This window comes from Gorilla gorilla, chromosome X (genome assembly GCF_029281585.2).
Source record: "Gorilla gorilla gorilla isolate KB3781 chromosome X, NHGRI_mGorGor1-v2.1_pri, whole genome shotgun sequence".
Taxonomy (NCBI): Eukaryota; Metazoa; Chordata; class Mammalia; order Primates; family Hominidae; genus Gorilla; species Gorilla gorilla.
Genome location: NC_073247.2, coordinates 153,667,411 through 153,739,499, shown reverse-complemented (window position 1 = coordinate 153,739,499; position 72,089 = coordinate 153,667,411).

The window sequence follows — 72,089 nt, the reverse complement described above, 5'->3', positions numbered from 1 at the left end:
ACTCAAGTCACCTCTTGAACACTTTGGTGCTTGGAAATTTCTTCCGCCAGACACCTAAATCATCTCCCTCAAATACAAAGTTCCACAGAACTCTAGGGCAGGGTCAAAATGCCACCAGTCTCTTTGCTAAAACATAGCAAGAGTCACCTTTATTCCAGTCCCCAAAAAGTTCCTCATCTCCGTCTGAGACCACCTCAACCTGGATTTTATTGTCCATATTACTTTCAGCATTTTTGTCAAAGCCATTCAACAAGTCTCTAGGAAGTTCCAAATGTTCCCAAAGACAAGGAACTTCCAAATGTTCCCAAAGACAAGGAACTTCCAAAAGTTCCCAAATCTTCCTGTCTGCTTCTGAGCCCTCCAAACCGTTCCAACCTCTGCCTGTTACCCAGCTCCACAATCACTTCCACATTTTCAGGAATTTTTACAGCAGTACTCCACTATCTGCTACCAGTTTACTATATTAGTCCATTTTCACACTGCTATGAAGAAATATCCAAGACTGGGTAGTTGATAAAGAAAAGAGGTTTAAGGCCGGGCGCGGTGGCTCACACCTGTAATCCCAGCACTTTGGGAGGCCGAGGCGGGTGGATCACGAGGTCAGGAGATCAAGACCATCCTGGCTAACACGGTGAAACCCCGTCTCTACTAAAAATACTAAAAATTAGCCAGGCGTGGTGGCGGGCGCCTGTAGTCCCAGCTACTCGGGAGGCTGAGGCAGGAGAATGGCGTGAACCCAGGAGGCGGAGCTTGCAGTGAGCCGAGATCGCGCCACTGCACTCCAGCCTGGGCAACAGAGCGAGACTCCGTCTCAAAAAAAAAAAAAAAAAAAAAGAAAAGAGGTTTAATTGACTCACAGCTCCACACGGCTGGGAAGGCCTCAGGAAATGTACAATCATGGCAGAAGATACCTCTTCATAGGGCAGCAAGAGAGAGAATGAGGGCCAAGCAAAGGGGGCTCTTATAAAACCTTATAAAACCGTCATCCCCATGATTTAATTACCTCCCACCAGGTCCCTCCCATCACGTGTGCGGATTATGGCAACTACAATTCAAGATGAGATTTGGGCGGGGACACAACCAAACCATATAAGAAGGCATGACTGTGTTCTTAAATGTGAGAAGGACATGAGATTTGGGAGGGGCCAGAGGTTGAAAGATATCATTTGGCTCTGTGTCTCCACCCAAATATGTCAAATTGTAATTCCCAATGTTTGCCAAGGGACCTGGTGGGAGGTAATTGGATCCTGGGGACACATTTCCCCTTGCTGTTCTTCTGATAACAAGTGAGTTCTCATGAGATCTGGTTCTTTAAATGCATGCAGCACTTCCCCATTTGCTCACTCTCTCTCCTGTCACAATGTGAATATGTACTTGCTTCCTTTTTGCCTTGTACCATAATTGTAAGTTTCTTGAAGCCTTCCAGCCATGCTTCCTGTACAGCCTGTGGAATTGTGCATCACTTACACCTCTTTTCTTCATAAATTACCCAGTCACGGGTAGTTTTTTATAGAAGTGTAAGAATGAACTAATACAGGTTTCAGCTCTTTTATTGACTCAATGGTTGATCTTAAGGAAACCAGCCTTTTAATGATTGTTTCCTTGTTCCCCTGTCCACTTGTCATTTTATGGGTCACTTCACTTCCTTTTCAACACAGCCCATGATGTTCATTGGCTTCTATTTCTCTCATTTCACCAGCATGATCTTTAAATACTTTTGGAATAAGAATTAATAAACAAAGAGGTTGCATTACTTCCCACAGGCTTGTAGGATAATTACAGAGAAAAAATCCCTCAGAGAGTTATATCAATCAGGGCAAGAGGAAAATATCAGAATTTGATACCTACAGTCCCTTCTTATGGATATTAGTTTTATTCCCTGAGTCTGTCATCATTAGTGAGCCCTCTGGAATTTGGTTAGTAGAGTAGAAGTGAAGAAAGCCCTAAACAGATTATTTCATTAATTGTGTCATATATGCTAATATTCTCTTGCATTAGCTGTGATAATTGTAAGTTGACTGCAATAACAATGAGATTACTGCTGAAAATTGGTGGGGTTGATCTCATAAAGCAGAATGGGCAAAATTACCAAAGATGGCAAATAACTCTTTATCCATGTCTTCCTGTGGAAGAGAACAAAGAAAGCAGGCTATCTTGTAGACTACTAAGAAACCATTTCCATCTAAGTAGAATTTGTGTTATATAACTAGATGATAGGTTGTACTACCAACAACTATCCACACTAGTAGCGATGAAAAATCTGATATACACCATTAAAAGGGTGGTAGATAGCATTAAATGTGGGGCAGGTAGAAACATAAACTTGTTAAGCATCCCGAGATGCCAGAGGGAACTCCACAAGGCTCTTCACAAAATTAATCAGATTTTCATCCAAAAACAGCCCTGCATTATGGGTACTTTTGTCTTCATTTTGCAGATGAAATTAATAAGGAGCATAGCATTTACCAACTTGCCCATTGCTGTAATTTAAATGTGTCTTCCAAATTTTATGTGTTAAAAACTTAATTACCAAATTCATATGTTGATTGAAGATGGGACCATTTGAAGATAACTAAGATTAGCTATGATCATCAGGGTGGATCCATCATGCTAAGCCTGGTGGCCTTACAAGAAGTGAGAGAAAGGCCTGAGCTCATATGCATTTTCTTACCCTTTGGCCATCTGATGCCTTCTGCCATGTAAGCAAGAGGGCCTTCACAAGATTCCAGTGCCCTGCCCTTAAGACTTCCCAGCCTCCAGAACCATAAGCTAAATAAACTCCTTTTCCATATAAATTACCTAGTTTCAGGCAGTCTGTTACAGCAGCAGAAAACAAACTAAGACACCTAGAATCCAACAGCCAATTATGACAAAGCTATCATATGACTTTAGAAGCCTTTGCTCTTTCCACTACACAATGCCAAATCATCTGGGCTCTCTCAGCTGATCCTCCTTAGCTTTTGTGATTGAAGGCACACATTTAACAGATGGGGAGAGGTGCAGTTTGTGGCTTTATAACAGAGTGCAGTACTCCCCTATGTGCACACAACTTATCATGTCCCTCATAATCACTAGGAGCCAACCAACTAACGAAACTCACCTAGGTTTAGAATCAGGGAAAATAAAAGTGCTACACAGACACTGGCAAAAGCTGGTTCGATATTTAATCAACTCCCTTAACAGCCCTTTGAAGAAGACAGACTGCAATATCAGCCTCTTGATAGATGAGGAAACTGAGCCAAAGAAAGTTGAAGTGACTTGTCCAGCATCACTGAGACATTAGTTACAGAGCTAGGAAGAACCAAACAGCTCTGGACTGTTCTTTCAACTTCCTGTCGAGAACATTCCACATCAAACACAAAATACTGAAATACACAAACCAGCCACATAGGGTAATTATTCCTTGTAAGTAAGATATGATAAAAATATATGCTTCACAAAATGAAAAAAGGTAGCTTTGTTTCTATGACAGTCATTCAAAGTTTGGGGAGGGAACTGACTATTCAAGATGAGCCTGAACTTGAATTTCACAAATTAATTAGTTTTTTCTACAAATGATTTTATCAAGATATTCCCTACTGATGTTCTGAAGTTTGGAAGAGGTATGTCCAGAATAAATATTCTTTGTCCATCAGAGTCCCAAATGTGAATAATAAATAAAGTGCTATTATAGAAACCCAAGCATCAGGCCAAATTCCTTTTTCTTTCTGCCACTGAAATACAAGCCTGTTGAGGGGTGGGGGACAAGGGGAGGGAGAGCATTAGGACAAATCCCTAATGCATGTGGGTCTTAAAACCTAGATGACGGGTTGATAGGTGCAGCAAACCACCATGGCACATGTATACCTATGTGACAAACCTGTACGTTCTGCACATGTATCCCAGATCTTAAAGTAAAATTCAAAAAAAAGAAAGAAATACAAGTCTGAAAACAGACTACAATTCCTATTTTATACAGTTCAATTTGACTCCCTCACTCATCTTATTTGACCTTTTTGGTTCTTTATAAACATATTTAGAATAAATTCCAGTGCTGAGCACTTGGAGAGCACTTAAAACCTGAGTTGACACATGGATGGAATGATAGTTTTGATTCAGGATATAATAATAATGATAATACCACTACTGTTATAAGCTCTTATTATACATCGGCCACTATGAGTTGTACTTGATATGCATTGCTTCATTTAATCCTCATAGAAAATCCCACAGGGAGAGGTACCATTATTTATTTTCATTGATAGTTTACAGATATAAAAACTGAGGCACAGCGTGTCAACATATTTCATACAACTATAAGAGTCAGAGCAGGTGTTCAAACTCAAGACCCTGATTCTAATGCCTCAGGTCTCAACTAATGTTCAAGACAATTATTCTGCCAAGAAGACTATACAGAAATACAGAGCCAATGTGTCTGCAAAATAAAGCAGTCCAAATTCCTAAGCAAAGATGAGACTGGGATGTTAGCCAATATGCTGTATTAGTCCTCAAACTCTGCAAAAAAGACTGTGAGTCATTGACTATCAGTCAACAGGCATTTACTCAGCATATACCCTGTGTAAAGCTCTAGACAAGGAACTGAATGGATAGCCAGAAAGACTAGAAGAGAGGGCAAAAATAGCCAACTTACAGAGGTTTGACTTGCAGAAAGGAAGAATTGACCACAAAAACTATTCCTAAAGTAAAATTGAGGCTGTATCTATACAAATGAATACATTGGAAAATATAAGTTCAGCCATTCATTTATTATGAAGATATCAGTTGAATTAAAAAAATGTAGTTAGAAACTGTTTTAGTAATAGTGTATAAGAACTGCTTGATTAAACTCATATTACCCCAAACCAGTATGCCTGTGTGTGTGTGTATATGTATATGTTTGGGTAGATAATATTAAAACTACTTTAGGTTGGTTTATGACTAATTTGCATTTATATCTGTTATTTAATGAGTCTTATAATTGAAATGTATCTATGCATTTGGATTATAAATGAGTAGAAAATTCCTAGAAAAAGATAAAATATAGAACATAAAGAGTTCAGCTTCCCCTTTTGTGCTGATTATTTACCAAGACACACAGAAAAAAAGGAAATATAGTTGAAGTAGTCTGTGAAATATAACTTATACAGCTGATATCTGTAAAGAGTGGTTTTTCAATTTAACTTTTCTACATTAAATTTGCACCTTACTTTTGATGTATAGCGCATGATTCTACCATGCTAAAGTACTGAAAAACTAAGTAGGTACAATTAAGGAGACAATTAATTTACAACAACATCTAAAGAAATAAAATACTCAGAAGTAAATGTAAACCGGTAAAAGACCTGTACAATTAAAACTATAAAACATTGATGAAAGAAATTGAAGAAGACACAAATAAATGGAAAAATATCCCATGTTCTTGGACTGAAAAAAATAATATTGTTAAGATGTCTGTATTACCCAAAGCTATCTACAGATTCAATGCAATCTCTATCAAATTTCCTATATCATTTTTCATAGGAATAGAAAAAAACACAAACAATTCAATAGCAAGAAAACAAATAACCCAATTAAAAAACAGGCAAAGGATCTGAACAGACATTTCTCAAAAGAAAAGATAAAAATAGCCAAGAGAGATATGAAAAAGATGCCCAACATCAATAATCATCAGGAAAATTCAAATCAAAACCACAGCGAGATATTACCTAACACCTGTTGGAATGGCTATTATCTAAAATAAAAATAATAAGTGTTTATGTGGATGTGGAGAAAAGGGAATCTTTGTACAGTGTTGGTGGGAAAGTAAATTAGTCCAGCCACTTGGAAAAAGCATGATATTTTGTCAAATAAACTAAAAATAGAATTACAATATGAAATAGCAGTCCCACTTCAGGGTATATATCCAAAGGAATTGAAATTGGTATGCCAAAGAGATATCTGCACTCTCATAATTATTGCAGCACTATTCACAATAGCCAAGATATGGAATCATCCAAAGTGCCCATCAATATGTGAATTTTTTAAAAAAGTGATATGTGCATTCTCAATGGAATACAATCCAGCCTTACAGAAGGAGAAAATACGTCATTCATAATAACATAGTTGGAACTGGAAGACATGGTAAGTGAAGTAAGCCAGGTGCAGAAAGACATATGCTCCATAATGTCACTTATATGTGAATGTAAAAATGTTTATCTCATAAAAACAGATAAGAGAAAGGTGTCCCAGAGGTTAGTGGGAAGCAAAGGGATGGGAAAATGGCAGATGTTGATTAAAAGATAGAAGGTTTCAGTTAGACTGGAGTCATAAATTGTACTGATCTATTGTACTGCATGATAATCACAGTTAATAATAAGGTATCATATATTTCAAAATTGCTAAAATAATAGAATTGTTTTTTTGAGACAGTGTCTCACTCCATCACTCTGGCTAGAGTGCAGTGGTGTAATCTCAGCTCACTGCAACCTCCACATGCCAGGTTCAAGCAATTCTGCTGCCTCAGCCACCCAAGCAGCTGGGAATACAGGCATGCAACACCATGCCCAGCTATTTTTTCATATTATTATTTTTAGTAGAGACGGGGTTTTGCCATGTTGGCCAGGCTGGTCTCAAACTCCTGACCTCAAGTGATCTACCTGTCTTGGCCTCCCAAAGTGCTAGGATTATAGGCATGGGCCACCACACCTGGCCAATAATAGATTTTTTATATTCTCACCATAAAAGAAAATGATGTTACTGAGGTGAAAGGTATCTTACTTAGTGTATTAGTCTGTTTTCATGCTGCTAATAAAGACATACCTGAGACTGGGAAACTTAAAAAAAAAGAGGTTTAATGGACTTACAGTTCCACATAGATGGGGAGGCCTCACAATTATGATGGAAGACAAGGAAGGAGGAGCAAGTTACATCTTACATGGATGGTGGCAGACAGAGAGGGAGCTTGTGCGGGGGAACTCCTCTTTATAAAACCATCAGATCTCATGAGACTTATTCATTATGAGAACAGAAGGAGAAAGACCCAACCCCCATGATTCAACTACCTCCCACTTGGTCCCTCCCATGACACATCATAATTGTGGGAGTTAAAATTCAAGATGAGATTTGGTTGGGGACACAGCCCAACTATATCACTTAGCTTCATTGACTCTACAAATGTATACATAGATCAAAACATCAAATTGTACCCTATAAATAAATACAATTATTATTTGTCAATTACAAATAAATAAAAAGTGCTATAACAATAATACTTTGTGATTGAAAACAAAATGCCACTAGCTCATGCCCAGAATAAAAGTAGGTACAGGCAGCACTTACACATGCTGTGATTGGTAAATGCTGTTTTAACCACTAATAAATACATCACTCACGTTCATAATTCTTTGAAGACTCTATCTTTAACTCAGGTTTCTTTATGTCTTGTAGATCAGCATATGTAATGTGCATTTGATACTTTTTTAAGCCAAGTGTTGCTACTGTTAGGCTGGAATAAACAATAAACATCAGTCATACAGAAACATAAAAAATGAAGATGTAATCGTAGAGTAATGATTCTCTTGCTTTTTAAATTATCTGTGCAGTGTGTGTAAATTTCAATTAACTTATTTTTTTGAAAATACTAATGCCTAGACTTCATCCTACAGATTATGACTTAACTGTCTGGATTTAGACATGAGCACAAGGATCTTTTATTTTTTTAATTTCCCAGGTGCGTTCTTTTGTGCACCAAGGTCTAAAAATTGCTAATAAATAAAAATTAGAATTTTTGAGTGGCCGATAATAATGGCTCTTCTCAGCTTGGATACTTGTATAACTGTGGAAAAGATATAATTCACTGAGGAGTAATACCAGCTTTTCAATCCAGGCCCATACTTTTATAAGAATTATCTTGGCCTTTTGAAATATTTATCTTCTTAAAATGTAAATGATTGCATAAGAGCCATTTTATTTATTACCTTCATGTTTCAGATTAAAAAAAAACACTGTTTGCTGAGATATTATGAGTTTAAAAATATTGCAAATTATAAAATAACACTTAAAACTTCTTTAGCTGACACAAAAGAGTTATTGAAAAGTGCAAATTAGAATCTATGAAAGCCTCCACCATCTTTTGTTTGTATAATTTCGTGAATGCTTAATATGTGCTAGACACTGCAAAAGCTAGACACTCAGCAATAAACAAAATTTCTGCCCCCATAGTACTCATATTCTAGTTGGAAGGGTGTACAAAAAAAGATAAATATCTCAGATGATTAAAAGTTCTATGGAAAAATAAACTGAAGCAAATTGTTAGAAAAAGGAGAGGAGCCAGAGAAAGATGGCTTAAATAGAGAAGCTTCCATGTATCCTCCTCCCCATAGGAACACCAGATTAAATAACCATCTACACACACACACACACACACACACACAGAAAAATCATCTTTATGAGAACCAAAAAATAGGTGAGCAATCACGGTACTTGGTTTAAACTACATATCACTAAAATCAGCACTGAAACGTGTAGGAAAGACAGTCTTCAATTGCTTTTGCAACTCCTCTTTACATCTCCTGTCAGCAACCATGTGGTGTGGAGAATTGGTGTACTTATGGTAGGGAGAATGCAGTGATTGTAGGACTTTGTGTTGGAACTCAGTGCTACCCTATCATAGAGGAAGGCAACACTTGAAACGACACAGCAAATACCCCCAGTAGGAGCATTTAGGTCAGCGCTCACCAGAGGGGAATCTTTTATACCAGTGGTACAAATGTGAGTTTTGTCTAGCATTGCCACAATGGGCTAAAGTGCTCTGGGGTCCTAAGTAAACTTGAAAGGCTGTCTAGACCATAAGGACAGCAACTCCTAGGCAAGTTCTGCTGGTGTTCTCGGCTCAGACCCAGTGGACATGGAGGGCATACAACCTAGTGAGATATTACTTGGGGTGGCCATGGGAGTGCTTGTGCCACTCCTTCCCCAGCCCCAGGCAGTTCAGCTTGCAGGAACACAAGTGACTCCTTCTTTCCACTTGCGGAGAGGAGAGGGCAGAGTAAAGAGTACTTTGTCTTGCAACTTGGATACCAGTTCAACTACAGTAAGATAGGGCACCAGCTGGAGTCATGAGGCTCCCATTCCAAGTCTTACCTACTAGACAACATTTCTAGACACACCCTGGGCCAGAAAGGAAACTCTGGCCTTTAAAGAAAGGACTCAGACCTGGCAGGATCCATCACCTTTAACTAAAGAGTTCTTGGGACCTGGAATAATTAGCAGTGATATGCAGGTAGTCTGCCATACGCCTTGGATGAGACTCTGAGACATGCTGACTTCAAGTATGACTAGGCATAATCACAGATGAGGTGGCTATGAGGAAGGACTCCCCTATGTGAGATAAGCAGTGGGGAGCAGAAAGGGAACTTTGTCAGGCAGCTGAGGTTCCAGCTCAGCCATAGTGGGGTAGAGCCCATGCAGAATACTGGGTCCCTGATTCCAGGCCTTGGATTTTGGATGGCATTTCTGGACCTGTCCTGGGCCAGAGGGAAGGCCACTGCCCTGAAGGGAGAGTCCCAGGCCTGGCAGAATTTACCACAATTTGAGAGAAGTGCCTTTGGGCCTTAAGTGAACATCGGTGGTAGCCTAGCTATATGCCCCATGGGCCTGTGTGATAGTTGACATGGGGAGAGACTCCTCTGCCTGTTGAAAGGGGTGGGAAGAGTGGAAGGACTTTGTCTTCTGGTGTGGATCCCAATTCTAACACACTGAAATAAATGATTTTATTTTTTTTATGATAAAATAAAATAAAAAATGATTTTACTTACCAGGTAGATACCTAAGGTTTATATAGATAATATAAAAAATGATTTTATTTACCAGGTAGATACCTAAGGTTTCTGACTGCAGGCCCTGGATTCCCGATGGTACCTCGGGACTTGCCTGGGCCTGCGGAAGCTTTCTGCCCTGAAGGGAACGCACAATCCTGGATGGATTTACCACATGCTCATTGTAGACCCTGAGTTCCTTGAGCAAACAAAAGTGGTAGCCAACTTTTGGTTATAGTGGGCCTTGGGCAAGATCCATTACTCTGCTCTCTTCTGGCCTGATTCAGCACAGTCCTAGTAGTGGTACCCACAGAGGTATTTGTATCATTCCTCCCCAAGCTCCCAACAGCTCAAGAGGGAGAGAGAGATGGAGAGGGGGAGGGAGAGGGAGAGGGAGAGGGAAAGGGAAGAGAAGAGAAGAGAAGAGAAGAAGAAAGAAGAGAGAAGACAGAGGAGAGAAGAGAGAGGAGAGAGACTCATTTGTTTTGGAGAAAGTAATGGGAGAGAACAAGAATGCTTGCCTGCTAATCCAGAAAATTCTTCCAGATTTTATCCAATACTACTAAGGCAGTACATTTACAGGTCTGCAAAAGCTACAACATTACTAGGTTTGGGGTGCCCCTCAATGCAGATACGCCAGCAGTGACCAGAAACTTAGCTCACAACGCCCAAGTCCCTTCGAATACCTGGAAAACCTTCCAAAGAAGGAAGCCTAGACTGTGAAGACTACAGTGAATACCTAACTCTTAAATGTCCAGACACCACTGAACATCCATAATCATCGAGACCATCCAGGAAAGCATGACTTCACAAAATAAACTATATATGTCACTAGCAACCAGTCCTGGAAAGACAGAGTTATCTGACCTTTCAGACATAGGATTCAAAATAGCTATTTTGAGGAAACAATGTAATTCAAGACAACACAGTGGAAGAATTGAGAATCCTATCAGATACATTTAACAAAGAGACTAAAACAGAAATTTTCCAGAAAATCTGGAGTTGAAAAATGTAATTAATCTGGGTGCAGTGAGTCATGCCTGTAATCACAACACTTTGAGAGGCTGAGACTGGTGGATTGCTTGAGCTCAAGTTTGAGACCAGCCTGGCCAACATGGAGAAACCCAGTCTCTACAAAAACTACAAAAATTAGCCAGGCGTGGTGGTGGGTGCCTGTAGTGCCAGCTACTTAGAGGTCTGAGGTGGGAGAATCACTTGAATCTGGAAGGTTGAGGCTGCAGTCAGCCAAGATCGTGCCATAGCACTACAGCTTGGGTAACAAAGTGAGACCCTGCCTAAAAAAAAAAAAGGAAAAGAAAAATGTAATTCACATAATAATACATCAAAGTCTCTTAACAGAATTGATGAAGTGAATAAAGAGGTAGTAAGCTCAAAGACAGGCTATTTGAAAATAGTCAGTGGAGACAAAAGAATAAGAATAGAAAACAACAAAGTACAACTACACGATCTAGAAAACAGCTTCAAAAGGGCAAATCTAAGAGTTATTGGCCTTGAAGTGAAGGTGAGGAGAGAAGTCAGCATAGAGAGTATTCAAAGGGTGAATAATAGAGAACGTCATAAACCTAGAGAAAGATATCAATATTCAAGTGTAAGAAGGCTATAGAACACCAAGCAGATTTAAACCAAAGAAGACTACTTCAAGGCATTTAACGATCAAACTCACGAAGATCAAGGATTGAAAAATGATCCTAAAAGTAGCAAGATATACAAAAGAAATCAAATACAATGGAGCTCCAATATGTCTGGAAGTAGAGTTTTTATTGGAAATCTTACAGGCCACGATAGAGTGGCATGACATATGAATAAGTTCATTCTCACACTGCTATAAAGAAATACCTGAGACTGGGTAATTTATACAAAAAGAGGCTTAATTGGCTCATGGTTCTGCAGGCTATACAACTGTACAGGAAGCATGATGCTGGCATCTGCTTGGCTTCTGGAAAGGCCTCCGAAGACTTACAATCATGGCAGAAGGTGAAGGGGAAGCCAGCAATTCTCTTCTCACATTGTCAGAGCAGGAGAGTGAGGGATGAGGTGCTATACACTTTTTTTTTTTTTTTTTTTTTTGAGGCAGAGCCTCACTCTGCTGCCCAGGCTGGAGTGCAGTGGCACAATCTCGGCTCACTGCAAGCTTCGCCTCCCTGGTTCATGCCATTCTCCTGCCTCAGCCTCCCAAGTAGCTGGGATTACAGGTGCCTACCACCATGCCTGGCTAATTTTTTGTATTTTTTTAGCAGAGACGGGGTTTCACCATGTTAGCCAGGATGGTCTTAATTTCCTGAGCTCGTGATCTGCCCGCCTCAGCCTCCCAAAGTGCTAGGATTACAGGCGTGAGCCACTGCGCCCGGCCGAGGTGCTACACACTTTTAAACGACCAGATTTTGTCAGAACTCTGTCGTGAGAACAGCACTAGAGGGATGGTGCTAAACCATTAGAAACCACCCCAGTGACCCAATCACCTCCCACCAGGCCCCACCTCCAACATTGATGATTACAATTTGATATAAGATTGGGCAGGGACACAGATTAAAACCATATTATTTTGCCCCTAGCTCCTCCCAAATCTCATGTCCTTCTCACATTTCAAAGGACAATCATGCCTTCCCAACAACCCTCCAAAATCTTAAGTCAGTAAAGCATTAACTCAAAAGTCCACAGTCCAAAGTCTCATCTGAGACAAGGAAAGTCCTTTCTACCCATGAACCTGTAAAATCAAAAACAAGTTAGTTACTTCCAAGATGTAATGTAGGTTGATATGGTTTGGCTGTGTCTCTACCCAAATCTCATCTTGAATTGTAGTTCCCATTATCTCCATGTGTCTTGGCAGGGACCAGGTAGAAATAATTGAATGATGGGGGTGGTTTCCCCCATCCTGTTCTTGTGACAGTGAGTTAGTTCTCAAGAGATCTGATAGCTTATTGGGGGCTTCTCCCTTCACTGGGCACTCATTTTTCTTTCTCCTGCTGCCAAGTGAAGAAGGACGTGTTTGCCTCCACTTCTGCCATAACTGTAAGTTTCCTGAAGCATCCCCAGCCATGCAGAACTGTGAGTCAATTAAACCTCTTTTCAAGTTACCCAGTGTCAGATATGTCTTCATTAGCAGCGTGAGATTTGACTAATACAGTAAATTGGTACCAGGTAGTGAAGTTCTGTTGGAAAGATATCTGAAAATGTGGAAGCAACTTTGGAACTGGGCAACAGGATGAGGTTGGAAGGTTTTGGAAGGCTCAGAAGAAGACAGGAAAATGTGGGATAGTTTGGGACTTCCTAGAGACTTTTTGAATTGCTTTCCCCAAAATGTTGCTAGAGATATGGAAAATAAAGTCCTGGCTGAGGTGGTCTCACATGGAGATGAGAAACTTGTTGGGAACTGGAGCAAAGGTGACTCTTCTTATGTGTTACCAAAGGGACTGATGGAATTTTCCCCTTGCCCTAGAGATCTGTGGAACTTTGAACTTGAGAGAGATGATTTAGGGTATCTGGCAGAAGAAATTTCTAAGCAGCAAAGCATCCAAGAGGAAGCAGAGCATAAAAGTTTGGAAACTTTGCAACCTAACAATGTGATAAAAAAGAAAACCCAATTTTCTGGAGAGAAATTCAAGCCAGCTGCAGAAATTTGCATTATTAACGAGGAGATGAATGTTAATCACCAAAACAATGGGGAAAATGTCTCCAAGGCATGTTGGAGGCCTTCATGGCAGCCCCTCCCATCAGAGGCCTAGAGGCCTAGAAGGAAAAATATGGTTTTGTGGGTCGGGCCAAGGGGACCCCTGCTCTATGCAGCCTGGGGACATGGTATTCTGCTTCCCAGCTGCTTCAGCTCCAGCTGTGGCTAAAAGGGGCCAAGATACAGCTCAGCCCATTGCTTCAGTGGGTGCAAGCCCCAAGTCCCAAGCCAGAAGGTGGCTTACACTTGAATCTGGCCATGCAGGTACACAGAATTCAAGAACTGAGGTTGGAGTTCCTCCACCTAGATTTCAGAGGATGTATGGAAATGCCTGGATGTCCAAGCAAGAGTTTGCTGCAGGGGCAGAGCCCTCATGAAGATCCTTTGCTAGGGCAGTACAGAAGGGAAATTGAGGTGTGAGCCCCTACACAAAGTTCCCACTGGGGTACTGCCCCGTGGAGCTATGAGAAGAAGGCCATTGTCCGCCACACTCCAGTATGGTAGATCCACAGACAGCTTGCACTGTGCACCTGGAAAAACTACAGACACTGAATGCCAGCCCAGAAAAGTAGACAGCACGGGGGCTGTAGCATGCAAATCCACAGGGGTGAAGCTTCCCAAGGCCGTGAGAGCTCACCTCTTGCATCAGAGTTACTTGGATTTGAGACATGGAGTCAAAGGAGATCATTTTGAAACTTTAAGTTTTAATGACTGCTCTATTGGATTTTGGACCTGCAGGGGGCCTGTAGCCCCTTTGTTTTGGACAATTTCTCCTATTTGGGACAGTTGTATTTACCCAAAGCTTGTACCCTCGTTTTATCTAGGAAGTAACTAACTTGCTTTTGACTTTACAGAATCATAAACAAAAGGGACTTGTCCTGTCTCAGATGAGACTTCAGACTTGGACTTTTTAGTTAATGCTGGAATGAGATAAGATTTCTTGGGACTGTTGGAAGGGCATGATTGTGTTTTAAATGGTGAGGACATGAGATTTTGGAGGGGCCCAAGGCAGAATAATAAGATTTGGCCGTGTACCTACCCAAATCTCATTTTGAATTGTAGCTCCCATAATTCCTATGTGTCATGGGAGAGACAAAGTCAAGATAATTGAATCACGGGGGCGGTTTCTTCCACCCTGTTCTCATGATAGTGAGTTAGTTTTCATGAGATCTGTTGGTTTTATAAGCGGCTCCCCCCTTTGCTTGGCACAATTTTTTCCCTCCTGTCATGATATGAAGAAAGATGTGCTTGCTTCCCCTTCTGCAATCACTATAAGTTTCCTGAGACCTCCCCAACCATGCACAATTGTGAGTCAATTTAACCTCTTTTCTTTGTAAATTACTCAGTCTCGGGTATGTCTTCATTAGCAGCATGAGAACAGACCAATACAGGCATACAGGCATTGGGTAAATACTCTCACTACAAAAGGAAGCAGTTGGCCAAAATAAAGGGGCTACAGGCCGTGTTCAAGTCCATAATGAAGCAGGACAATAATTACATCTCAAAGCGCCAAAATAATCTTCTTTGATTCCATGTCTCACATTCAGGCCACAGTGATTTCCCAAGGCCTTGGGAAGCTTCACCGTGAGGACTTGTAGGGTACTTCCCCCATGGCTGTTTCATTGGCTGGCATTGAGTGCCTACAGCTTTTCCAGGTGCAAGCTGTTGGTGGCTCTACCATTTCAATTTCTGGAGGACAGTGGCCCTCTTCTCATAGCTTCACTAGGCAGTGCCCCAGTGGGGACTCTATGCAGGGGTTCTTCACATTTTCCCTTCGCACTGCCCTAGTAGAGGTTCTCTGAAGTAGGCATCTATCTGGACATCCCTGAAGCAGGCATCTGTATGGACATCCATGCTTTTCCATACATCCTCTAAAATCTAGGCTTCCAAGCCTCAACTCTTGAATTTGGCACACCCAGACTTAACACCACATGGAAGCTTCCAAGACTTAGGGCTTGCATTGTCTGAAGCAGCAGCCTGAGCTATACCTGGGCGCTTTTGAGCCCTGGCTAGAGCTATAGTGGATGGAATGCAGGGAGCGGTGTCTCGAGGATGCATAGGACAGCAGGCCCTGGGCCTGGCCCACAAAACCATTCTACCCTTTAAGGCCTCCAGGCGTGTAATGGGAGGGGCTGCTACAAAGTTCTCTAAAAAGCCTTCTAGGCCTCCCCATTATCTTGGATATAGGTATTTGGCTTTTTTACTTATGCGAATTTCTCAGCCAGCCTAAACTCTTCATATAAAAATGAGTTTTTCTTTTCTAATACATGGCCAAGCTACAAATCTTCCACATTTCTACACTCTGCTTCCATTTTCAATATAAGTTCCAGTTTCTGGTAATGTCTTTGCTCACTTATATAAGCATAGGTTGTTATAAGCAACCAGGCTACATCTTGAACACTCTGCTGCTTAGAAACGTCTTCCACCAGAAACCCTAAATTATCATTCTCAAGGTAGAAGTCCCACAGATCCCTACAGCAGGGGCACAATGCTACCAGTCTCTTTGCTGAAGCATAGCAAAAGTGACCTTCACTCCAGTTTTTAATAAGTTTCTCATTTTCATCTGAGACCTCCTCAGCATGGACTTCATTGTCTATATCACTATCAGTATTTTGGTCACTATTCAACAAGTCTCTAGGAAGTTCCAAATTCTCCCTCATGTTCCTGTATTCCTCTGATTCCTCTAAGCTTTTCCAACTTCTGCCTGCTACAAAATTGCCAAGTTGCTTCCACATTTTCAGGTATCTTTATAATAATGTCCCTCTCCTTGGTATGAATTTTCTGTATTAGTCCATCCAGATACTACTATAAAAAATACCTGAGACTGGATAATTAATAAAGACAAGAGGTTTAATTGGTTCACAGTTTATCAGTCTGTACAGGAAGGACGATCATCTGCTTTGCTTCTGGGGAGGCCTCAGGAAACTTACAATCATGGTAGAAGGTGAAGGAGGAGCCAGCACTTATCACATGTGCAGGAGAAAGACGGAGAGTGGGGAGGTGCTACACACTTATAAACAACCAGATCTCATGAGAACTCTATTATGAGAACAGCAGTAGGGGATGGTGCTAAACCATTAGAAACTGTCCCTGTGATCCAATCACCTCCCATCAGACCACATTGGGGTTTACAATTTGACATGAGATTTGGGTGCAGACGCAGATCCAAACTGTATCAACATATTTAAAGTGCTGAAGAAAAAAAAAACTTATAACCCAGAAGAGTATATCTGGTGAAAATATCCTTCAAATATGAAGGAGAAATAAAGTATTTCCCAGACAAACAAATGCTGAGTTACTTTATCACCATGAGACCCATATTAAAAGAAATGCTAAAGGAAATTTATAGTCTGAAATAAATGGACATTGAGTGATATGGTTTGGCTGTGACCATACCCAAATCTCACCTTGAATTGCAATAATTCCCATGTGTCAAGGGCGGGGCCAGGTAGCAGTAATTGAATCATGGGGGCAGTTTCCCACATAGTGTTCTTGTGGTAGTGAATAAGTCTCACAAGATCTGATGGTTTTATAAAGGGGAGTTCCCCTGCACATGGTCTCTTGCCTGCCACCATAGAAGACGTGCTTTTCTCCTCTTTGCCTCCCACCATGATTGTGAGGCCTCCCCAGCCATGTGGAACTGTGAGTCAATTAAACTCTTTCCTTTATAAATTACTCAGTACTGGGTATGTCTTTCTTAGATGTGTGAGAACAGACTAATACAATGAGCAATAAGAAACAATCTGAAGATATAACACTCACTGCTAATAGTAAGATGCAGAAAAACACAGAATAGTATAATAGTGTAATTGTGGTGTATAAACTACTCATATTTTAAGCAGAAAAATAAAATGGTGAACTAAACAAAAATAATAAGTACATGCATCTGCAGTGAACCCATTTTTGACAAAGATACCAAGAACACACATTGTGAAAAGGACAGTCTTTTTAGCAAATTGTGCTGAGAAAACAGGATATGCATATGCAGAAGAATGAAACTAGTACCGTATCATTCATCATAAACAAAAATCAAAGCGATTTAGATACTTAAATAGATGACCTCAAAGTATGAAAATGCCAAAAAAAATGTGGGGAAACACTACAGCACATTGTACTGGCTAAAGATTTCTTCAGTAAAACCCTGCAATCACAGGCAAGCAAAGCACAAATGGACAAATGGGATTACATGAAATTAAGAAGCTCTGGCAAAGCAAAGGAAACAAAGTGAAGAGACAATTCATAGAATGGGGGAATATATTTGCAAATTCTCCATCTGACAAGAGTTTAATAACCAGAATATATATGGCATTTAAACAACTACAAAAATATAATAATTCAATTTAAAAATAGGCAAAATTTCTGGATAGACATTTCTCTAAAGAAGACAAACACATGGCAAACAGGTATATGAAAAGGTCCTCAGCATCATTTATTACCAGAGAAATGCTAGTCAAAACTATAATGAGATATTATCACCCCATTTAAAATGGCTTTTAGCCAAAAGATAGGCAATAAATGCTGGTGAGGATGTGGAGAAAAGGGAACCCTTGTAGACTCTTGGTAGGAATGGAAGTTAGTACAACCACTATGGAGAACAGTTGGAGGTTCCTCAAAAAACTAAAAATAGAACTACCATATGATCAAGAAATCCCATTGCTAGGTGTATACTTGAAAGAACGGAAAACAGTTCTTTGAATATGTATCTGCACTTTCATGTTTCTTGTAGCACTATTCACAATAGCAAAGATTTGGAAGTAACCTAAGGTCCATCAACAGAGGAATATGATCTTATATATAAAAAATCTAAAATCTCTACCAAAAATATTGTTAGAACTGATAAATTAATTCAGTAAAGTTGCAGGATACAAAATAAACATACAAAAATCAGTAGCATTTCTATATAACAATAGTAAACTTGCTGAAAAAGAAATCAAGAAAGTAATCACATTTCCAATATCTTAAATAATAACTAGTAATAAGTCTAGCTAAGGAGGTGAAAGATTTCTACAATATGAGCTATAAAACACTGATGAAAAAATTGAACAGGAGACAAACACACACACACACACACACACACAAACATGGAAACACATTCTATGATCATGGGCTGGAGATCATATAGTTTTTGACTAAAATATAATGGTAATAAACATGATGAGAAGTGATTTGACTCAGGACATACAGTAGTTTTCCCTTATCCTCAGTTCCACTTTCCACAGCTTCAGTTGCCAGCAGTCAATCACAGTTAAAAATATTACATTACTACTTTTGTGCTTTGGGACCATCTATTATTAAGTAAAATATAAGTTACTTGACTAAAAACACTGTGACCCCATCACAGTCAATCGGATAAACCAAGACTGTTAATAAGTGATTAATGACAATCTGAGCAGGACAGAGCAGGGTGGTGTTAAATTTAAATGTGTTACTAAGAATGCCACTCAACTGAAAATTTATGAGATGTTTATTTCTGGAATTTTCTATTTATATCATAATGCCTATGTCATTCACCTCAATCTTATCATGTAGTCATTTAATCATCTCACATCATCACAAGAAAAAGGGTGAGTAGAGTACAATAAGATATTTTGAGAGAGAGAGAGAGAGTGATACCACATTCACATAACTTGCATTACAATATATTGCTATAATTGTTCTATTTTATTATTGGTTATGCTGTTCATCTCAGCATGCCTAATTTATAAATTACACTATCATAGGTGTGTATGTACAGGAAAAAACATAGTTTATATAAAGTTTGTAACTATCTGTGGTTTCAGGCATCTCATGGGGGTCCTGGGATTTATCCCATGGGAACAAGAGAGGAGTATTATAATTTAAATATAAAGTCAACAGGGTTGCCGATGAATTGTACATGAGGCAATAAAGAAAAGAAACTCCGATATCCAGGTAAATGTTGGTACCATTATTAAATGAACGGAAGCTGGGGGAGGGGTACGTTTCAAAAGGCTGTGTTAAACAGTAGTTTAGTTTTGAACATGTTAAATTTAAAATGCTTATTAGACATCCAAGTGGGAATATCAAGTAGACAGCTGAATACAGAGTGTGAAGTATAGCAGGGAAGTCTGGGCCAGAAGGATATATTTGGAAGTGTGTCAGTTAACGTAACTTCAGCTGCAAGTAACAGAATAACCAACTGAACATATTTCTAACAATCAGGAGAAGTTACTCTCTTGTACAACAAGAAATTAAGAGATGAGAAGTTTCAGATTTAATAAGTTTAGCAATTCACCGAATCATCAAGATCCAAGTTTCTTTTTTTCTGCTTTACCATATTCAATGTGGTGATTTATAATGCCATAGTTAAAAGATGACTACAGTAGTTGTGTCATATGCAGATGAACATATTAAAAGCAGAGAAAGAGAATGTTTCAGGAAAAGGGAGTGATAAATTGTACTAAATATTAATCATTGTTCAAGCAAAATGGGATATGAGAACTGATTATTGGATTTAAAGACAAAAATCCTTGATGACCACGACAAGAATAATTTCAGTGGATTGTGAAGAAAAAAAATCTGATGGTAGTGGTTTCAAGAAAGAAGTGGTGAGGAGGCAGAAGACAACTCTTTTGAGGAGTTCTAGGTAACATGAGTGAGCTTTTAAAGTAGTCTGAAATTCAGGTGAAATGATTGGGCTGGATATATACTATTGGAAGACAGCCATCATAGATAGGAACATTGAGAGTGAATTTGAGAGAGAATGCCTCTAAAATCATAGAGACTGTTAGAGCAAAAAGGAAACTCTACATCCTCATCTGGATATTAAGAGGACTTCATGAAATAATCTGTAAACCTGTTTTCAGTAGTAGGATTGATAAATACTATATTGTTTTCTGAATAGCCTTCTAAACATTTGGAGTCTTTTCCAAACACATTCTGATACAGCATGTGGGGCATAGTAAAGGAGGTAGTGCAGAATACTATGGAGGCTGCTATCCTTTTTAATTTACTTTTAAATTTCAAATTAATATAAGCTTAGCCTATCAAGTTAAAAAAAAATTCACAGATATATAAAGAAAAAAACCCAATCTCCTTCTGTATCACTATAAATACTTTTTTAGCCAGGCGCAGTGGCTCACGCCTGTAATCCCAGCACTTTGGGAGGCTGAGACAGGCGGATCACGAGGTCAGGAGACCGACATCATCCTGGCTAACACAGTGAAATCCCATCTCTACTAAAAATACAAAAAATTAGCCAGGCACGGTGGCGGGCGCCTGTAGTCCCAGCTACTCGGGAGGCTGAGGTGAGAGAATGGTGTGAACCTGGGAGGCAGAGCTTGCAGTGAGCCGAGATCATGCCACTGCACTCCAGCCTGGGCGACAGAGCAAGACTCCGTCTCAAAAAAAAAAACAAAAACAAAAACAAAAAAAAAAAAAACTTTTTAAATGATTGTATACAGATATAGATTTTTATTTGCCTATCAATCTATCTATCTACGTGTGCACCGTACACTCTTTTCCTTTTTTTTTTTTTTTTTTTTTTTCTGAGATGGAGTCTCGCTCTGTCGCCTAGGCTGGGGTGCAACGGCACAATATCGGCTCACCGCAACCTCTGCCTCCCAGGCAAGTAATTCCCTGCTTCAGCCTCTCGAGTAGCTGGGATTACAGCCACTCACCATCACACCTGGCTAATGTTTGTATTTTTAGTAGAGACGAGGTTTCACCATCTTGGCCAGGCTGGTCTTGAACACCTGACCTCATGATCCACCTGCCTCGGCCTCCCAAAGTGCTGGAATTAGAGGCGTGAGCCCCCGCGCCCAGCCTATTTTCCTTTTTATTCACTGAGTTTGCACTAAATCATGCTTCACAGAGAGCCCTTTTAGTCGATAGCTGCAGATTCAGCTCATTTTAAAAATACCTACATAGTATCATATCAATTTTTCCTAATTTTAAGTCTTTGGCAGTTGTTTTGTTTGTTGTTGTTGTCGCTGTTGTTCTGTGTGAGTTTGGGCCACTACAAAGAACACAGTTAGACAACATACGTAACATTTTTTCTTATGTTTGTGTGATAGATATGCAACAGTGAAAATGCTAAGTCAAAAATTATGTGCATTTTTACCTTTTAATAGAAACTGCCAGATTCCTTCTAAAAAAATATATGTAGCAATTCACGTTTCCTTTAATGATATAAGAGGGTGCCTGTGTTCTTGGGACTTCCTAATAAGTATACCCCCTCTCCATTCTAATACGTCAGCTGCGGGACCGACCCTCAGCACTGTCAGTACAAGTCACTGTCTTAGCGGTCCATCTCTATGTGCAGCTCTACATCATGTCCCTTGAATGAACTAGGGCTTATCAAGGTTGGAGAAACATTGCTTTATTAGTTCTTCTGTATTCACAGAGGCTGAGGCCCCCAGCACTGGGTCAAAGGACAGGTTTACGCCAGGTCTCTGGGTCCAAATTTAACAAGTATTCCCAAATTTACAGTTGGAAGATTAAAACTAATTATTTGAAGCAAGCTAGAAAGTTACATAATAATACTATATCCAAGTGAGAATCAGTAACTGAGAGCCAAATTTGGGTACTTCCATCTTCAGAAAATGACATAGAAAAGAAATGAAGCAATTGTCCTTACAGAGCAATTTCACAAAACTACATTTATTTGCCATTGTGTAGACCGTCTTACACACAACGTTAAACCTACCCCAGATTGCCTAAACCTGGAAATGAAGACATTTAGTAAACTCATAATTTTAGCTTCCTCCCATGTTTTATCAATATAATAACAATGTTGCCAGTAACACATGTGAAATAAATGTTTGTAGATAGACAATTACAATGCCCAATAAGATGATATCTCCATTACTTATATGCCTCACAAATAGAAACTTAAATGCACAGGGAAATCAATACAATAAAAAAATCAATGCTCAGTTTATTCTTAAAGTGAGCAGACCAAAGAATGATTTCAAAAGTATGGAAGTGCAATATGATCAGGAGAATTAAAAATTCAGAACATCCTGTATTCATACACTCAATGCAAATGCAACATTGATTTTTACAAAGCTTAATGTGGTTGTGTGTCTGTGTGTGTGTGTGCATATGACGTGTGTCATCCATATTGTAAAAATTAAAAATAATTTTCCTAACTGCCCAAGTTAAGTCAACAATAGGTGCTTCGTTGGTAGATATCTTTTGAAGAGAGGATTTCATAAAAAGATATGGGGGTAAAAATCAATTGTTCCTGTCCCACCAACATATTCTCTCAAAGGTAGTGGCTGGTTAACAATGAAAAACTTTGAGGAGCAAAGAATCCATCAGCTGAGTTTAAAGCCATTCCCAATATGCATATTTATATCTGCACACAAATCTAAAAGTCCTCCATATTAAGCCTTCTCAAATTGCTCTATTCCCTTCACTGTACGTGCCCCTGAATATCACACACTCAGGGTGACTTCGAAAAAAACTCCAGCCTATGTGAATAGACACCTTAATTCTTGATTTTCCCTGGTGTGACATCTTTAGTACATACCACCACATCATGCACAGATCAGGGGCTAGAGGGTTATTGTGAAAAATCAAAAAATTATGAATTGTAGTTACTATGGTAGTTTTCTTTTTACTTTATTTCCTTTTGTGAATTTCCTGTGGGCTTCTCTTTTTGTGATTAAGTTTTCTTTATTTGTTTTTATTTCTTTGATTGTTTTTAGATGAAATACTTAAAAGTAAAAAAAGAAGTTTAAGCTTCATAGGCACACAGAGAGCCCTAGGTTGAATCTTCAACTTGCTGTTTTCTAGTTGTAATATGATCTTGAATAGTTTCATCGTTTCTTCATCTGTTAAATGGGATAATAAGAGCCCATCTCACAGAGTTATTATGAAGGGTAATTGAAATAATGCATGTGAAATTGTAGAAAAATAAAAGAGAAATAAAGGAACAAGAGATTTACAAAACAAAAAATAATAAAATGTCAATAGTAAGTTCTGATCTATCAATAATTACTTTGAATGTAAAGTAGGTTGTGATGTGGCAGGGTATGTAAAACAGGTTAATTTTTACTGCTATTCACATAACTATGCTCCATTGCTCTAAAGCAAGCTAACCACAAAAGTGGAAGTCAGGAATGAAATGACTTACGTGGCCTTTTCTGCAGTAAATTCTAAATCCATATTCAAGGACCACTGACTCACCCAACACACTGTGATAATAGATACATCTTATTTTGCTACCCAGAAGAAACATCATTTTTAAAGGAAGTGGAGTAGAGTGGAAAAAAGGTAATGACCACTAGCTACTGGAGGACAAAGAATAAAAAAATTGGTAATTACAGACTGTGAGAAAATGTTACGAAAGAAGTAAACAGGTGATAAGATCATGGACAACGGGAGGGAGGACGCAAAATTAGACAATCAGAGAAAATCTTTAGATAAGTAATATTTGACCTGAAACTGAAAGTTAACAAAGAGCTCGATGTTTAATAAATGAAGCAATCAAGATGAACTAAGTGTAGTGAAAAAGGAGCAAAAGCTGCCAAGGTAAAGTCAGTGAGGTAAAAGGGGAACATAGCGAGTTGAATTTTGTAGACATGATAAGGTATTTAAATTTTTTATTAAATGCGATGGGAAACCATGGGAGAGTTTGAGAAAAACATTAACATAATTTGATTTACGTTTTGAAAAATAGTACTCTACCTGATGCTCTTTCTTAATAATGTGTTCTTTTGTTTTTCCATGTCTTTCTTCTAGAATCAGAGCTTTTCTTATTTTATGGTTTAGATTAGTTTGTCTTCCTAAAGGGCCAACTCCTAGACTGCTTGATGCTACTTTTTTTCACAAGATCTGTGCGGAGGGCTAATCATCCTTGGACGTTGTGTCAGAAGGCAAAGTACTTGAATAATTTAGGAATGGAATGCTTCCATGAATCTTACACATAAATTAAAACAAAGAGGAGCTGTTGGCCTGCAATATCAAGTTGTTATGACACTCCCTTCTTGTATGGACAAAGTATCAAGGTTACTTGAAACATGCCCAAACTTTTTATGTTAAAAAATAAAAAAGCATTTTTTGCATTATGTGCTAAATACTATATAATTGACTTATTTATGCAATGCCATAAAATTTCCCTTATGCGGGTTCTTTGCAGTTATCTCTGGAGATTGCTAATCTCTTCCATTCCCTAGTCTTGCCTTTTCCAGAATGGCATATAAACAAAATCATACAGTATATATCCTTTTGAAACTGGTTTCTTCCACTTAGAATAATATTTTAAGGTTTATCCAACTAGTTGTATATATCAATTGCCTGTTCCCTTTTATTGCTGAGTGGTTAGTTCCACTAATAGATGTACTAGTCAGTTGATCCCTTCAACAGTTGATGGAAATGAGATGTTTTTTTCCAGTTTTGGCAGTTATGAATAGAGCTGCTCTAAACATTTGTTCACATTTTTGGGATTGTCCAGTCATTCAGTAATTGTGTTTACCTTTTTAAGAAGCTGATTTTTTCTAGAATCACTGGATCATTTTGCCTTTCTGTCAGCAGTGTATGAATGATCCAGTTTCTGCCTGTCATCACTAGTACTGGGAGCTATCTGAAGAGAAATTCTGTGCTCAAACATTGTAACACTTAATATAGTTAAGATGTCAATGTCCCCAAATTGATTATAGTTTAACACAATCTCGAAGTCCCAATAGGATTTTTTTGTAGATATAGACAAGCTGATTCTGAAATATATACAGAAAGTAAAGGAACTAGAATAATCAAAACACTTCAGAAAAAAATGGCTGTTTTTAAAGGCTGAACCACAATGTGATTAACACAAGAAGAAATGAAAGTGTAAAAATATTTGATTTTTAATATCGTCAGAAATTCAGTCAGTTTTCAATTTTCCCACTTATCTGCAAAATGTTTCTTTTATCTTAAGTTTCTAACAGTAACCAAATAAGTTTTACACAATCCAATTAAGAAAAGAAAATTAAAAATAAATTCATCACATGAAGATAGCCACAAACATCCATTTAAAATGTTAGAAAATTGAATGCAGCAATCTACTAAAAGGACAATATGTTATGACCAAGTAGGATGATCCCAGGAATGAGAAGTTTGCTTAATATTTGAAAATGAGGCCGGGCGCAGTTGCTCATGCCTGTAATCACAGCACTTTGGGAGGCTGAGGTGGGCAGATCACAATGTCAGGAGATCGAGACCATCCCGGCTAACACGGTGAAACCCCCCATCTCTACTAAAAATACAAAAAATTAGCCGGGCGTGGTGGCGGGCACCTACAGTCCCAGCTACTCGGGAGGCTGAGGCAGGAGAATGGCATGAACTCAGGAGGCGGAGCTTGCAGTGCGCCGAGATCGTGCCACTGCACTCCAGCCTGGGCGAAAGGGCGACACTCCGTCTCAAAAAAAAAAAAAAAAAAAAAAATATATATATATATATATATATATATATATTTGAAAATGAATTAATTGACCAGATGAACAGAATAAAGGAGAAAAGCCATATGATGATTTTAATAGATGCAGAAAAAGATTGTTATGAAATTGAACACCTCTTTGTGATAAAATTCTCAGTAAACTTAGAATAAACGTTAACTTCCTAAATTTGATAAAATATATCTATAAAAATGTTCAGCTTAACTTCACAATGATAACTTAATGATTTCTTATACTATCAGAAATAGGACAAGAATGTCTAATTTCCCAACTTTAGCATTTTATTGGATGGCTTAAACAGCAAGAAAAAGAGATAGATGACATAGGGATGGAACAGGGTTAATTAACACTGTCGTTAATTACAGAAGAAATGACTGCATACATAGAAAATTTAAAGATTTCTACAAACAAAATACTAGACTAATAAACTTTTGCATGCTCACTTGATAGAAGGTCAATATAAAAATTCCTTTTTTTTTTTTTTTTTTTTTGAGATGGAGTCTCGCTTTGTCGCCCAGGCTGGAGTGCAGTGGCGTGATCTCGGCTCACTGCAAGCTCCACCTCCCGGGTTCATGTCATTCTCCTGCCTCAGCCTCCCTAGTAGCTGGGACTACAGGCGCCCGCCACTGCGCCTGGCTAATTTTTTGTATTCTGTTTTTAGTAGAGACGGGGTTTCACCATGGTCTCGATCTCCTGACCTCGTGATCCGCCCACCTCGGCCTCCCAAAGTGCTGGGATTACAGGTGTGAGCCACCATGCCCGGCCAAAAATTGCTTTTTTATAAATAGTCAATAAGATATTAGAAAATGAAATCTTAAAAAGTACATTTATAACAATATCAATATATTAGAAATAATTATATGAGTAATAAAAGAAAAATAAAAATAAGAAAATTAAGGAAAAACGTGGCAGAACTCTACATGCAAGATTACAAATGTTACTCAGAAAAATTAGCTGTATATAAAATATACATGGATTGGAAGACAATCTTAAGATTTCTATTCTTCCCAAATTAATCTGTAGCTTCAATGTATTCCCAGCCAAAGCCTAGGCAGGCATTTTTACAGAGATTAACAAACTCACTTTAAAATTCAAATTAAAATTCAAGGGCCTAGAACAGCCAAACCCATTTTGACAAGGAAGAAGAAAGTTAGAGGACTTCATCCATCCATCTTCAATATATATTTTAAAGGCATAATAATATAGAAAATGTAGCATTGGCTTAAGGATAAACAAATAGATTAAAGAAGAGAATAGACATTCTTGAAACAGACCCACACATACGCAGTCAATTGATTTCCAACAATAGTCCTAATAAAATTAAATGGGAAGAGGAAAGTGTTTTCAACAAATGGTGCTGGATGAACTGGATATTAATGCTAAAAAATTAATGAATCAACAACATCACCTACCTTACACCTTATAGAAAACTTAGTTTAAGATGGATTACAAACTTACATGTAAAAGTTAAAATAAAGTTGTTAGAAGAAAATACATATTTGATATTATGATTAGCAAATCTTTATTAGGACACAAATGGCATTATGCTGAAAATAATATAAAAAGAAATAAATTGGACACAGTAAAAAAAAAAATCCCTGCTTATAGAAGGATGTCATTAAGAAAAAAAAAGCTGTTTCTAGCACTTTGGGAAGCCAAGGCAGGTGGATCCCTTGAGGTCAGAAGTTTGAGACCAGCCTGGCCAACATGATGAAACCCTGTCTCTACTAAAAATACAACAATTAGCTGGGTGTGGTGGTGCATGCCTGTAATCACAGCTATTTGGGTGGCTGAGGCAGGAAGATCGCTTGAGCCAGGAGGCAGAGGTTGCAGTGAGCCAAGGTCTTGCCAGTGCACTCTGGCCTGGGCAACAGGATGAGACTCCATCTCAAAAAAAAAAAAAAAAAAGGAAAAGAAAAAGGTAAATCATAAACTAGGCAAAATATTTGAAATTCCTGCATCTGACAAAGTGTATGAATGTTTAAAAAATTCTTGAAAATTAATAATAACAAAAATGGAAAAAAATGTTTGAACACTTTAAAAAATAATATACAAGAATAGCCCATAAGTTTATCAACAAATATTTAAGATTATATTAATTTAGGAAAATGTAAGTTGAACCACAAAAAGATATCACTATACCCACATTGGAATGACACACATTAAAATTAATAAAAATAGAAGATTTTGGCAAAGATATGGAATAAGTGAAACTTTCATACATTGCTACTGGGACTGGAAAACAGTGTGTCCATATTGGAAAAAAATGTTTAGCAACTTCAAATAAAGTTAAAGCTATATCTGACATTATGACAGCAGCTCTCCTCCCAGGAGAAGTGAATGCCGATATAGTTCTAGAGACTTGTGCAGAAATATTTACGGCAGTATTACTCATAATAGCCCCAAACTGAAAACAGCGCAAATGTCCATCTGGTGCGTTCATGGAATTGAATACCACTCAGCAGTAAAATAACAAAGTAATCATACATGAATGAATCACAAAATTTTACTCTAAGCAAAGGAAACAAAATAATGAAGTACATATGCCATGATTTTATTAAAGCTCAAGAAAAGATGCATCAAATTTATGGCAATGAATATAACAGTAGCTCTTTCTGGGGACAGTGGTTGACCGTAAAAAGACAGAAATACATTTCTGTAGCATTAGAAAGTTTCTAAGAAAAGAACCAAGTTGGCTGACCAGATACAGCAAAAAGAACAGCTCCCACTGAGAGACCAGACCATCAAGAAGACTGGCACACTCCAAGCAGAACATCAGAAGGAGGGCATTGAGAGTGGATGGAGGAAAGATGCTGACCTTGGACTGAAAGGGGAGGAACCTCCAGTTTCTGACAAGTTCCTCATTTCCATCTGAGGCCACCTCAGCCCAGACTTCACTGTCCAGATCATTATCAGCATTTTGGTCAAAACCATTCAACAAGTCTCTAGGAAGTTCCAAACTTTCTCACATCTTCCTGTCTTCTTCTGAGCCCTCCAAACTGTTCCAACCTCTGCTTGTTACCCAGTTCCAAAGTCGCTTCCACATTTTCAAGTATCAATATAGCAGTACCGCACTCTGTGGTACCAATTTGCTGTATTAGTCTGTTTTCACACTGCTATAAAGATACTACCAAAGACTAGGTCATTTATAAAGGAAACAGGTTTAATTGACTCACAGTTCAGCATGGCTCGGGAGGCCTTAGGAAACTTATAATTATGGTAGATGGCGAAGAGAAAGAAAGGCACCTTCTTCAGAAGGCAGCAGGAAGAACTACATTCAGGGGAATTGCTGGACATTTATGAAACCATCAGATCTTCTGAATTCACTCACTATCATGAGAACGGCATAGGCGAAACTGCCCACGTGATTCAATTACCTTCACATTTTCTCTCCCTTGACATGTGGGGATTATGAAGATTATGGGGATTACAATTCAAGATGAGATTTGGGTGGGGATACAAAGCCCAAGCATATCACCATTGGAGGGCTCCAACAGACAGGCTCTGTCCAATGTGCACCAAATCACCCACAGCCTACCCTCACTGCAGCCTATCACCACTTCTTTGCTGGCATGCATTTGCCCACAGCCGCCCCCCCCCCCTCCACCAATTGCTTTGAGAATGCAAGCACAGGTGAGCCTCAGTTGGTCTTTGAAATAATAAATGAGATTGATAGAACACTAGTTAGATTAATAAAGAAAAAGAGAAAATACAAATAACTACAATCATAAATGGCAAAGGGGACATTACCAACTCCACAGAAATACAAAATCCCTCAGAGACTATTACAAACATCTCTATGCACACAAACTAGAATACCTAGAATAAATGGATAAATTCCTGAAAATACACAACCTCCCAAGATTGAACATGGAAGAACTGAAACCCTGAATAGTTCAATAATGTGTTCTGAATTTGAATCAGTAATAAAATGCTTACCAAAAAGAAAAAGCCCTGGCCCAGATGGATTCACAGCCAAATTCTACCAGACATATAAAGAAAAGTTGGCACTAATCCTAGTGAAGCTATTTCAAAAAATTGAGAAGGAGAGACTCTTGCCTAACTCATTCTATGAGGGCATCATCATTCTTATAACAAAACCTGGCAGAGACACAAGAAAGAAAACTTCAGGCCAATATCCTTGATGAACATAGATGCAAAAATCAGCAACAAAATACTAGCAAACTGAATCCAGCAGCACATCAAAAAGCTAATCCACCATGATCAAGTAGGCTTTATTCCTACTCGATCTTTATTCAAGATTGGTTCAACATACACAAATCAATAAATGTGATTCATCATGTGAACAGAACTAACAACAAAAACCACATGATATCAACAGATGCAGAAAAGGTTTGGAAAAAATTTAACATCTCTTCATGATAAGAACCCTCAACAAAATAGGTATTAAAGGAATACCTCAAAATAATACGAGCCATCTATGACAAACCCACAGCCAATATCATACTGAATTAGCGAAAGCTGGAGGCATTTCTGTTAAGAACTGGAACAAGACAAGGATGACCACTCTTACGACTCATACTCAACATAGTACTGGAAGTCCTAGCCAGAGCAATCAGGCAAGAGAATGAAATAAAAGGCATCTAAATAGGAGAAGAAGAAGTCAAACTCTCTCTCTTCACAGAAAATGTTTATTTATATCTTGAAAACCCCATGGTTTCTGCCTGAAAGCTCCTAGATCTGATATACAACTTTGGTAATGTTTCTGGATACAAAATCGATGTACAAAAATCAGTTGCATTTCTATACATGAATAATGTACAAGGTGACAGAAAAATCATAATGCAATCCCAATCACAACATTCACAACAGGCACACACACGGAATGAAATACCTAGGAATACAGCTAGTAAGAGAGGTAAAAGATCTGTACAACGAGAATTACAAAATACTGATGAGAGATATCAGAGATGACATAAATGGAAAAACATTTTATGCTCATGGATAGGAAGAATCAAGATTGTTAAAATGGCCATACTTCCCAAAGCAATTCATACATTCAATGCGGTTTCTATAAAACTACTAATGACACTTTTCACAAAATTAGAAAAATACCATCCCAAACACCTCATGTTCTCACTCCTAAGTGGGAGTTGAACAATGAGAACACATGGACACAAGGAGGGGAACATCATACACCGGGGCCTGTCGGGGAGTCGGGGGGAAGGGGAGGGAGAGCATTAGGACAAATACCTAATGCATGCGGGGCTTAAAACCTACATGACAGGTTGATGGGTGCAGCAAGCCACCATGACACATGTATATCTATGTAACAAATCTGCATGTTCTGCATATATATCCCAGAAATTAAAGTATGGTAATGAAAAGAATTAAAAACTATGCTAAAATTCATATGGAACCATAAAAGTAGCTTAATAGTCAAAGCAAACTTAAGCAAAAAGAACAAAGCTGAAGGCATCAAATTACCTGATTTCAAACTATAGTACAACGCTGCAATAACCAAAACTACATGGTACTGGCACAGAAGCAGACACATAGACCAAGGGAATAGGTTGAAGAACACAGAAGTAAAGCCACACACCTACAAACATTTGATATTCGACATAGTTAACAAAAACAAACAATCCGGAAAAGACTTCCTATTGAATAAATGGCACTAGAATAACTGGCTAGCCATGTACAGAAGATTGAAACTGGATCATTCACTTTCAACATATACAAAAATTAACTCAAGATGCATTAAAGACTTAAATGTAAAACCTAATACTATAAAAACCTTAGAAGAAAACCTAGGACATGCTATTCTGGACACAGGCCCTGCAAAGATTTCATGACAAAGACACCAAAAGCAATTGCAACAAAAACAAAAATTGACAAGTGGTACCTAATTAAATTCAAGAGTGTCTCCACAGCAAAACAAAACAAAACAAACAAACTATCAACAGAGTAAACAGACAGTCTACAGAATGGAAGAAAATATTTGGAAACTATGCATCTGACAAAGATCTAATATCCAGAATCTATAAGAATCTTAAATTAATAAGCAAAAAACAACCCCATTAAAAAATGGGCACAGGATATGAATAGACACTTCTCAAATGGAGACATGCATGCAGTCATCAAGCATATGAAAAAAATCTAACATCACTAATCATTAGACTAATGCAAGTTAAAACCACAGTGAGCTACCATCTCACACTATTCAGAAGGGCTATTACTAAAAAGCCAAAAATAACTGTTGTGGGCAAGGTTGTGGGAAAAAGGGAACACAGACATTGACGGTGGGAATGTAAACTAGTTCAGCCCCTGTGGAAATCGGTTTGGAGATTTCTTACAAAATTTAAGACAGAACTACTATCCAGCCAAACAATCCAATTACTGGGTACATACCCAAAGAAATATTGATTATTCTACCATAAAGACATATGCACATGCATGTTCATTGCAGCACTATTCACAAGAGCAAAGACATGGAATCAACATGTTGATTGGATAATGAAAACTTGATACGGATACACCATGAAATACTATGCAGCCATATAAGAGAATGAGCTCATGTCTTTTGCAGCAACATGGATGGAGCCGGAGACCATTATTCTGAGTGAATTAATGTAGGAGAAGAAAACCAAATACTACATGTTCTCACTTTTAAGTTGGAAGAAAACATTGAATACACATGGACACAAAGAAGGGTAAAATAGACACCAGGGCCTACTTGAGGGTGGAGGGTGGGAGGAGAATGAGGTTTGAAAAATGACCTATCAGGTACTATGGTTATCACCCGGGTGACAAAATAATCTGTACACCAAACACCCGTGACATGCAATTTACACAAACCCATACATGAACTCCCTGAACCTAAAAGATGGAAGAAAAATAAAGGTTTTATATATTGATGTGGGTGATTATTATTCAAATGCAAGTGTTCCCCAAATTTATCTAACTATACACTTACAGTCTCTGCATTTGAATATATGTAAATTATACCTTGATTAAAAAACTTTGAAAATGTTAATGATTTATTAATTATGTAAACCATTTACATAATTCCAAAGACAAATTTCTTGTTTTCATCTCAATGCCTTTCCATTTATTTTGTTTGTTACAGCTTTTCTCTAATAGGTTCTTTAAGGGCTCATGGAAACAATATTCTATGATTTCTTCCATGCCATAAAAAGTTTACTTTGGCCTTTTTCATTGAAGATCAGTTTGGTTGGGTACAAAGTGCCCAGGTCATATTTTCTTTTCTCAAGTAGAAGAAATATATTACTTTCTTACTGTCTGTTATAAACAATTACTGTTGAGAAGTTTGATGACAGTTCAATTTTCTTGTTCTTACTAGAGATCTTGCTACCTGGATATCTGATTATTTTATTTCCTCTTAATGTCTTCTCATTTTTACTAGAGTGTATTATGTTCCTGACCACTTTCAGTTGATTTTCCTATGTAAACTATGTGTCTTTTCAATAATAATTTCAAATCTTAATTTATTATATAAAATCTCTCGATTTAAAATTTCTGTTGGTTTATCTTGGTTTATATTAATTTTCTCCATTTGTTGTGGAGATGTGGAAGAATCTTATACATAAAATATCTGTTATTATTGTCTATATGTATCACTGTTTCTTGAAAATGTTTTTATCTTGTTTTCTTTTAAAAGAAAAAAATCCTCATTTTCATATTTTCTTTTTCTTAAAGGATTTTTATGACTTCTATTATTTCCAGTTAATTATTCAATTCTAGTATATTTTTTTCATTTTGAATTACTTTATGATAGCTTTTACTAATTTTCCTTTCTTAAATATGTTATTTCTGCTTTTGAAAATTCTACCTTATGTTGTTTTAAAAATATTTTCTACAGATTTTTTTTGGAAAATTGCTTATACTTTATCTGTTTTGTGAGCATGCCTTCCTAGTGTGCCTTCATTGTCCACAGGGACATTATTCTGCTCACTATTATCTTTTTTTCTTATAAATAGCATCTTATGTGATTCTACCATACTAAATTTCTGTTGCTGATGTTTAAGTGATGGTCTTTTTTTCTTAAAAGAAAAAATGGAAAGATGAAGAAAAAGGTGGAGTAGGCAACTCCAAGGGGCCATCCCATTACAAAAGCATTAGAAAATTAAATAAAAACCCTCAGAATCAACTTTGTCACAACTTTGGAAAATAATCAAAGATTTAGACCAACCAAGCATGTGCTGAATCAATTTAAAAAGCCACTTTTAAAACAGTGGGAAATATTTTTAGCGTTTTAATTTTGCCTTGCCCTGTCCTTCTGCTCAGCTAAGTCATTATCTTGAAGTTTCTCACGATTATCTTTTTAAACATTCTTTCTTCTCTTTTTTGTCTCTCCTCTCCTTCCAGACTAATTTGTTCTGCCAAATTAAGACCTCCTTCAGGGCAGAAAATCAGTGGTCATTTCTCAAAAATACTGTGAGGGAAATGAACAATCTGCAGCTGCCTTGGTTAAAAACTATTCCTGAGCACCAAAAGCCTGGGAGGAAAATCTGTGGAGATAATGTTTTTGCAGATATTGGGGCACTGAAAAACACCCACGTAAGCCAGGAAATTGAGAAAGCCATGCCCACGTCTAGCACAGGAAGCATTGTCACAATAAACCTGAGAAGACTCTAGGCTTTCACCTCTGGCTGATTTCTAGGCTGGATTCAAAGAAGGGAAGGCTATAGCAAAGTTGTGAATGTCCTGAGAGGTTGCCCCTACACAGAGCCAATCTGTACAGCCTTTCATCTGTTTTGGTGTGTGTGTGTGTGTGTGTTTATCTTTCCTTTCTGGTATTCAGTGAAATCTCCGTCAAAATACTAGTTGAATTTAAGACAAAGGAACAGAGACTTTGGAAATCATGAGTAATAAAAAATGCAGACTTCACGAAGACATTTTAGAATATTTCTAAATAGTCAGCTACAGTCTACAAAAAGCAATAAATAAATAAATAAATAAATAGAGGATCTGATTTACACACATACAACATTATAATATTAAAAATGCTTGCTCTTCAACAAATCTTTATGAAGCCTACTAAGGTGCAAGAAAGTGTGGCCCATTTGCAGAAGAATGAATAGAAACTGTTCTTGAGGAAGCACACCCATTTGACGTATGTGGCAAATATTTCAAATCAGCTGTCTTAAATATGCTGAATTAGCTAAACTAAACTATGTACAAAGAGCTAAAGGAAACCACTAGGCAAATGCTGTGTGAGCAAACAGAGAATATTAATAAGATAGAAATTATACAAATAAATCAAAATATATTCTGGAGCTTAAAAGTTCTATAACTGAAGTGGGAAATCACTGGAAGGTTTCAACAACAGAATTGAGTATGGAGAATAAAGAAACAGTGAAATATGTGATTCCACAATTGACTTTGTTCAGTCTGAGGCACAGACGTTAAAAAGAAATGAATAAAGAGAAATAAACAAAGGCTGAAAGACCTTTGGTACATCATCAAGCACACTCTTACATGCACAATAGGAATCCAGGTAGGAGAGGAGAGACAAATAGAAGAAGAAAGAATACTTTAAAATATTTTAGTGAGAAAATTGCAAAATTTTATAAAAGGCCACACACTCAAGAAACTTAATGAACTCCAAGAAGGATAAACATTATGAGATCTACAACAAGACACATTATAATCAAAGGGGTATGGCGGGGAGGCGGGAATGGTTAATGGGTACAAAAAATAGTTAGAAGGAATGAACGGGGCCTAGTATTTGATAACACAACAGGGTGTCCATAGTCAATAATATTTTAACTGTACATTTTAAAATAACTAAAAGAATATAATTGGATTATTTGTAACATCAATGATAGATGCTTGAGAAACGCTTGAGGGGATGGATACCCCATTTTCCATAGTGTGATCATCATGCGTTGCATGCCTATATCAAAACATCTCATGTACCCCATAAATATATATACCTACAGTGTAACCCCCCCAAAACTAAAAAGTTACTTTAAAAATTGTCAAAGGCTATGCTCAAAAAAGATCTTGACATCTGTAAGAGAGAAGCAATTTACCACTTACAAACCATCCTCAATAATATTAACAGCAGATTTCTTATCAGAAACAATGGAGACCAGAAGGCAGTAAAAGGACTTTTCTTTTTAATTATACTTTAAGTTTTAGGGTGCATGTGCACAAAACCCAAATGTCCAACAACGATAGACTGGATTAAGAAAATGTGGCACATATACACCATGGAATACTATGCAGCCATAAAAAAGGATGAGTTCATGTCCTTTGTAGGGACATGGATGAAGCTGGAAACCATCATTCTGAGCAAACTATCACAAGGACAAAAAACCAAACACTGCATGTTCTCACTCATAGGTGGGAATTGAACAATGAAAAGGACATTTTTAAAGTGCTGAAAAAGAAAAAAAAATGAACCTCTGAACCAGGAATTCTTTGTTCCACAAAACTGTCCTTCAAAAATGAGAAACGAAGGCATTCCCAGATAAGCAAAAGATGAGGAAGGTAATTGCTAGCAGAGCTGCCCTATAAGAAATGCTAAAAGGAGTGTTTTTTAGCCTACACTAAACAGAAATTTGAAGTTATAGGAAAAAATGTATAACTGTAGCAAAAGGTAACTAATGGGTAAATATAAAAGCCAATACTATCGTATTTTTTGGTTCATAACTCTTTGTATTCCCCAAGTGATTTAAAACACAATGCATACAAATAACTATAAATCCATGTCAGTGGGTACACAATATGTAATGATGTAATTTGCGACAACCACAATATGAAGGGAAAGGAAGGATTGAGGTGTATGAAAGTATATTTTGTAGCTATTGAAGCTAAGTTAATATCAATGCCAGTTATGTCATTATCAACTTAGAATGTTAACATTAATCTCCAAGGTAACCACAAATAAAGTATCTAAAATTATGCACAAAGGAATGAGAATAAAAATGGCATACTGCAAAAAATAAATATGAAATAAGGCAGTACTGGAATGAGAATGAACAGGTATAAGATATATGTAAAACAAACAGAAAAACATTAGATGTAAACCCATCCTTTCTGATAACTGCTGACTCTGTTCCTCTTTCCCTCTTGGATTGGATATACTGTTTTCTTTGTCACTATCATCTCTGTCCTATTCAATTTGGATTCTACTTCCAGAAGTTCCTTCTCAGTGTGTAGCTTTTTGTTATCATTGTTGTTAATGAACATATTGATTGCTTATTTTTGAGATTTCATAGGGCTTATATCACTCTAGCACAATAAGATCTTTCTATGGTCCCTTTGCACTCTCACCTGTGAATTGGAGCCAATGTAGCTCCTGGTCAGTATTAATTAGTTTACTGAGTTCAGCATTGTAATAACTACCCTTTGGTGATCAGGGACATTTTTCTGCTTACTCCTGCAGAGTTTGCCTTATCAAATGGTTCTTCATGAGATGGCTCTTCCCACCCACTCTTATTTTGGGTTTCATGGTAAGTCCTGTCACCTGATTTTATTACAGATTTTGTTTGTGAGTTTCAAATATTTGTGTCCAAGTTACTCTGCCTTGTGAAACGATTCCTTGTTCACAGACACAACAAACACACACACACTCTATTATGGCTGTCATCTTCCTAGAATGTTCTCCTTCAGATTTCCTCTGACCTGGTCTATCTAGGTTTTGTAGCTAAAGAAGGAGCTAGATTAGGCACCTAACCAAAGTACAGTTTCAGTGGCTAGGGGCAATAGATCTAAAAGAAAAAACATTGCTACTCATGTGAATCTGTTGGATACTAAGAGGTTTTGAAATTGTGAACTATGTTTTTCAAAACTGAATATGCATCTCTCAAATAATCACCTCTACTTTTCTTTCCTTTAGTTGGGCATAGATTTGCATACAGGGCTTTTCAACTGATTGCTGAACTTGGAAATAGTGTTGAAATCTCAGTTAGGCATGCATTTGCAGCTCACTAAGATTTCCCATTGGTAGCTTATTTCATGCGCCAATAGTTTATTTAACATTTTTTCTGGTTCTTGAAACACAGTGTCATCTGTTTGAAACTATTGTTTTGGTTGTTCAGTGAGTCCTTGCCTGAATAATTTGACATACTCAGCAGCTCTGTTTAAAGAAATGACTCTGTTTAAGGTCTTTTCTTCTTCAGAAGCATAATATGTGTCAGAGGGGAATTAGGAAGAAATTACCATTGTTTAATGAATACTAAAGTAAAATCGGATTAAACATCTCTACAAATAGCCAGATCCCATGGGCCTCTTGACTGTAAAGATTGTGGAAGGTAATTATATAGTGTAATTAAATTATTTTAATTCAATTTCAAACATTGTTTTATGAATAGAACATATTCCCTGTTACGAATAGGGAATACCTTTCTTTCAGCTAAATCCTCCTTTGGGATACAAGGGAATTTGTCATTTAAATATGAGCAATAAGGGACAAAGACTTTTTAAAAAAATCCCTTGTTTTGATCTATCCAATCTGTAAATTTGGGGATTAATTTTAGCATTTGTAAGTCATGTTATTGGCCTGAAACCAAATTAAACCTTTCGAAACTTGGCTCAGTATAAACATTCAATCATTGTAGACTAAAAAAGGCAGATTTACTGTTTTGTGGTTTTCTTACCAGTTACCAAGAGGCACTTTCAACTCAGTCTTAGATAGGATTTTTAAAAATATCTAAACCTGCTTCTTATTGCCATTTGAATTGTTAGTAGAGCATGGACAGTCATTGGAGTGTTTGAAGAAATGTGTGACTAAATTCCAAACTCATTAGCCGTACGTCCAGGGTAAATATGTTTCATCACTCTGAATCTCAATTTCCTCATTTGCAAAATGAGGAGTATGACTAGATGACTTCTTTATCAGCTCTAACATTCTGTAGACCCCCAATAAAACAACTACCAACAAAAACAACTACCATGAAAGTAATTGGGCAGATATTATAACTACACTTTATAGATGAGAAAATTGGGACTTAGTGGCACAGCTAGGAAGTAGAGAAGCAAAGATTCTGAACCAGAACCCTCTGAAGCTCAATCTATTATTGTCTGGGCTGTATAATAGTACTCTCCTATGTGATTAAGGTCTATATTCATGTATACAAAAATATAATTATTGCTATTTTCTGTGACTGACTTTTCACTATAGCTTTCTCTGTGCAAACCAAAAGCTAGTGGTAGAGAAGAGAATACTATGAACACTTGTAAGACTAGAAACATAACACTGAAAGCAGTGTAGAGGCAACAAGGATCCCTTCAATGTGGGAACTTAAAATCTATTAATCTAGTTTGTGGACAGTTTAAAATAAAATAAATAGAGCATGAAGTCGTGAGTGTCAGAAGACAACCACTCACTTTTTGAAGGATCCTCAAGGATTAATATGCCACCATTCTACCTTGGACAGACTCTTTTAAAGGCAAAGAAACATCTTTGGAACATCGATTTGTTTATATATCTTTCTCCATTTACTGAAATTAATCCCCTTCTAAAGAGATACTGTATCTATTTATCTCTGTGTGCCTAGCACCTGGCCAAGTGACTGGTACTTAGAAAGCTGAAAGAATAAAATGTATGTATTTAGGGATGGGGTAGTGGAAGACAATTTATTTTTAACAGCAACAACAGCAGTGATAGCTATCAATTACTTAATGTATATTTATCAAATGCCTACTATGTGCCAAGGCATCCTTGTCTATGATACAATGAATGAAACAGACACAAATATCTGCCTCATGGAGATTACATTGAGGGAGCTAAGAAAACAAACAAAAAAGAAGTAAAAGAGGTTGTACATAGATGTTGATAAATGCAATGAAGAAAAAGAAAGCAGGGAAGGAGGTGGCGGACTGACAGAATATGAGATTGCATCTCTAAGAAGGAAGGTCAGGAAAGGCTTCACTGTAAAGATCACTTTCAAACCAATTGGACCCATTTGCCAACAACACCATACCATAAGCTTAACATACATGTATTAGTTTACTAGAACTTTCTGTAACAAACTTCCACAAATTGGGTGGGTGGCTCAAACAACAAAAATTTATTGTCTCCTTAACTAGCGGCTGGATTTCCAAGATCAAGGTATCAGCAGGATAGAGTTTGTCTGAGGGCTGAGAGAAAAGGATCTGTTCTAGGTCTCCTTGGCTTGTAGATGGTCCTCTTCAACCTGTGTCTCCTTATGTCATCTTCCCTCTATGCATATCTGTGTCCAAATTTACACTTTTTATAAGGGCACCAGTTGTACTGGATTAGGGCCCACACTAAAGACCTCATTTTAATGTGATTATCTCTGTAAAGACAATATCTCCAAATACAGTCATGTTCTGAGGTTCTGGGGGTTAGGACATCAACATAAACATTTTTAGGAGGAAAGAATTCAACCCAAAATGGTGCATTTTGTCATTTAATCCTCGCAATAACTCTGCGAGGTTAGTATTGCTATTCTTATTTTCTATGTGAGAATACTGAGACTCAAAATATTTAAGATCACAGGGGTAGTAAACTAGCAGAGCTTGGACTAGGATTCAGATATATTTGACACCAGAAGCCTTGCTGTTAACCAATATACTACTATACTTTTCCCACTCATACCTAGTCCTGAATTATCTTCCTAAAGCAAGAACAGGAGGCTGGCAGTATAACTCTTTTTGAAACATTCATTTACTCAAAATATATTTATAGAACACAGGCTAAGTACCATGCACTGTGTTAAGGACTAGTGATTCAAATAGTGGTAAAATAAAATAAACCATACTACTCTTTTCATAGAGCTTGTATTTAATCAAGTGAAACAAAAAATTACATTTATAAATGGATAATTTTAAACCAAGGTAAGTTCTCTGAAAGAAAAAAAGTAATAATTACATAAGTGTTTGTAACTCGAGAACTTGACCTAGATTGGGATGAGAGAAGTCTTCCCCGGAAACTACTTGAATTATATCTAAAGAGTGAGTAGGTATTAATTATGGAAAGACTGAAATGGGAAATGGGAGCTAGGTGAAAAGAAGAAAGTTCTAGACAGATGTAACCGCATGTGCCAAAGTACAGTCAAGAACCTGAGTTTTTAGTATAACTGAAGCTTAGAGAAACAGAAGGGGCATGTTGCAAGGTTGGAAGCAGGAAGGTAACAAATAGCTTCCAGGCTACACGAAGACTTTCAATCTTTATCTTAAGAGAATGAGATTCTACTGAAGGGGTTTGGGGAGGATGTGTAGTGTGATATTTTTATTTTGGAAGATCGCTCTGGCTGTAGTGAAGAAAATTGATCACTGAAGAACCAAATTAGAAGCATGACAAGGGATTAAAAAACTATTGTAATAGATTGTAAGAGTAGCTTGTAATAGTGCAGAAATAATAGAAGATAGAGAACAGTAGATAGATTTAAGAAATATTTAAGAGGTAAAATTGTGATAATATGATAACAGATTTAATGTTAAGATTGAATGAGAAGGATGGCAAAAGATGACTCAGTTTTCTGGATTGAGTCAATGGATAGATATAGGTATCGTTCACAAAGATGAGAAACGGTGGGAGAGGATCAGGTTGAAGGTGGGGGAAATCTTAGATTTAAAAAAGGATATGTTAAATTTGAGGAAAAGAAAGGATATTGAGAGAGTACTAGATACATAGGTCCACAGCTATGAGGAAAAACCAGTCCTGGAAATGTAAAGTTGGGAGTCATCAGCATAGAGGTGGTAATCAAAACAGAATAAAATCCAGATTAGCTTTTCATTTTCTAGCTCATTTTCTGAAAATATTGTGGGAATGGAAAATCTGTAGCAAAATAGAAAGCTCACTGGACTCAGTCAGGAAATTGGGGCTGTGATTAGAGATCCCACTGTAATTCACATTGTGTTACCCGGAAAATTATTTTCTATGGGAACGTAATTTACACAAATAAGAAGGGAAGGGGATAGACTCTTTAAACATCACGACTCTCAACTCAAATTTTCTGTGCTTCGGTGAAAGTTACAAATATGTGGATCATCCACCAACATATAAAGTTCATGGAGAAAAGCAATAGTTTCTGGACTAGATTCCAGACACGAAGCTACTTACCAGAGGCTAAATTATGATTCTGCTTGTCATATTTTTTTCTCACATGTTTGGAAAGTTTATAGTCTTGCTCTGAATTAAGATAAACCAAGGTAGACAATGGTCTCAGTTGTAATGGGGCTATGTACACAATGATCAAGAATAGATGTTTTATAGTGCTAGTAAAGGTCAAGGGAGATTAAGATTATGGGCCTTTCTTATTTCCTTTTTGCTTTTCAGGGGATACATAATTATTTTCCAAGCCATAGTTTTAAGATCATCTCTAGACATTATAATACATTTATTTTAATTACTTATACATCGCATACTTTCTAAACACCAGAATGCAGTGCTAGACATGCTGGATACAAGGATGAATGATACTTTGTATTTTACATTCACCCATGGATGGAGAAAAATAAAGAAATACATGAATAGAAAGAAACACATGAAGGAATACATAACCACTCATTGGGTAAAATCAGAAGTGCTGTTGAAAGCTAATTGAAAGAGGGTATATCTACCTTAATGTAAAGAATAAGGATAATTTTGCTATATAAAGATTGGAGGGGTGGTAATGTGAAGAAGGGAACTATTCAAGTCAACGTATTAATTTGTGGAAGTTCTAGGAAGAGACACAGAGAGTATGGAGTATTTTAGGAAACAAGAGTAGGAGTACAACCATTTTTATTAGGTACGTTAAAAACTAGCATTTAGACAAAAATATTTTGATTCATTGTATTGTGCCAAGATAATTTTCAACTTGCCTTTAACTTTTGCAAATGGAATTATATTCAAGAAATATCATGAAGGGGACACAACCCGCCAGCTTCATTAAATTTCTGAAATGCTTCTGGGAAAAATTAATATATGTGGATACCAGCCCGAATCATTTGGACTGAGCAGACTTCACTAACACACAAAACCTCTCAAATATAGGGATATTAAAAGTTTTTAATAAAGCAATGTTGATGATGGTGGTTAGAGAATTATGTATCCTTTTCCTTGTTACCTTCTCTCATTTGTTATTTCAAAGTCAATATGGTTATAAGAGCCTTTCAGAGCAAAACTTAAAACCTCAGGGCTAGGTGGCCATTTGGCAAATTCTCCTATGTATATTTTAGCAAACTCAAGTGGATAGAAACAAAATAAACTTCATTCCAGTGTAAAGTTTACTTACCCTTTGAAGAAGGTGATGCTAAATATTAGTACTGAGTAAACTCCAGTCCTCTTGTTGATCATCTCAGATGTTGGATAACTGGCAAAACCAAGATTGAAACCTTTTTTTTCATTGCTTGTTTCTATTTCCAAGAAAAATTTTATCAATAAGGTAAAGAAATAATGAGGCCTCACATGTACACAGTCCTTTATGACTTGCAAAGCCATTTCACATCTACTGTTTCAACTGGCCTCTATATTCTCTCTGCAAGTATGGCAGAAAAGAGTTTAAGGTCCTTATTTCACAGAAAAGAAACACTGAAGCTCCAGAAGTTCATTTGTTTAATGTGACAATCAGGACTGAGGCCAAGACTAGCACTCCAAAATATGGACCATTATCACAGTGCTTGAACATAACAAATAACGTACAGTGCTTACAATGTTATTTTGTTAAGCAATTCTACCCTAACACTCTGATTTCCTAAAGTGTCACAGACCTGAAATTCTATGACATTCTGCAAGGACGAAATTTAATAACACTATGTCTTACAGGCATAATTGTCAACTGTATAATATCAGATTTATAAAATTACACTCTCACATTTTATTCTCATGGGCCTCAAAATGTGCTGTAAGATTGTGTGTGTATGTGTGTTTGTGTTTGTGTGTGTGTTTATTTCTATGGTTATCTATGAATAAATAATTTAAGCATGCCATGTAATTATACTCCACTACTTATTATCTATATAATCTTATACCTAGGTATGGCCATATTATGTCAGCCCTCCTGTGTGGGTTTGTGGTCATTATGTCATTGGCACCAACTTTAACTGTAATAGCCCAAATAGTAGAGCAGAGGAATAAGGCAGAATTGATGCTTTGTTGATGCCTTCTTGCCAAATGAAAGCCAAATGATGTCATCGCATATCATCTAAATAAAGATTTCATGGGATTCCTGGGCAAGATGGCCAAATAGGAACAGCTCTGGTCTGCAGCTCCCAGCGAGATCAAGGCAGAAGGTGGGTGGTTTCTGCATTTCCAACTGAGGTACCAGGTTCATCTCATTGGGACTGGTTAGACAGTGGGTGCGGCTCACAGAGGGTGAGCAGAAGCAGGGTGGGGCGTCGCCTCACCCAGGAAGTGCAAGGGGTCAGGGAACTCCCTCCTTTAGCCAAGGGAAGCCTGTGTAGCATTCACTGGGACCTGCCTCTCTGTTGCGCTCTAAAAGTGCTAAGGCTTGAGCATGGTCTGGTTGCGACCTTTTTCTAGGAGGAGCACACATTTAGGAATGAGTAACTCTTACAGAGAGTTCAGGGATACTCACAGCAAGATAAAGCCAAGTTAACAAAAGCAAATCAACAGAGATGTTCCTGAGCTGCCTTTGAATTCACATAATAAATATGACAGGAGATAGGGTAGTTAGAGAGTGTGATTCAGGATAGTTAGGTGGTTTGAGTAGGGTTGTACACGGTGACAGATTTCTTTTTGGTTTCTTTTTTCCATTCTGCTTTCACTGGCCTGAATTAGGTGTTGATATGATAATGCAAAGTAGGACACGGCTGTGATTGGACTAAGAAACAGCTCCTGGCAGGCCTTCGGTTACCACAGGAGTAGCTTATCAGTAATGATAGTCACATCTCTTCCAGAGATGCAGAGAGGGCAACTCTCAACTTATTCCACGTGTGTTCACTGCCTCTGCCAGCCCATAAGAAATATAGTATGCAGGAATCGCGGATGGAAAAATTACCTCCTGACTATCAGGACCATGGCAGTAGCCTTTTTAACTGGTCTCCTTGTTTCTATCGTCCCCTACCCCCACCCTGAAGCAGTCTATTCTTTTTTTTTTTTTTTTTTTGAGACGAAGTTTCGCTCTTTTGCAATGGCGCGATCTCGGCTCACCACAACCTCCACCTCCTGGGTTCAAGTGATTCTCCTGCCTCAGCCTCCCTAGTAGCTGGGATTACAGGTATGTGCCACCATGCCTGACTAATTTTGTGTTTTGGGTAGAGACGGGGTTTCTCCATGTTGGTCAGACTGGTCTTGAACTCCCAACCTGAGGTGATCCGCCCGCATCAGCCTCCCAAAGTGCTGGGATTACAGGCATGAGCCACTGCGCCTGGCCAGAAGTCTATTCTTTATATAGCAGGAACAGGGATTTTTTGTTGTTGTTGTTTTTAAGAGACAAGGTCTCTTTATGTTGCCCAGGCTCACCCTTGAACTCCTGGGCTGAAGCAACCCTCCCACATCAGCCTACTGAGTAGCTGGGACTACAGGCATACATTCACGCTCAGTTCAAAGTGACCTTTTAAAAAGGGCAATAAGCTCAAAGTAGCTCTGTGTCTAAAACCCTCCAATGACTTATAGGTAAACTTAGAATAAATCACAAAAGCCTGAAAGTAGACTATAAGCTGCTATGAGATCCAGTGTGTTGTCATCTATCCCATCTCATCACCCACCCTTCTCTAACTTGGTTACTCTCTTCCAGCTACACAGACTTTCTTGCTCTTCTTGAAACATAACACAGTTATTCACATCCTTGGATCTGGGTGTAAGTGCTGGATCTCTGCCTGGAAGATTCTCCCCTCAGAAATCCACTGAGTGACTCCTAGTGATTTCAGTCTTAGCTTAAATGTCACCTCTTTCCCTGATGGTGTAATCTCAAGTGCATCAGTCAACCCAGCCCCACTCCAGATTCCTTGTTGGCACAAAATGGCACTGGTACAGAGAATATTCCAAACCAAAGGGAATTGGTAAAATCCAGAGCCTTTGCACTATACTTTCTGGCTTCATCTACCTCATATAAAAAGTAGAATTTGATTTCTACTCCTAAAACGGATTCCTGTAATTCCCGTGATTCTTTCCTTTCATCATTCTATTACCATAGGGACTTCAATTTCAGTTATTTATAATGTAAGTATCCACTGTTTAAAAGAGGCTGCACTATCAAACAACAATTTAAAAGCCACTAATCTGGTTTAATTTTTACTTCCTTTTCCAGATGAGAAGGCCGTGGGAAGCAAAGGCAGTTGCCTCAAGTACCCACTCAGTTAGAGGAAAAGTCAGAATCAAAACCCAATTGTCTCTCCTCCTACTCTTGAGTTCTTTCCACAACCACAGACTGTGGTATGCATCAAAGAATATTTTGTATAAAACTCTCAGTAGCTATAAATATGAAGTCATTGCAAACTGTCAGTGAAACAATAAGGATTTTGTTGTACTGTGTTTTGTCTTGTTTAGGAAATAGAAAAACATGACATAGGTTTAATATATGGATTATAAAAGAAATTTCCATAAAGGTGTTTAGATGTGAACTAAATTATCCAATATTTCAAAGGGCAGAAGGTAGTGTATATTTAGTATATGTTAAATATAGTTTCTTCTTCAATACATCTTTGAATAGTTATTCACTTCCTTCTAATTTGCCATGACCTCATTATTATTCCAATATAATAGAGAAACAAAGGACATAACTGGCAACTTTTTTGGATTATTCATTATGAACTGTTTCTGAAGAGTTGTACACATATAATGAAGGTCTGAGGATTTATTTTTCTTCTGATTTGGAAAAGTGTCCTGCAAAGACTTCAAAATGTGTACTTTTACTTTGTAAAAAGGCTTATTATGAGCACAGAAAAAATATCCATCTTTTTCTGGACATACACGAAACAGCATAAATTATATCAGTGAAATAATACTAATTCAGTAAAACATGGCTCAGCAAACTACAATCAAAACATTAGAAGAAATTCAAAATACGAAACAATGAATAAAAGACATCACTTATTCTGAAGATTTCAGGCAGGAGGTGATGAAACATGTCTTATTGTTTCTGGAGACCGTTAGGTGACTTACTGTAAAAATACAAGCAGATGGTTGGAAATCTGGGATCTGTAGTAAGCAAGAAAACAAATCTCACTGAAAAATTGAGTAAAGAATAGAAGCAATGAGCAGAGCACTACTTTTCATGTTAAGACAAAGATTCATTTCTTACAAGGTCTGAGATCTCACCACAGGCTTGTGTTAATGGTCAACACACATCAAGAAGAGAGAATTTACTGGGCGGGAAAACACAGAGATGGTCCCCAAAGACACTGTTACCATGATAAGCAAGCTTCCTGCCATAGTCACAACCGCCTCCCACTTCTGAAAGTTTACCCATTGTTTTTTTGGATATTTATAGCTTGTTATGAGCACTGACATTACTATTGAGGGATACTACAATGTAGGGGGGTAAGAGTATGGTGCTAGAGCCAGAAGGTGGGATTTAAGTCTTGCTAGCAATACAAAATTGGGCAAGAAATTTAACTTCTCTTTGCTTTAGTTTCTTTATCTATGAAAAGGGGCAGTAATGAGTTCCTAAGAGTAATTAAGCCTATTAATCTGTTTTTACATATTAGTTGATTAGAATCATGGATAACACATGATTGCATTGTCAGCTATAACCATAATTATTACATAATCACTACTGACCCAGAAATTACCTCAAGAATTTTACAAGAGTACATACATGTGTGCTTGTGCACATACACATACATACAAACTGTTTCTTGATAACCTGTCATACACCAGGCACTATGTTTAAAATGTAACAAATGATTTTGTTCACTATTCACTAATGATTTGTTCACAGATAATTTTATTCAACTGCATAATAAAAGGGATTATACTGATAATAACAATGACTGTTAGTAAAACAGCAAGTGTCAATGTTTCATAAGTGCTTACTCTGCATCTTGTGTTACAGTAAGTGCTCTGCTCTGCATGAATTATGTCATTAATCTTCAAAACTACATTCTGTGTTATGTACTGTCACTATGTCTGCTTAATTGCATGAGAAAAAATGAAGTAGACAGATGTTTAGTGTCTTGCTTAAGGTATTAATAATACATCTGGTGACTGGTAGAGCCTGGATTCAAATCCAATTCTGCTGACTTTAGAGTCCATACTTCCAACAACCACCTATCAGTGTCAACGACTTCCCCTATCTTGAGAGCCTGCAATCTCCTCCAAGGCATTCATAGTCAAGCCTCAAAGTGAGATGTTAATTTGCTTTCCAAGGTTTCTGTGACACTAAGTTTACCTGGCTCTTTTCCTATCTCACCAGTTCCTCCTCAGTGTCCTTTGCTGGTTTCTCCTCATATCCCTGCACAATAAGTGTTTGAAGGGCCCAGAGCTCACTCCCTGGACCTCTTTGCTTTTTTATCTACACTTGCTCCTTTGGTGATCTTGTCCAATTGCATGGCTTTAAGAATAATCTATAGTTGAAAGACTCCCACATTTATAATCTTGCCAGTTGTTCTCCTAAACACCAAGCTAGTATACCCAATAGCCTAGTTAACACCTCTGCTTGAACATCCAATAGGTATCTCAAACATAAAATATTCAAACCAAGTTCCTGATTTTCCCTTCAAATCTGCTCCTTTCTCAATCTTTCCTACTTCAGAATTTGCAATTGCATCCTTTCCATTGATCTGTCCAAAATCCTTAGTCATCCTGACTCTTCTTTTCCCACCACTCCCCTGCATGTTAACTCATGAACAAACATTCTCAATTCTACAAATGAGATATTTCTTGAGTCCATAAATTTCTCACTATTCTCACCACTAGGATGTGAGCCCAACCTACCATTATCTGTCATCTGGACAACTGCAATTAACTCTACCACTGATTTCTAGCTTGCGTTCCGGCCATCTAAACAGCATTCTTTTTGCAGTAGTGTTTTCTACACGTAAGACTCTGTTCTACGTGCTTTACCTACATTAACTCAATTTTGATACAACCCTATGAGATAAGTTCTACTTTTCTTCCCATTTTACAGATAATGAAATAAATGCTCAGATACGTGAGGTAATCTGGCCAAGGAGAAATTGTACAACAATCTTAGTCATACTCCTTCCACAGGGCCTTGAAGCTTGAGCAATCTAGTAATTTCATTATTAGGGCTTTGTGTGAGAAAATAAAGTTACACAAAATAGATGTCTGAAGGCATTCATTAAAATATTAACTATAATTGGGAAATTTCAGCAACAATTTAAAGGTATCCAAACAGAAGAATGGTTAAATAAATCAGAATATATTATACTGATATAATAAAATATTAAACTATCAACTCTATGGGGATGGTTTAATATCAAACTATCAGGGCCCTGGGCCCAGCCCAGGAAACTATTTTTTTTTCCTCCTAGGCCTCCTGGCCTGTGATGGGAGGGGCTGCCGTGAAGATCTCTGAAATGCCCTGGAGACACTTTCTCCATAGTCTTAGCTATTAACATTCGGCTTCTCTTGACTGAAGCGTATCATCCTCTTGATTTACATGTATTGAGATTACAGGGTATGTTATGAACAAATACTTCATGTGTGGGATAGTACCAGTTTGAAGCTACATTTAGCCCACTATGCGAATTTAAAAATGTCTCAGGAGGTGGTAGGGTAGGTACTATTTGGCGTCTCTTTGAATGAGTCAGTTGAATTATATACACTCAAGAGGGCTTTCTGAAGATATATTTGCCTGGAAATTTTGAAGAGGGACAAGTTCCCAAAAAGGATAGCATAAAAATCTGCATTGATGTCTTATCCTGGCTCCATGGACTCTAGTTTGAGCACTATGGATAGTCTGCAGGAAGAAACTAAAATAATTGTTCCATGAAGAGCTCCTGTGCACCAGGCACAAACATTTCCCCTGAGCTGTCTACTCTACTCCCTTCACGCTTTGCCTGGAAAGCCCCTATATACATTTCTGGTTCCAGCTTACCTGTCATTTCCCCTTAGAAGTCCTGCCTGCCAGCCCAACCTTTATGTTTCCTTAGTATCTTTTTCACTTATCATAGCACTTATCACATTTTACTGTAATTATTTAATTTTTGTCTTCCTCTAGACTATAAACTTCTAGAGGATGAGGGCATGTCTGTTTCAAAAACTACATCTGTCTTGTTTAGTTTTGATTATGCAACTCCTAGCATTATCTTTGAATCACAGTGGGTCATCAATAAAACAGTAATAGTGTAACCAAATTATTTTCTAATTCAAAAGCTATATTACTTTGCCATCTAAAGGAATACTGGAAAACAAAGAGAATATTAACTGAAGCCCTAAAAGAAGTGACAGGGAATTATATTGCATACCATTCAGAACTATGTTCTAAAAATCTTCACACAACTGTCCTGAGTATCACTAATCAATGTTTAATGTTCACTATTCTCCTTTTGTTTTGCACAAGAAAAGCAAATAATCCTAACTAAACCAAAACCAAGCAACCAACCAAGCAATCTACATCTGTTTTTCTCCTTTGTGTCTTCTCTGCCTTCTTTCCTATTTTAGACCTTCCACTCTTAAGAAAATAACTCCAGGTAATTCTAGGTTTTCTTTACTGGCCACAATTTAATAGCTCAAGCATATTGCCCCTATCAGTTGCAACAAATGCTTAGACAATTCATTTGCTAGAATAACAAAAGACGCTTTATACTTAAGAGATTGGAGTGAAGGATGGGACAGGGGTGGATTAGTCAAGATAGGAGAGGCAATGTTGCTAACAAATATGATCTGCTCTCAGACCAGTTAATTGCAAGCTAGAAAGTTTTCTGACAAGCAGTTACGTAGGAGCTCAAGCTGCTTCTATCCTGGGGCTTGCGGTTTCCCTGGTATCAAATAGCCAGTGGGAGGTTGCGGCAGTATGTGGACAAGCCACACTAGTTCCATCAACTTTGGCCTGTATGTGACATTTATAACTTCCACTCACATTCTAATGGCCAGAACCAGGCACATGGCCAATCTAATTGCAAAGGAGACTTAAAAATGTAAAAGTGAAGATGGTTATCAGTGAGCACTAACATTCCCTTTCACATGAGACAAGGAGAGGCCAAGAATATGATTCATGAATAGACTTGCCTTTGTCATAGAAATACGGTACAGAACAAGATATTTTTGAGTTTCTGTCAATGTTATTTTACTGTTATTTTCTTATTAAAATGTGATTTTATTTATTATTTATTACAATGTTGTAAGAAAGATTTTCTAAATATTATTTAATATCTTTCACAATCAAATTTAAGTATGAACCAGTGTGTCCCACTCTCTCTATATGTGATGGAGAGAAAATGGCAGTTTAAGAAAATGAAAGTAAAATAACTGACAACCATCTTAAGATCAATGTTTTAGTTGTCTACTGCTATGTAACAAATTATTCCAAAATTTAACAGGTTGAGTAAACAAACATCTTAAAGTTTCTGTGGCCCAAAAATCTGGCAACAACTGGGTGCTTATGATTCAAGTATTCCATGGCGTTGCAGTCAAGCTGTTAGCTGGGATTGGGAGTCTTAGCTGAATGCTTGATCAGGGAAAGAGGTAAGATATTTCTAAGCTCACTCATGTGATTGTTGGCAGTACTTAATTGTTTGTAACTATAAACCTTTCTGCAGGGCTAAATCACAACAGAGCAACTGGCTTCCCTGAGGGTGACTGATCCAAGACAATGAGATAAATCAACTAAGTCAGAAGTCATAGTATTTAAATAACTTAATCTCAGAAGCGATATACCATAATGTATACCATATTTTATTTGTTAGAAGTGAAACAATAAGTCCAGCCCACACACAACAGGAGATTATAACACATGAAAATTAATGCTAGGAGGATGGGGTCATTGGAGATATATCTTGGAGGCTGCATATTAGTAATTTTCAAAACAAAATCTTTACAAAATTTTTTAAAAAATTTATATACCACTTGAAACTGTAAAGCCACTAGAAGAAACCAGGGAAAATTCTTTATGACATTGGACTGAGCAAGTATGTTTTGGATAAGACCCCAAAAGCACAGGAAAGAAAAGCAAAAATAGACAAAGGGAATTGTATCAAACCAAAAAGCTCTATACAACAAAGTAAGCAATTAACAAAGTGAAGAGAAAACTCATGGACTGGGAGAAAATATATGCAGATTACACATCTGAGAAAGAGGTAATATCTAAAATACATAAGGAACTCAACGCAACGGCAAGAAAACAAAAACCAATTAGAAAATTGGCAAACTATCTGAGCAGACATTTCTCAAAAGAAGAGATAGACATGATCAACAGATATGTGAAAAAATGCTCAACATCTCTAGTCATCAGAGAAATGAAAATTAAAACCATGAGATATCGCCTCACAACTGTTAGAATGGCTATGATAAAAAGGACAAGTAATAACAAGTGTTTGTGAGAATGTGGAGAAAAGGGAACCCTTGTACACTGTTAGTGGGAATGTAAAATAGTGCAGACACTTTGGAAAATGGTATGGGAATTTCTCAAAAAATTCAAAATAGAATTACCATATCATGGAGCAATCCCACTTCAGGGTATATATCCAAAGGTATTAAAGTCAATATGCTGAAGAGATGTGTGCATTTTTATTTCATGTTTATGTCATGTTTATTTCAGCATTTTTCACAATAGCCAAGTTATGGAATCAACCTAATTGTCCATCAATGGATGAATGGATAAAGAACATGTGGCATATTTATACAATGGAGTACTATCCAGGATTAATAATAGAGAAAAAGTTTGTCATTTACAATGACATGGATGAAACTGGAGGACATTATGCTAAGTGAAATAAGCCAGGCACAGTATACAATTGTATTAGTCCATTTTCATACTGCTATATAGAACTACCCGAGACTGGGTAATTTATAAACTAAAGAGGTTTAATTGACTCACAGTTCTACATGGCTGGGGAGGCCTCAGGAAACCTGCAATTACGTCAGAAGGCTAAGGGGAAGCAAGGCATGTCTTATGTGGTGGCAGGAGACAGAGAGTGAGATGGAGAATGTGTCACACTTTTAAACCATCAGATCTCATGAGAACTTACTCTCATGAGGATACCATGGGGGAAACTGCTCCAGTGATCCAATCACCTCACACCAGGCCCCTCCTCTAACACTTGGGGATTACAATTCAAGAGATTTGGGTGGGTACACAGAACCAAACCATATTATTCTGCCCCGACCTCTCCCATATCTCATGTCCTTCGCACATTTCAAACTGATCATGCCTTCTTGGCAGTCCCTTAAAGTCTTAACTTATTCATTAACTCAAAAGTACAGGTCCAAATTCTCATCTGAGACAAGGGAAGTCCTTGCTGCTACCTATGAGCCTGTAAAATAAAAAACAAGTTAGCTACTTCCAAGATACAACCCCCCACCAAGGCTTGGGGCTTGCATCTGAAGCAAAGGCCTGAGCTGTACCTTAGCCCCCTATAAGCCATGGCTGTAGCTGGAGTGACTGGAACACAGAGCACCATGTCCCAAGACTGCACAGAGCAGTGAGGCACCCAGCTGAGGAAAACATTTTTTCCACCTAGGCCTCTGGGCTTGTGATGGGAGGGGCTGCTGTGAAGACCTCTGAAATGCCTGGGAGACACTTTCCCCATTGTCTTGGCTATTAACATTCGGCTTCTCTTGATTTATGCAAATTTCTTCAGCTGGCTTGAATTTCTCCCCAGAAAAATGGGATTTTCTTTTCTACCACATGGTCAGGCTGCAAATTCTCCCAACTTTTATGCTCTGCTCCCCTTTTAAACATAAGTCTCAGTTTCACACCATCTCTTTGTGAATTAATATGACTGTATACATTCAGAGAAAGCCAGGTGAAATCTTAAACACTTTGCTGCTTACCTATTTAACAAATGGTGCTGGGAAACCTGGCTAGCCATATGCAGAAAACTGAAACTGGACCCCTTCCTTACACCTTATACAAAAATTAACTCAAGATGGATTAAAGACTTAAATGTAAAACCCCAAACCATAAAAACCCTAGAACAAAACCTAGACAATACCATTCAGAACATGGGCATGGGAAAAGACTTCATGACTAAAACACCAAAAGCAATGGCAACAAAAGCCAAAATTGACAAGGATCTAATTAAACTAGAGAGCTTCCGCACAGCAAAAGAAACTCTCATCAGAGTGAAAAGGCAACCTACAGAATGGGAGATTTTTTTTTGCAATCTACCCATTTGACAAAGGTCTAATATCCAGAATCTACAAGGAACTTTTAAACAAGTTTACAAGAAAGAAACCAAACAACTCCATCCAAAAGTGGGCAAAGGATATGAACAGAAACTTCTCAAAAGAAGACATTTATGCAGCCAACAAACATACGAAAAAAAAGACTCATTATCACTGGTCATTACAGAAATGCAAATTAAAACCACAGTGAGATACCATCTCACTCCAGTTAGAATGGTAATTATTAAAAAGTCAGGAAACAACAGATGCTGGCAAGGCTGAGGAGAATAGGAACGCTTTTACACTGTTGGTGGGAGTGTAAATTAGTTCAACCTTTTTGGAAGACAGTGTAGCAATTCCTCAAGTATCTAGAACTAGAAATACCATTTGACCCGGCAATCCCATTACTGGGTATATACCCAAAGGATTATAAATCATTCTACTATAAAGACATATGCACACGTATGTTTATTGAAGCACTATTTACAATAGAAAAGACTTGGAACTAACCCAAATGCCCATCAATGATAGCCAGGATAAAGAAACTGTGGCACATATACACCATGGAATACTATGCAGCCATAAAAAAGAATGAGTTCATGTCCTTTGCAGGGACATGGATGAAGCTGGAAGCCATCATTCTTAGCAAACTAACACAGGAACAGAAAACCAAACACCACATGTTCCCACTCGTAAGTGGGAGTAAAACAATGAGAACACATGGACACAGGGAGGGGGACATCACACACTGGGGACTGTCAGGGGGTAGGGGGAAAGGGGAGGGAGAGCAATAGGACAAATACATAAGGCATGTGGGGCTTAAAACCTAGATGATGGGTTGATAGTTGCAGCAAACCACTATGGTACATATATACCTATGTAACAAACCTGCACGTTCTACGCATGTATTCCAGAACTTAAAATTAAAAAAGAAAAAGAAATTTCTTCTGCCAGATACCCTAAATCATCTCTCTCAAGGTCAAAGTTCCACAGATCTTCAAGGCTGAGGCAAAATGCTGCCAGTCTCTTTGCTAAAACATAGCAAGTGTGACCTTTATCGCAGTGCCCAATAAGTTCCTCATCTCCATCTGAGACCACCTCAGCCTGGATGTCATTGTCCATTTCACTATTATCATTTTGGTCAAAACCATCCAATAAGTCTCTGGGAAGTTCCAAACTTTCCCACATCTCCCTATATTCTTCTGAACCCTCCAAACTGTTCCGACCTCTGCGCATTACCCAGTTCCAAAGTTGCCTCCATATTTTCAGGTGTCTTTAGAGCAGTGCCCCAAACTCCAGTACCAATTTTCTGTATTAGTCTGTTTTCACACTGCTATAAAGAACTACCTGATACTGGGTAATTTATAAAGGAAAGACATTTAATTGAAGTATATTTCTGCACGGCTCTGGGGCGGGGGTTGTTCAGGAAAATTACAATCATGTCAGAAGGCTAAGGGGAAGCAAGACACATCTTACATGGCAGCAGGAGAGCAAGAGGAGGGAAGTACCACACTTTTAAACCATCATACCTCATGAGAAATCACTCACTATCAGGAGAACAGCATGGGGGAAACTGTCCCCATGATCCAATCACCTCCCACCAGGTCCCTCCCTCAACATGTGGGGATTACAATTTGAGATGAGATTTGGGTGGGAACACAGAGCCAAACCATATCAATGATCTTATATGCAGAACCTAAAAATGCTGATCTAACTGAAACAGAGTCTAGAAAAGTGATTACCAGTTGCTGAGGAGTGGGGAATGGAGAGGGCTGGGGAAAGAGAAGCTGTTAATCAAGAGTACAAACTCTCAGTTTGACTGGAGGAGTAAGATAAATATATTGCACTGCATGGAGATAAATCAACTGAGTCAGAAGTCACAATATTTTAATAACTTAGCCTCAGAAGTAACATACCATAACTTCTGCTATATTTTGTTAGAAGTGAGTCAATAAGTTTAGCTCACACTCAGTGGGAGAGACCATGGTTAATAAAAATGTATATTACAAAATTGCTAGAATAACATATTTTAAATATTTTCATCACAAAAAGAGATCAGTTAGCGTGATAACGGACACATTATTAGCTTGGTTGACTCTTTCTTCAATGTATACATAGATAAAAATGTCATATTATACCTCATAAGTATATACCATTATTATTTGTTCATTAAAAAAATCTTATTTTTAAAACTAAAGTGTTAATGCTGTTTTCTGAGGTATTAGAATAAAATATCTTAGTTAAATACTGTAGCCATGAAACTAAAATACACATTGTTGAAATGTCAATAAAGCCAGATATTATAAATTTCCTCTGAAATAAAACTCATGTTCTGAGAGATTTTCAATATGTAATTTACAGCTCCTATCCTAACTGATAATTGTGTTCTTGCTTTCCAGATAGAGACTTTGAAAAAAAAATATTTTTGACATTGCTACCTTGGGAATATGAAGATAAAAAACCAGTTTGTGATGTCGCATTTAGTTATGAAAAGCCATCCGCTTTTGAAAGGCATTTCAAATTTTCTGTTCTAGCAGGTTTCCTTCAGAGCACTATTGAGGTGATAGCCCATCATGCTATAAAAATCCCAGAAGGATTTTCCTGACACATTGAGCAAAAGGCAATTCTGAACCAAAAAAAAAAAGAGAGAGAGAGTATATTCTACTTTGCCAAAGAACCTACTTTTTTTAACTTTTATTTCAAGTTCATGGGTGCATGTGCAGGTTTGTTATATAGGTAAACTTGTGTCTTAGGGGTTTGTTGTATAGATCATTTCATCACCCAGTTATTAAGCCTAGTACCCATTAGTTACTTTTCTGATCATCTCCTTCCTCCGACCCTCCAATAGGCCCCAGTGTATGTTGTTTCCCTCTATGTGTCCATGCGTCCTCATCATTTAGCTCCCATGTGTAAGTGAAAACATGAGGTATTTGGTTTTCTGTTCCTGTGTTAGTTTGCTAAGGATAATGGCCTCCAACTCCAGCCATGTCCCTGCAAAGGACACGATCTTGTTCTTACTTTTACGGGTCATCAAGTTAGCTCACATTTTTAAAAAGTCTTTCTAATGTCAAAAAAGCACTATCTTCTGAAGAGATAATTATAATTCTATGGGCAAAGACAGAAATCAAAATGTCCAAAGTCACTTAATGATTATATACATGAAATATGTTTCCTAATAAGATTTTTTTAAAATGGAACGCACACGCGTGCACACACACTGACAGAACTTTTATTCTGCAATTTTTTCATTATTCAGCCAATCTCAATCCTTTACTTTGCCACAGGAATAATCTTTTTCTTTTTTTTTTTTTTTTGAGAAGGAGTCCCCTTCTGTTGCCAGGCCAGAGTGCAGTGGCGCTATCTCAGCTCACTGCAACCTCCACCTCCTGGGTTCAAGTGATTCTCCTGCCTCAGCCTCCCAAGTAGCTGAGACTGCAGGCACGTGCCACCATGCCCAGCTAATTTTTGTATTTTTAGTAGAGACAGGGTTTCACCATGTTGGCCAGGATGGTCTCGATCTCTTGACCTTGTAATCTGCCCGCCTCAACTAGGAATAATCTTTCTACACAGAGGTCTGATTGTGTCACTCTCTGGCTTCTAATCTGTCAATGATTCCAAACTGTCAAATTCCTTAGAATGTTTAAGTCTCCTTATGGGCTGTATAGGCTCATACCGTAAACTTTTGTTCCAAGAACTACTGCAGGAACATATCAGGAAAGCCCAGAGAATCCACAGATCCTTTCAAGGAAGTGGCTTCCCACTGCAGGCTCCATGAGACAGCCAAAAAACCACGAATGCCCAAGTTTGAAAGGGGGAAAGTCTATCTCGAACACACATCTTCACTGCAAAGCCTGAAGGTTTAGATCATGGGAGAAGGATTGGACCTTACCTGGAGCTGAGATGAATTTAGAGACCTGAGCGAAATATAAGGGTAAAGGAAGCAGTGGAAAGAGCTCTGTGGACACTCTCCGTCCCCAGGGAAGCCATTCCTGACTTGTCTCATAGGGGTCCCTGGGGAGGCCTGCCAGTGGAATTGGAGGAAGACCAGAAGGAGAAAGAAACTTGCAGCTCAACTTTGTAACAGTTTTGACTGAACACAAAGTTTCCTAGACAGAATCCTGAGTACAGGGTGAACAGAGGGTACAGATATGAGTACAGAAACCACAGCAGAAAGGGAGGCATGAAACCTGAAAGCCACGCTTGCTTCTCAGCAGGGAGGCTTGTAGACTAGGGCAAATTCTCAGCCCTGCTTAGCAGCTGCCTGGAAATAAACTTGGTGCTGTTGGAGGAGCGAGCACAGTGGCAGTGAGACCAGCTATTCAGGCTGTGTGGGAGCTGAGTGAGGCCTGTCACTGCTGGCTTTATCCCACTTCCCTTGTGACCTGTATGATGCAGCAGAAGCATCCATAATCCCCCTCAGAACATAACTCCTGAGAACCACAACCCCTCCCGGACAGCAGCCGCAGCAAGCCCCACCCAAAAAGAGCCTGAGAACAGACATACGGAAACCTGCCTCCACGTGATGGTCTTTCTCTACCCACCCTGGTAACCAAACACAAAGAACATCATCTCTTGGGAGCTCTACAGCCTTGCCCACTGCCTGAGAAACCCAAATACTTATCCAGGAGACCCTAGGGCAAGCTTATATCCTCCCTATGCTACCACAGCTGGTGCTTTCTTGAAAGTACCACCTCCTGGCTGGAGACCAACCGACACAAAACTAGCACACTAAACAAAACTACACCCAAAGGCCCTCACAGAGTCCACTGCACTCCCTGCTACCTCCACCAGAGCAGGTGCTGGTATCCATGCTTAGAGACCTGAAGATGGATCACATCACAGGACTCTTTGCAGATACTCCCCAGTACCAGCCCAGAGCCCTGTAGCTTCACTGGGAGGCTAGACACACAAGATAAATAATCACTGCAGTTCGGCTCTCAGAAAGCTACATCCCTAGGGGGATGGGGAGAGTACCACATCAAGGGGGCACCCTGTGGGACAAAAGAATCTGAACAGCAGCCCTTGAGTCCTAGATCTTCCCTTTGACATAGTCTACCCAAATGAGATGGAACCAGAAAAACAATTATGTTAATATGACAAAAGAAGGTTATTTTACACAACCAAAAGATCACACAAGTTCACAAGCAATGGATCCAAACCAAGAAGAAGTCTCTGAATTGCCAAAAAAATAATAATCATAATTCAGAAGGTGGATTATTAAGCTACTCAAAGAGGCACAAGAGAAAGGTGAATACCAACTTAATTTAAAAGATAGAGGATATGGACCGAAAAATCTCCAGAAGAATAGATACCATAAATAAAAAACAATCACAAATTCTGGAAATGAAGGACACACTTAGAGAAATGCAAAATATACTGGAACATCTCCGCAATAGAATTGTAAAAATAGAAGAAATAACTTGAGAGCTCAAAGACAAGGCTTTCAAATTAACCCAATATGCCAAAGACAAAGAAAAAAGAATAAAAAAAAATGAACAAAGCCTCCAAGAAGTTTGGGATTATGTTAAATGACCAAACCCAAGAATAATTGGTGTTCCCAAGGAAGAAAAGAAATCTAAAAGTTTGGAAAGCATATTTGAGGGAATAATTGAGAAATACTTCCCTGGCCTTTCTAGAGATCTAGACATCCAAATATAAGAAGCTCAAAGAATACCTGGGAAATTCTTCACAAAAAGATCATTGCTTAGGCACATAGTCATCAGGTTATCTAAAGTCAAGATGAAGAAAGAATCTTAAGAGCTGTGAGGCAAAAGTATCAGGTAACCTATAAAGGAAAACCTATAAGATTAATAGCAGATTTCTAAGCAGAAACATTATAAGCTAGTGTTTATTGGGGTCCTATCTTTAGCCTCCTTAAACAAAACAATGATCAGCAAAGAATTTTGTATCCAGAATAAACTAAGCTTCATAAATGAAGGAAAGATACGGTCATGGGCCGGTCGCAGTGGCTTATGCCTGTAATTCCAGCACTTTGGGAGGCAGTGGTGGGTGGACCACCTGAGATCAGGAGTTCGAGACCAGCCTGACCAACATGGTGAAACCTGTCTCTACTAAAAATACAAAAAAATTAGCCAGGCATGGTGCCACATGCCTGTAACCCCAGCTACTCAGGAGGCTGAGGCAGGAGAATCACCTGAATCCGGGAGGCAGAGGTTGCAGTGACCTGAGATCATGCCATTGTATTCCTGCCTGGACAAGAAGAGTGAAACTCTGTCAAAAAAAAAAAAAAGAAAAGAAAAGAAAAAGAGAATTCACCACTACCTAGCCAGCACTACAAGAACTGTTAAAAGGAGCTCTAAATCTTGAAACAAATTCTCAAAATACACCAAAATAAAACCTCCTTAAAGTATAAATCTCACAGGACCTATAAAAACATGACATAATTTTAAAAAAAAGGTATTCAGGAAACAACTAGCACAATTCATATAATAGTACCTTAATTCTCAATACTAACATTGACTGTAAATGGTCTAAATGCTCAACTTGAAAGATACAGAGTGACAGAATGGATAAGAATTCCTCAATCAAGTATCCGCTGTCTTCAAGAGACTTGCCGAACACATAAGGTCTCACATAAACTTAAGATAAAGGGGCAGAAAAAAGTATTCCATGCAAATGGACACCAAAATCAAGAAAGAGTAGCTATTCTTATATCAAACAAAACAGACATTAAAGCAACAACAGTTGAAAATGACAAAGAGAGACATTATATAATGATAAAAGGACTAGTCCAACAGGAAAATATCACAATCCTAAATAAATATGCACCTAACACACTGGAACTCCCAAATTTATAGAACAATTTCTAATCGACAGCAACACAATAATAGTGGGAAACTTCAATATTCCATTGATAGCACTAGACAGATCATCACGGCAGAAAGACAGATCATCAAGGTAGAAAGTAAACAAACAATGGACTTAAACTATACTCTAGAACAAATGGATTGAACAGATATTTACAGAACATTCTATACAACTGCAGAATATACATTCTAATCATAAGCACATGGCTCATTCTCCAAGATAGACCATATGATAGGCCACAAAACAAGTCTAAATACATTTTTAAAAATTGAAATTATATCAAGTACTATCTCAGACTACAGTGGAATAAAATTGGAAATAAACTCCAAAAGGAAATCTCAAAACCAGGCAAATACATGAAAATTAAATAACTTGCTCCTGAATGATCATGGGGTCAGCAATGAAATCAACATAGTATTGAAAAAATGCTTTGAACTGAACAATAATAGTGACATAACCTATCAAAACCTCTAGGATACAGCAAAAGGAGTGCTAAGAGGAAAGTTCACAGCATCAAATGCCTACATCAAAAAGTCTAAAAGAACACAAATGGAAAATCTATAGTCACACCTCGAGGAACTAGAGAAACAAGAACAAATCAAACCCAAACCCAACAGAAGAAAAGAAATAACAAAGATCAGGGCAGGATTAAATGAAATTGAAACAAACAAAAAATAATAGTAAAAAAGATAAAGGAAAAATTGCTAGTTGTTTGAAACGATAAACAAAATTGATAGGTCATTAGTGAGATTAACCAAGAAAAGAAGAGAGATCAAAATAAGCTCAATTAAAAACAAAATGGGAGATAGATACTACAACTGATACCATAGAAATACAAAGATCATTCAAGGCTACTATGAACACCTTTATGCACACAAACCAGAAAACTTAGAGGAGATTGATAAATTCCTGGAAAGATAAAACTCTAGTTCTAGAGTAATCCAGGAAGAAATAGAAACTTTGAGTAGACCAATAAGAAGCAGCAACACTGAAATTGCAATAAAAATCTGCCAAAAAACCGGGACCAGAGGGATTCACATCTGAATTGTCAGATATTCAAGGACGTATTGGTACCAATCCTATTGACACTTTCCCACAAGATAGAGAAAAAGGGAATCCTTCCTAAATTATTCTATGAAGCCAGTACCACCCTAACACCAAAACCAGGAAAGGACATAACAAACAAAACTACAGACCAATATCCCTGATGAACATAGATGCAAAAATCCTCAACAAAATACTAGCTAACCAAATCCAACAGCATATCAAAAAGATAATCCACCATGATCAAGTGGGTTTCATACCAGGGATGCAGGGATGATTTAACATATGCCAGTCAATAAATGTAATACACCACATAAAGAGAATGAAAAACAAAAATCACATAATTATCTCAATAGATGCAGAAAAAGCTTTTGACAAAATCCAGCATTGATTTATAATTAAAACCCTCAGCAAAATAGGCATAAAATGGACATATCTTAAGGTAGTAAAAGCCGTCTATGACAAACCCACAGTCAACATTATATTGAATAGAAAAGTTGAAAGCATTTCCCCTGAGAACTGAAACAAGACGAGGATGCCCACTTTCACCACTTCTATTCAGTGTAGTACTGGAAGTTCTAGCCAGAGCAATCAGACAAAGGAACAAAATAAAGTACATCCACATGAGGTAAAGAGGAAGTCAAACTGTTGCTGTTCACTGATTATAAGGTCTTATACCTAGAAAACCCTAAAGACTCATCCAAAAAGCTCATAGAACTGATAAATGAATTCAGTAAAGTTTCAGGATACAAAATTAACGTACAAAAATCAGTAGCACTGTTATACAACAACAGCAACCAACCTGAGAATAAAATAAGGAACACAACTCCTTTTACAATAGTTGCTAAATAAACAAACAAACAAACAAACTTAGGAATATACCTAATCAAGGAGGTGAAAGATGTCTACAAAGAAAACTACAAACCTCTGCTGACAAAATCATAGAATACACAACCAAATGAAAACACATCCCATGCTCATGGGTGGATAGAATCAATACTGTGAAAATGACTATACTGCCAAAAGCGATCTACAAATTCCATGTAATTCCCATAAAAATACCACGATTATTCTTCACAGAACTAGAAACAGACAATCCTAGAATTCATATGGAACCAAAAAAGAGCCTACATCGCCAAAGCAAAACTAAGAAAAAGAACAAATCTGGAGGCATCACATTACCTGACTTCAAACTATGCTATAAGTCTATAGTCACCAAAAGAGCATGGTACTGATATAAAAACAGGCACATAGACCAATGGAACAGCATAGAGAACTAAGAAATAAAGCCAAATACTTACAGCCAACTCATCTTCCACAAAGCAAACAAAAACATAAAGTGGAGGAAAGGACACCCTATTCAACAAATGGTGCTGGGATAATTGGCAAGCCATATGCAGAAGAATGAAACTGGATCCTCATCTCTCACCTTATCAAAAAACCAACTCAAGATGGATCAAAGACTTAAATCTAACACCTGAAACCAAAAAATTCTAGAAGATAACATTGGAAAAACCCTACTAGACATTGGCTTAGCCAAAGACTTCATGACCAAGGACCCAAAAGCAAATGCAACAAAAACAAAGATAAATAGATGAGACTTAATTAAACTAAAAAGCTTCTGCACAGTAAAAGATATAATCAGCAGAGTTAACAGACAACCCACAGAGTGGGAGAAAATCTTTGCAAACTATGCGTCTGACAAAGTACTAATATTCAGAATCTACAAGGAACCCAAACAAATCAGCAAGAAAAAAACAATCTCATCAAAAAGTGAGCAAAGGACAAGAATAGACAATTCTCAAAACAAGACTTAAAAAATGGCAAACAAACGTATAAAAAATGTTCAACATCACTAATTATCACGGAAATGCAAGTCAAAACCACAATGTGATACCACCTTACTCCTGCAAGAATAGCCATAATCAAAAGATCAAAAAATAATAGATGTTGGTGTGGTAGTGGAGAAAAAAAAAAAAAAGAACACTTTTACACTGCTGGTGGGAATGAAAGCTAATACAACCACTATGGAAAACAGTGTGGAGATTCCTTAAATAACTAAAAGTAGATCTACCATTTGATCCAGCAATCCCACTACTGGGTATTTATCCAGAGGAAAAGAAGTCAGTATACAAAAAATATACTTGCACACGCATGTTTATAGCAGCAGAATTCACAATTGCAAAAATATGGAACCAGCCCAAATTCCCATCAATCAACAAGTAGATAAAGAATGTGTGGTATATGTATATACCATCGAATGCTACTCAGCCATAAAAAGGAACAGTGTAATGGCTTTCACAGCATTCCTGGATGGAATTGGAGGCTATTATTCTAAGTAAAGTAACTCAGGAATTGGAAAAAAAAAAAAAAAAAACATTGTATGTTCTCTCTTATATGTGGGAGCTAAGCTATGAGGATGCAAAGGCATAAGAATGATGCAGTGGACTTGGGGCACTCGGGAAAGCGTGGGAGCGGGATGAGGGATAAGACTAAACATTGGGTAGAGTGTATACTGCTAGAGTGATGGGTGCACCAAAATCTCAGGAATCACCGCTAAAGAATTTGTTCATGTAACCAAACACCGCCTGTTCCCCAAGAACCTACTGAAATAAAAAATAAAAACTAAAAATAGAAAAAATAAAATTGGGATATACAAATAAAAATTTAAAATAATGAGTGCACACAAAAGAATAGGCAGAGCAATAGAGCAGCATAAATCATTGAGACATATATGTAACTTGATTCACTAGATATAGGAATTTAGATTTTGTTGAAAGCGGCATTTTAAATCAGAGAGGGAAAGGAATTTCTTACTAAGTGGTATTGGTAGAAGTGACTAATAATTTAAGAAGAAAATAAAACGAATTCTTACCTCACTACTTATACTAGCATACAACTAATAAAATGCTAGAAAACAATGTGTGGTTTTAAAATACTTACGAACTTTGTATTTATTTATTTATTTATTTATTTATTTTTTGAGATGGAGTCTCACTCTGTCACCCAGGCTGGAGTGCAGTGGCGCGATCTCAGCTCACTGCAAGCCTCACCTCCCGGGTTCATACCATTCTCCTGCCTCAGCCTCCCAAGTAGCTGGGACTACAGGCGCCCGCCACCATGCCTGGCTAATTTTTATGTATTTTTAGTAGAGACGGGGTTTCACCATGTTAGCCAGGATGGTCTCGATCTCCTGACCTCGTGATCTGCCCGCCTCGGCCTCCCAAAGTGCTGGGATTACAGGTGTGAGCCACCGCTCCCGGCCTACTGATGAACTTTTTAAACACAACACAGAAGACCAAGAATGCATAAAGGAAAGCATAGCTACATGTAGCTACATAATTCAGTATAAAACTCTTAATCAAATGAAAAACCATAGATTTTGTCTTCTAGTGTAATCCCGCTTTACCTGTCACCCATAAAAACCAGCAATGTTATTTCTGTATCTTCATTCAAGTCATTGATAACGTCACTAACCACAACCAAACCAAGATCAATGTCCTACATCATGCTACTAAAAACCTTGCCCCATGGTGTCATTGTATTTTCTATCAGTTATGTTCCAGTAACTTTCCAGTTATTTTCCAGTAAGTAGCCAATTGTATAAGCACTCAGATTGCATATCTTTATCTTATCTATAAGATTATGAGAGCCCTATTTAATGACTTGATAAAGTACAAATAAGTTTTCCCCACTTCTTTCAAATACTCACCCAGCAACTAGATTAAACATAGAAAATAAATCAGTTTTATTTACTGCGTTCTTAATCATCACATACTGCCTCCTTTCCTGTGTGCCCCAAAATCCTAAAGCGAACAAGTAATAGGAGATTTTGTCAGTTCTACCTTCAACTTTATTACTAATCTACCCTTTTCTCACCACGTGCATCACTATTACCCTGGTCTGAACCATCTTCGTCTCTTACTTGAAATACTACAGAAGCTACCTAACTTATCTCCATACTTATATTTTCCTCTCTTAATACAGATATCAAAATTACCATTTCAAACAGTCATAGCAATCCATTTCTTTGCTCAAAGTCCTCTAACACCATAGAAGAAAATTCCAAGCCCTAACTATGACCTACATGTCCCCATACAGTCTGGCCCCTGACTCCCTAATCTGACATCATCTCCTACTATACCCCTCACTCACTCCACTCTAGCCACCATGGCTTTCTTGCTGTTCTCCATACATAACAAGTTCATTCCTACCTTAGGGCCTTTGTACACAGTCTTCCTTCATGGATAGCTCTTCTCCAAGATTTTCACGATTGATAACTTCTCATCATTCAGTTCTGCTCAAATGTCATTCATTGCCTCATATATCTTCCCAGATCATCCTAATAGCTCCTCCCTCCGGTAGTACACTATATTGTCTTACTCTGATTTATTACTATCATAGAGTTTAACATCCTCTGAGATTATATTTTTAAATAATTTACTTGTTTCTCATGAGTCTTCCTACTATAATGTGATATTCATGAAGACAGAGTCCATGTCCATTTTACAGCACCATATCCCCAATTCCTATTATGCTGCCTAGCACGTAACAAACGCTCAAGAAATATTTGTTAAGTGAATGAGTGAATAAAATAAGCCAATGACTGAAGTAAGTCACGGCAGGAATAAAGAAGTTTATAAATTAAAAAATTGATTAAGCTATAGTGATATTAATTCAATTTCATCCTCTTTCTTACATGCTAAAACTACATTTTTGCTTTGTTCCGTGACTCTGGGAGACATCTTTTAATAACTACAAACATTTCTCAGATCCCAAAGAATGTACCCTATTGTGCTTTCATATCATAATCTTCTCTCCCTTCTGCACCTCTATCATATTTGTCTAGAAAGTTTTGAGTAGCAAGATAAGTAAATGACTATAGTTACCAGCCTTGGGACACTCAGCTCATTATGCAAATGAAGTAAGCCTAATATTCAGAGCATGCCACATCACTTTCTATTTTAAAGCCGTATATTATCATATGATGAAATTAAAATAATAGTTCTCAAATGATATTAATAACCAGGAGAAAATCCATGAAAAATATATAGAGAAAAGATGCTTAAATAGCATATTACTAACTAGTTTGATCCAAATAGCTCTTATTGGAACCACTAAATATTGTATGATTTTGCCTGAATACATATTTCATTTTAATCACAGAATAATGCGGCAATTGCGGTACAACATTTATACCTTCCTTTTGAAGGAAAATGTCTTTTAATATTAATTGTTATAAGAATAGATGAAGCAGTGTGGCAAAGCATAATTGCAAATATATTAATATTTTAATAAAAATTATAATTGTCAGCCAATTTGTATTAGATAAAACTGAAAAATCATTGAACTTTTCTTTCAAATTAATAAAATTGTCTCCAATCTTTACACTATTCTGGCTTATTAATACATTTCTTATTTCTTTTGGAGAATGCTAACAATCGTGCAGATAAAGTAGTTGCAGCCAGATCTGTTCTTCTGAGGGGTCTCAGGGTGTAATGAGAGGAAAAAATAATTTGCCAAGAGTCAGAAAGAATACTTGGTTTCAATGTCTAGACCTGCCACTGCCTTCACATGTAACATTTAACAGATTGCTCTAACTCTTGGATTCTGTTTAGTTGTCTCTAAAATGGGGTTACTAATATCTACCTTCTAAGGTTTCTATTTGAATAAAAAGTAAGAGTAATAAATATATTTTATTAACTTTGCTTCACCAGCAAATGTGTGGGACTGAAATTTTCTCTGAAGGAACAACTTGCAATTACATAATGACATATAATGTTTCCTTGATACCATTAACTGTCTTCTACTGTTTAAGAAATAAAAACTTAATATGCATGAAGGACATTATGAACCATAGTCAATTATCAGCTGTATAGCTTCATAATATTTAATCATGTCACCATTTATTGGTACGCTATTCATTTACTCATCAAATATTCATTGTACAACATTCATTTAGTCATAGCAGACTGAGCTCTTGTTTCTGTTTCTGCTCCTTGAAATCTCACTAAAGTTATGGTACACACAAATGGAAATGGTACAAATCCACAAAGACAAAGAACATGGTAAAGGAGACAACAGATAAAGATGTCACTGCATTTTAAAGATTGGTAGCAAAGTGGTTAGTGATTTAGTAAAGACCAGGGAGCTGAAATTGAAATATCTGCAGACAAGAAAGAGCAGCAGCAAGAAGTCAGTCAATTTGACTGCAGAACCCCAAGAAGCTCAGGTTTCGTGGCAACAGCTATAGCAGAAGGTGATATAAGGAACAGGGCTGAAAGTAGGAGAATTGTATGAAATTTTGTGTACAGCAGAGTTAAGCTCCTCACGTATCCTGTTCTCCTCTTCAACTCACACACCCTTCCCTTGGACAGGATTACTATACATACTGACTTGAGGGTACCATTTAAATAAAGAGCAAAGTTCACACACGATCATCCTAGAATGAAAAACACCATTCGACAAAGCTTGCCTATGCCCACAGAACTCCCAATTCATGTTTTAATAATTATTTTTAAGTATAAAATTACATGAAATTATCTCACATGAAAGAGACAAAAGGACTTCAAAACAGAACATTTCAAAGGTAAAAAAGCAACCTATTAATGCTATTCTTGAAGAAAGAGGAGAAGATATTGTATAAATCATTCATGAAACTGGAACAGGATGATATAAAAAGTGATCAGAGAACAAGAAATAACTCTTAGGAATGTGTGTGCTTGTGTGTATTTGCATGTATGTCAATGTGTGTATTTAATATATATTATTTAATTTATTATTATTATACTATTTATTTATTATTTATTTAATATATATTATATATATAAATTGAAAATTTCTTCGAAATATAAGACAATAAAGTTCAAATTTTTTGCCAAAAAGTAGGGTAAAAATATAAGCCTGGGTAACAGGAAAGAAAAGGTTAAAAAATTAAAGGATCAATTTGTGAGCCACAATATCTTCCTAATAAGACTAGAGAGGTGAAAGAAAACGGAGGAGTGGAAATTGTCAAACATCTATAATTGAGAGTATTTCCTAGAACTGAAGGGCTTGCCTTTTCAGATTGAAAGTGGCCAATGTAATAAATCCAAAAGGCTTATAGATAGGCACATTGAGGAATTTTAGATCACCACTTCTATTTGTTTCCTACTTTAATTGTAACAAAGTGTCACAAACCTGATGGCTTAAAACAAAAAAAAAAAGTTATTCTCTCATATCTCTGCTGGGAAGCAACTGAAATCGGTTACACTGGGCTAAGTTCAAGATACTGGCAGGACTTTTATCTTCTGGAGTCTCTCAGAGAAAATTTGTTTCTATAGCTTTTCTAGCTTCTGGATGCTGTTTACACTCCTTCCCTCATGACCCTTTTCTTCCTTAACTCCAACTTCTTGCTTCTGTAATCACATCTCCTATTTCTCTAGGCACATCTCTTTGACTGGGTGTGGCAGCTCAAAACTGGAATCCCAGCACTTTGGGAGGCCAAGGTGGGAGAGTCACTTGAGGCCAGGAGTTCAAAATCATCAAGATAAGCCTGGACAAAATAGTAAGACCCTATCTCTATAAAAATGAAAAATAAAAAAGAAATTAAGCTAAATTAAAAATCCCTCTAATTACCTCTTGTAAGGATCCTTGTGATTATATTGGACCCTCCTAGATAATCTAGAATAATCTCCCCATCTCAATATCCTTAATTAAATCACCTCAGCAAGTCCCTTTTATCATATATTTAATATGATAACAGTTACATGATTCAGGAATTAGGATGTGGGCAACTTTCAGAGAGCATTATTCAGCCTACCACACAGCCATAATGAAAAATATTTTTAAAGCCTTCTAGGGATGGGATAGATGGTCAAAAAATGTAATAAGAACCAGAAATCTGAACATCATCAGAACTTGCAACTGTACTACTGAAACCTGGAAGTGGGGAGAAAGACTCTGAAGTAGAATTTCACGCTCAGTCAACCTATAAATTAAGAGATTTTTAGAGCTGCAAAATCTCTAGAAATTCACCTTGCCCACTTCCACTGAGCATATGGCTTAACCCTAACAAGATAATAAACTAGGCAATAGGAACACATGAGATCTAGGAAAGAGGCCATCCAACCTAAGAGTGAGATGAGAGAAGTCCCAGGTGGTGGTGAAGGGAAGTGTCAGAATGACAGTTTGGTTGCAGGTTTAGGGAGCAACTAATACAGACTGAAGCCCAAGAGATGGTGAGCTTGAGTTGTGAGGAAGAATTCCTAAAAAGTAGAAAAGAAGAACTGATAGAGTGACAAACTATTCAAGAATTTGAATACAATTTTGAGCAGAATGCTACGGTAATGTTTGGGATTTTGGAAAATCAGGTAAAGGTACATGGAAAATTAAGCTAGTAAAAAAAAATCAGGCATATTCCATACCAGACAACACAAAATGATACATGAAAAGGAATAAAATAATTGTACACTTCATAGTTCAGCAGTGAGTAATATTTACATGGTAAAAATGTAATAATTCACTGCTACTTTAACCAAAAATTTTGACATAAGTATTTTGGGAAGATAAAGGTGAGGAGTGGAGGTTGTAACATAAAGAATTGTACAGATTATGCCAATAATTGAACCCTTGTAAACGGATGGTAAGAATGTAAATTAGTACAGTCACTAGAGAAACAGCAAAGAGGTTTTTAAAGCTTAATAATATAATTTTCATATGATCTAGTAATCCTGTGTTTGGGTATTTACCAGAAAGATTAATTTGTCTAAGAGATGTCTGCACATTCTGGAATATTCATTGCAGCACTACTCAAATGGTGAAGAATTGAAATCAACCTAAGTGTCTTTCAACAAAAGAATGGATAAAGAACATGTGGTACATATACACAATAGAGTGCTATTCAGCCTTACAAGTGAAGAAAATTCTGTCATTTGTGACAACATGGATGGAATTCAAGAACATTATGCTAAATGAAAGAAGCCAGGCACAGAGAGACAATTACTACATTATCTCATTTATATGTAGAATCTAAAACAATGAAATCAGTAGAAGCAGAGAATATAATGCTGGTTACAGAGGCTGGGGAGTGGGGAGAATGGGGAGATATTGGTCAAAAGGTGCAAAGCCTCAGACTTAAGGAATTAAGGTTTTTAGGATCTATTGCATAATGTGGTGAATACAGTTCATAACAGTGTATTGTGCATTTCAAGCTAAGAGAGTACATTTCAAATGTTCTCATCACAAAAAAAAGATTTGATGTGTCGGATATGCTAATTAGCTTGGCTTATTTCATATTGTGTTCATAAGTCATCACATTGCTTTGTACCCCACATATACAAAATTTCAAATTGTCAATTTATATAAAAATAAAAAATAATTTATATTTCTATCAACAGTGTACAAAGGTTCCCTTTTGTCCACATTCTTGCCAGTAGTATCAAAACATCTCATGTATCCTGTAAATATATACACCTACCATGTACCCACCAAAATTAAAAATATAAAAAAAAATAAAATAAAATAAAAATAATGATTGATAATTCCATAAATATCAGCACATGCTTATTCTTTACAAAAACTAGAAGTAAATACCAGAAGAAAGAGTCAAAAGTCTCTGAGGTATGTGGCTTAGGTTGAAGAGGGCTGTGACAAGGGACTGCTATATGTTGTTATGTCTGTTGGTACTACTTTGTTATCTCAACAATACGCATGGATTCCTTTAGAAAATAAAAGTAAGGCACTACCACAAAGAAACATTAATGGAGTACTTACTTTAAGTCAGACACCATGTTAGGGTCTGGGAACATTGTCACTATGGCAGTTCCCTGCCCACATGTATCTTTGCATTCCTCTCAGTGGCCTTGTCCTCGGTGCTGTACAAATCCCTGGCTCTAAAGATTTCGTAGTTTTATGAGACAGATCTGAATAACATTTTTATGACCTGATATTCAATAAGCACTTTTATCCCCTAAAACAGTACACAATTTACATTATGGTAATCCAGAACATTATACAAAAATTATTTAAATCCAAAAATAACCTATGAGTTGTACTGAAAGCACAGCTTTGCTCTATTCTCCCTACAAAAAAGCATTTGCAATAGGTTTTGATAATCAATAGGCTTAACCTATTTCACATTTATATTTTATTGTACATTAATACAGTTTGGATCACTACACTCAGCCTGAAAGTAACTTTGCATCCTTTAGTTACGCTGCTCTGAAATTCTTCTTCTAACTGCT